Source organism: Ursus americanus, chromosome 21 (assembly GCF_024610735.1).
Source record: "Ursus americanus isolate L20-20 chromosome 21, mUrsAme1.1.p, whole genome shotgun sequence".
NCBI lineage: Eukaryota > Metazoa > Chordata > Mammalia > Carnivora > Ursidae > Ursus > Ursus americanus.
In genome coordinates this window covers 19,828,572-19,900,660 of record NC_142147.1, presented here as the reverse complement: position 1 = coordinate 19,900,660, position 72,089 = coordinate 19,828,572, and the positions used below count along the sequence as shown (strand labels likewise).

The 72,089-nt window shown below is 35.7% G+C and overlaps 1 long non-coding RNA gene across 1 annotated transcript; it reads right to left on the bottom strand.

Moving 5' to 3' along the window:
- Positions 1-29,778: 29,778 nt before the first annotated feature.
- LOC148108227 (uncharacterized) lies at positions 29,779-58,085 on the bottom strand. Its single transcript, XR_015720849.1, has 3 exons — positions 57,850-58,085; positions 44,977-45,146; positions 29,779-30,949 (listed from the first exon to the last, which is right to left on the bottom strand). It is a non-coding gene; the product is annotated as an uncharacterized LOC148108227 (long non-coding RNA).
- Positions 58,086-72,089: the final 14,004 nt, after the last annotated feature.

Sequence of the window (72,089 nt, the reverse complement as noted above, 5' to 3'; positions counted from 1 at the left end):
ATAAAGGGTATGGATTGGGATATAAGAAATTATGCATAATTAGAGTCTACTGTTGACTGAACCAAAATATTACAAAGGCTTAAACCTTCTTGTACTCCAGACCTACAAATGAGAATTTTCTAGGGTGAATATCTGGCATAGATGTTATACTTATTTTTTTTTAAGCTTTTATTTATTTATCTGACAGAAATAGACAGCCAGCAAGAGAGGGAACACAAGCAGGGGGAGTGGGAGAGGACGAAGCAGACTCCCAGTGGAGGGATCCCAGAATGCTGGGATCATGCCCTGAGCCGAAGGCAGACGCTTAACGACTGCGCCACCCAGGTGCCCCTGGCATAGATGTTTTAAAACAAACAAGCGAATGTTTCTTAAGAGATTTTGATGTGCAGTGGGAATTAATCATCACTTGAGTAGCTATTATTTTTCTTTTTATTTATTTATTTATTTATTTATTTATTTATTTATTTATTTATTTATTTTATTTAGAGGGAGAGAGAGAGAGCATATGAGAGCACATGCGTGTGTGGACAAGTGGGGGAAGGGGAAGAGGGAGAAGGAGAGATTCTTAAGCAGGCTCCATACCCAGCGTGGAGCCAGATGTGGGGCTTGGTACCAGGGCCCTGAGATCATGACTTGAGCCAAAATCAAGAGTTGGACACTCAAATGACTAAGCCACCCAGGCACCCCTTGAGGGGTTATTGTAAACAAAATGTTTGCTGGAAGGAATTCACCAGACGTTCACAAAACAGCATGGATAAGATCTTAAAACCATAGTACCCAGCAAGATTTTTTTTTTTTAAGGAAAATCAGTAATAGTATAATATTATGTGTATAAATTAAAAATATATGCACAAATATATGTATACAAGTTTAGTAAGTTTACATTAAGTTTAGGTTAAAAACAGATATATGCCAAAATTTTAGAACGACTGTCAGTAAAAGAAAGGGAGAATGTGATTAGGGAAGGAGAAGAAAAGGAATTCAACCAAATCAGATATGTAGACTTGCATAGGCAACCAGGGACCAAGAACTAATGAGTATGATTCACTCATCCTTTTATATTAATGTTACTCTCCCAAAAATATTTGTTGAGGACTGGAAAGACACACTTGTCATGATTTTGGACAGTCAAGTATGTGTACATACACTGATGCATGCACATTAAAAGAGGGGAATTGAAAACCCAGAGCCCAATGGGCTACCACGGCTAAATGATTATTGTTAATAATCAATAATCAATATAAAACTTCTTTATCTCCTGGCTATATAAGGCAATCACTTATGTTGGTGATTAGTCTATGCTCATCTGTGGAGTAGCCAGAGCTAATGCAGACTACCACTAAACAACTAAGAAAATAAAACATAAGGGGGCGCCTGGGTGGCTCAGTTGTTAAGCATCTGCCTTCAGCTCAGGGCAGGATCCCAGGGTCCTGGGATTGAGCCCCACATCAGGCTCCTCTGCTGGGAGCCTGCTTCTTCCTCTCCCACTCCCCCTGCCTGTGTTCCATCTCTCGCTGGCTGTCTCTTCTCTCTCTCTGTCAAATAAATAAATAAAAACTTTAATATATATATATGTAACATAAGATTAAGTGATTAAGTTCCCGTTTTCATGATTTAAATTAGGCAAATATCTAAGACTGCAATGACGTATAAGGAGAGACATGATAGGATATATTGTTCTGCATGGGAAGGTTCCAAGAGGAGACAGCACTGTCCAGCATATAGGATTCATGATATAATATATACTCCCATATGCTTGATCTTAATATCTCCTCAAAGTTTACAGTCCCCTCCTTTGTTCCCCAGGGAATTAGGCAGAGTGTTACCATTGAATGGGGGAATTTATTCCAGTATCTGACAATTTATCTGGTTTGCTCTCTACTCTATGAGTAATTATTTTTTTTAACAACCTAACTTTTACCCAGTGAAAACTGAAGAATACAATTACCAAGGTGAAAAACCCATGAATATCTCAACCAGCTGTGAGTATTCATAATGATAAAAGTGACAAACATGACTATATATATTTTCAGAAACAGGTTTTTTACATACGGAATTATATACAAATATAGTTAAATAAGTAGATAATTCCACTCAGTTCACTGGAGTACCCTCTTTCTTGGGGGGTTTGGATAATAATTTAGATGCGGTATTTTTAAAGTAAAAAAGGAGTATATAAAGTTTATGTATTAATTAATTTATTTGGACCCAGACAGTTTCAATTTGTAATGTTTGAGATATTCACACACATGCCACATTCTTGAACTTATCTCCAAAATTTTAAATATTTCGACCATTTAAAAAATGGTTTCAGAGGAATACTTGTCATTTATTTTCCTGAATAGATTATATACACACAGAAGTGTGTATCAAATAACATTTTGATATTTTTTTCTGATCTCAGAACAGTATTGAGTGCTAATGTGAAATTATCTGGCACCAAATTTTAACACATAAAAATAAGATAATTCCCACAAATGCAGTCATTTTTCTACCAAGAACATTCCTAAGGCATATTAAATATGAGGGCATTCAAAGTTTATTATAAAGTTACTCTAAAAATAATATTTTGATAGTTACCTTTTTGTTTTTAACTAAAATAATGTAATAAAATATACAATATCATATGATATAGTTTAATTGAGGAATTAATTATTTGAGCATTTTTGCTTTGAGCTTCATTATGCTACTAGCTCAATTACATTCAAGTCTACCCTATATACTATCCCAGTACCAAGTCAAAGATCAAGATGCAGGGGCGCCTGGGTGGCTCAGTTGTTAAGTGTCAGCCTTTGGCTCAGGGCATGATTCCAGGGTCCTGGGATCAAGCCCCGCATTGGGCTCCCTGCTCCAGGGGAGCCTGCTTCTTCCTCTCCCACTCCCCCAGCTTGTGTTCCCTCTCTCACTGGCTGTCTCTCTCTGTCAAATAAATAAATAAAATCTTTAAAAAAAATAATAAAGATCAAGATGCACGCTGTCAATTTCTTGGGGACTTTGTAACATAGATGTACAATATAGTAATATAAGCTGTGCATCACGGTTCACAGAAACTACAGTAGCAATAACACTGATGGGGGGGAGTGTCATTTCAGTCGCAATTAAACCAGGTTTCCATGCATAGCTTAACATTAAGCAGAGCCATGTGCGGATTCTGCAGGGAAAGCAAAAAAGAAGTGACTGTGAAATATGCTGATTTGGCTACAAAGTAGTTGGGTCAATTTTCACATGCACAACAGCTTCAGCTGGTTAAGAACTTAGACTTGTAACTCCTCCACGACTTATTATTTTGTGGCTCATCTACCAGGGAAGAAATGTCTCAGACTGTGAAATTTAGCTAGGCTCTGGTGGATGCACAGTGGCTGGCTAACCTTGCTATGACTCAGATTTCTCAGCTGAGGGGAAAAAAAAAAATGACGCATGTGATGATTGTCAGGATTAAATGAGGCGGAGTCTCAAAAATACTTAGAAGAGAGCTCTGTACATGGTACACGTTCAAAAATGTCAGTAATTATTATTTAAAACAATATTTTAAAATAAGAGCTTAGAATTTGCAGGTACATTTGGAAGGAACTGGGGCTAAAGTTGTAAATTTTTTTGATGCTCAACAAATAACAATAATAAAATGTCTCCTCTGTTAAAATCTCATAATCCTGAGGTTTTCGGACTGTACTAAATAAGCAAAGCAGCTTTATTGTAACAGTAAATATACCAACCTCTCTGATTTCATAAACTGACAGAGTATCTGTAATTCAGTTTAGAATATATTAATATTGGACTATTCCAGGATACTTCCCTATTTAGAAAGACAAATAAATTCTGTGATTTATTTTGTTACATAAATTTTCAATTATTTAGCTTGAATATATTTGACTAAAATGTGTGAGGCATGTCAAATATATAAATAATTTTAGGAGCAATTTATTTTTATTTTTGAAGAACTATCATTGTTCTTTGAGCGTCCCCCTGATATAAACAAAACATTCTTCCTTGCAGTAGCAGTAGTGGCCTTAACATCTTAGCTTCTCTTTTTAAACTACGAGATTCTACATATACAGATCTTGACTCATTTACCCTTTATATTTCTAGGGCCAGAATAAAACATACAGTGTGCTCAATACTTGTTTGGAGAATGAAAGAGAATGAGAGTTAATGTCAGATATATCACCATGCAACCCAGCACTTTGCACTTAGTAGATCAGAAGAGTGTGGGAAATTAATGGATATCAGTATATCAGCGAGATATATAAGATGCTTTCAATAGAAACTGTGACACTATTTTTATTAAAGTGCTAACCAATACCATAGAATCAGTAATGTGAAAATATGATATGAAAAAGGATAAAAAAAATCCATGAACTATTGGAAGGAATCTCACTATTCTAGTGGGCTATAAATCTATAATCTTGGCAAAGGGCAAAATGTCTTCATACTCTAGCTCTAGAGTATTTACTCTAACTAGGGTTAAAATAAAGAGTTATATAACAGAATGTTGAAGCAAATTTTATGACTTGTCAGTTAAACTAAAGCTTGTAGTTCATAATAAAGCTTTTATAGAGTTGCTATGCATTTATTAATCTAATGGAAGTCACTACCAAATATTTGCTGAATGAATAAATCAATAAATCAAGAAAAAATAATTATTTCTTAAATACATGGTTACTAGGACATCTAGCTGGGTCAATAGGAGGGAACTTCAAAATCCTGAAAAGCTCAGAAGAGTCTAATCACTTGTTCAAGTTCACAAAAAAATTAAGATTCATATACTGGCATCTAGAATTTAAGGCCAGGGATCCTTCAGATACATCTGAATTTTTTAAGAGTTGTTCATTGCCCAAGAGAACTCAGAATCACTGGGCATTAAAACTGTGTCCATAGTGTTAAAATCACACTGAGATTTTGAATAATAGCATTGCCCTAGTAATCATGAAGCAACACTCTCCTTGGAGTCATTCAGATGTTTCCATTAGCAAAAATCAGCGGCAAGGCACTGTTCCCCTGGAGTGGCATGTGCTGCAATCATTTTATGCTTTAAGAAGACAACTTGCATTTCATAACTTCATAATCCCCCAGTCCCCTCATTCTTTTTTGACTTTGAAAGTGTCTCTAAATTTATTGCCAAACAAAAATTGCCCCAGGAAAGAATAGCCATTGTCTATGAAAGAGAGATAAAAAGAGTGAGAGAGATATTATACTTCATCATTTTCATTGCAGAAATGATAAAGGCATTTCCACAAACTTTAAAGTGCAGAGATGTATAATACATAAATGTAAGGAGTCTTTAGAAGTTGGATTAAAGATTATTTCTTTTGTGCTGGAGAAGAGCAACTAAACTACAACTTTGAAAATCTCCTCTTGCAATACTCACTGTACTATACCATGAATCCTCTAGATTTCAAATACAAGGTCATGCATTCATACAGGGGCAGACTAAAAGTCTGAAAAATCACAGCACACACAATTTTCAATTTGATAGGTAAACTAAGCGTAAATCTGTGTAAACTTAAGTTAGGAAAACACACAGATAATGATAAAGAGCATAATGAAGTTACTATTTCATAAAATCATGACCGCCATTTCCTTCCAGACACAATCCCAAAAAAACAGTTTCTAAGGGTTGTAGTTGCTTTCATTTGCATCCTGGAATCATTTTATGTAAGGTTGGGAAATAAACTGATTGTAAGACAAAGAATAATGAGTTAAATTTGTAATGTCTTGTAGTGCAAAGGCTAATTGATTTCCATGTGACTGTCTTACTAATAACTATGATTAGTGTTTTTGAATTTTACAAGTAACACCATTCACATAAGATAACCCATCCAGCATATAATAATAGCACTGATCGATTTACATAAATACACATTTATCAACTTTGGTTACAGAAAGTGATATCTACGTTTGTTAATTCCCCTGCCTTTTCTGTATGTATCACCATCTTCTGTTTGATTCCTATTCTATTTTTTTTTTTATTCCTATTTCTTATAAGTAAACCCCCAGTCATGGAGCCAGACCCTTTTTGAATAGTCAAACTATTACTAATGGCTAAAATGTCTCTGTCAATACAAAAACTTATTTAACGTCAATCTAAATCAATGTGTCAAGTCACTGTGACTTTTCTAAATGTCAATTTCATTTAGACTTGTAGAAAAAAAAATAGAATGCATAATTTAAGTCACATAGAATGGCATCAACAGGATCTGTTACATTCATGATGACTACCCTTTCTTATTCCAAACCCCCTAAATTTTGTGCTCTATCTCCTAAGCTTCTACATATCAAACATATTATTATATGACTCTGAAAGCTATTAACAATATCAGCCAATATTTATAATTATATAGCAAATTGCAGTCTTGAGAAGTAGTACATGGACTCCTTCTGGATCTCACAATAATCCCGTGAGATGGATACCATAACTAGCACTTTGTTCACAGGAAGTAATTGGGGCTAAGGGAGACATATTAACTTGTAAATGATGGAACAATGATATAAAGCCCCCATAGGCCAGGGTGGTGGTATGAGGAAGGTCCTGCATCACAAAGTAATTAAGACTTAGGTATGACTAGCACATAAGCCAATAAGTGATTATATTCCTGTTACAGAAACAATACTGCCTCATTTACATAAGTTCATTGCTGTATATCAATTTGAGATCAATATTTATCTGTAACATTTTCAGAGGGCTAGCACCTACTCAATAAGTATGTATGCCTTAAAGTTCAAACTTGTTTGATTGGGATGACTCTGATTTGCCTGCCCATGACAAACTGCACTGTTTTGTTTTGTTTTTTGCTTCAGTTAAAACCCAGTACCTTCACTGAAGGAGAGGATAGTCCCAAACTACTAAGAATGGGTCAACTTACTTATTACTCAATATTCAAACTGAAAATAAGTGGCCTGTAAGAAATGATTAGAAGAGAACTGAATCTGAAATTATGAGTATCTACTGAACTAATAGAAATTACTCTGAATGGTTTGGGACAGAAAACACTTTGAGTTGGGGCTGGAGGGGAGACTTAAGAAAATTCAACTTTAAAAACTTCTCTGGTGCTACTGAGACTCTCTGTGTTTTGCAGAAAGGGCATCTCAGTTGTATTAATGGATAGGAGTTATTGAATTGCTCTTTGTCTCTTACATGGAAATTTCATTTTTCAAAACTGTTTTTAGCAACTCAGAGTTAGGCATTACAACTATGATTCAGAAAACCAAAGAGTTGTTTTATGAGTGGATGTGTCAGTTTAGGAATATTTAAGGGAAAAGAAAGTATGCACTGTATTGGCAAAACACTACCTATTATATAAAATATAACTCTTCCAGGATATAAAAACATACATGTGTATCATGCCTTTATTCTGATCTCAGAGCAGCACTACTAGTTACATTATATCCATTTTAAGAGTTAAAATATTTTTATATCTATCTAGTAATCAAAAACAATTTTAAAAGGTGGAGGGATCAGCATTTAAACCCAGTACACCAAATTCCATGCTCTTTCCCAAAAGACCAGAGAAAATGGAAGGTTTATAGTAGAAGTCTGTATTAAATGCTCCTAAAATCACCTCTGACTCTGAAGATCTAGGACTACCCAGTAGATTAGGCCTAAAATGGGTAGTGATTATAACACAATCATATTACCAACACTATCTTCAGTGACTTCTCTGAGAAGTCAAATTAAGTAGATGAACAGAGATGGAGGAAGGCGTTTTGGAAGTTCGCAGTGAGACTGCATTACTTGCATCCCTTCTTACTCAATCACTATCTACTCTTCAATGATTGGCCATTTCTTTTCTTCCCCATTCTTCATCTAAAATACTGTTTCAAAAGTCACCAAATCAATGTGACCTCTTCAGAAAATGCAATTAAACAAATGTCCTTAGTCCTCATTTTAATTTCTCAGTATGATTTGACGTTACTGACAACATCCTTCTTCAAACTCTCATGGGTATTCCCCTAAAGATGGTCACATTAAGTTAGATTAATAGTAGGAGTATAAAAGTTAGTGTTAAAGGGTATCTGGTATGATTGTTTTAAAAATGCAGATCAATGATGTTCCTATCCCTTCTCGACTTTCTTTATTCTGACTTTGGGATGCTAATTAACACCCCTAAGGCTCAGTTTTCTCTTTGGAAAATGTGATTAACTATAGCACTTACTTCATAAGGTTGTTGCAAAGAATAAATACAACATTATATATTAAGTGTTTTATACATGGAGTGGCTTATGGTAAGTCTTCTACATATACAAACTATTTCTTTTTTTTTTTTTTTTTTTTTTTTTTTTAAGTATAAAGGGATAGATTGAAAGAACTTGAACATCCCTTAAGACTTTAAAGGAGGGGCACCTAGGTGGCTCAGTCCATTAAGCATCTGATTTCGACTCCATGTTGGGCTCCCTGCTCAGTGGGGAACCTGCTTCTCCCTCTTCCTCTGCCTGCTCCTCCACCTGCTTGTGCTCCCAATCTCTCTCTCTCTCTCTCTCTATCCCTCTGTCAAGCAAATAAATAAAATCTTTAAAAGAAAGATTTTAAGGGAGAAAACAATATGACAGAGGGAGCTGGGATATCTGTGAGAGATTGTACTAACACATTGTCAGGTACATTACAGGCCCACAGAAAATGTTCCATATTCACAGAGAACACAAGAGCAGAGGCAAGTTTCATGGACTTGGCTTTGATGGAGCAGAGATGATGGGGGCAGTACTTGGGTGGCAATCACCATACAGAGTCTATCCTATCCTCTCTTGAGCATAAAGATGTAGCCGCAAAAGACACTTCTACTTTGAGCTCCAACTAACTTTGATATAATGAGGTGTAGTTTTCTTAATGCTATGTTCATTTTTTACCTATCAATTTACTTTTCAGCAGGTTGGCTGTCAATAGAGTGTAATTTAAAGATGCAAGAAGACTTATGAGTGAAAAGATTCATAATTCTTAACTGCTATTATAGTAAATCATTTTAAATAAAACCTGGAAATATTTATTGGTACAAAATAGATAAAATTGTGAAGATTTTGTGAAGTTACAGTGAATAGATGCATATTGAAAATATTTATCTAGGGGTGCCTGGGTGGCTCAGTCGTTGGGCGTCTGCCTTTGGCTCAGGGCGTGATCCTGGCATTCTGGGATCGAGCCCCACATCAGGCTCCTCCGCTGGGAGCCTGCTTCTTCCTCTCCTACTCCCCCTGCTTGTGTTCCCTCTCTCGCTGTCTCTCTCTGTCAAATAAATAAATAAAATCTTTTTTTTTTTAAAGATTTTATTTATTTATGTGACAGACAGCCAGCGAGAGAGGGAACACAGCAGAGGAGTGGGAGAGGAAGAAGCAGGCTCCCAGCGGAGGAGCCTGATGTGGGACTCGATCCTGGAACGCCGGGATCACGCCCTGAGCCGAAGGCAGCCGCTTAACGACTGCGCTACCCAGGCGCCCAAATAAATAAAATCTTAAAAAAAAAAAAAAAAAAAAAAAATCTAGTCAGACTTATCTGCCCAATCATTTTCAGTCTATGTCACCACCTTACTCCAAATATTACTTCTCACTTACTTAATGGCAACTAACCTTCAATTTTTTTCTTATTATTCCTTTTCTTTACCATGCATGACATTACTTTTCCTTAAATTGTAGTGCCAATCATCTCATCCCCTGTGTTGAAAAATGTCATTGGTCTACTTGTTTCAAATATCTCACCCTGCCATTCTAAGACTTTCCACATTGTAATCAACAACCCTACTTTTTTGGTCTTATTTTTTTACCAACACCCACACAGACCCTGTACTCTAGATCCACATTGTCCAATAGCGCAGTGGCTAGCCACATATGGTTATAAAGCTTATGTGGCTAGCCACATGTGGTTATAAAGCATTTGTAATATGGCTACTCCAAATTGAGATGTGCTGTGAATATACAATACACACATTTCAATAACTTAGTATAATATACAAAATGTCTAATAATTTTGTATTGATTACATATTAAATGTTGATATTCTGAATATATTGGGTCAGATAATATATTGTTGAAATTAATTTCACCTTTTTAATTTTATTGATGGGGATACTAGAAATTTAAAATTGCATACATGGATCACATAATATTTATTTCAGACAGTTTTTACTAGAGAAAAAGAACTAATGGACATAAATTAGACACATGTCATTTTTGTTTCTACTCTTGGACTTTATCTTACATTTTCTTCTTACATTAAGCAAACATTCTTCGAGTGCCTGCTAGTTATCAGGCATTTTTCTCAATATTGGGAATACCAAAGTGATAGAGAAGAAAGACAAGGTCTGTATCTTTTAGAGCTTAATTTTCATGAAGCATATGGAAAATAAGGCAAGGTGACCAACAAATATAATAATTCCAAACTGTGATAAATAATATGTGAATGGATGCTATATTAGATAGTTCTTAGTGAGTGGGATTACTTTATAGTGTCACCGAAGACATCTCTATGAATAGGGGACATTTGAATAGAGAGGAGAAGAATGAAAGTGTCATTATTTTCCTATTTGGTTTGATACACACACACATATGTCACATATACAAAAATAACTAGTTTTAAACATAAATGTGTACATTATGATTGACTGGTAATGACTGTCCAGAGTGTTTGGCTGGATTAACAATGTCTACCATGATCCAAAAGAGATGAATTGAACATAGAACACCATGCATTTCCCCGGGTAGATGTATAGCCATGCATATCATATAAACTATGCAAAAGTACTATTTATTTAATAGTAAATGCATTATCAAGTGACATTCTGCTCAAAGACTTAAACGCTGTTTGGCATCAAGAAAGGGGAAATACGATCTGGAAATATAGTCCATATAGAAAAAAAAAAAAAAAGATAATTGCTCCAAGCCTAAAAATTAGCCAGACCTGTAATAAACCATTTCCTGATTATCATACATGTGGATGGACATTTTTAAATGCATGTAATTTTTTTATTCACCCCAAATTTAGCCAATTCTCTTTTTATCAGTTTATATCTAGGCATCTGGTTGAGTCTTGAAACATCTGTGAAGGCAGGTGTTATGCTTCTGTCTTCCAAAAAGATGCACAAATCAATACAGGATCCAGACCAACAGATGGTGTAAGTTAAAAGAAAATCTAAAAGTAGGGTGTGCAGGTGAAGTTAGTACACTTAGGTCTGTAACATGCTATAGCAGTTATGCCCCTGACTTTTTTTTTTTTTTTTTTTCTGTAACTCTGAAAATTGTCAGATTTCTCTCAAGGGCAAATCTCAATGATATTGGTTTTTCATGACATGGAGAGTTATTGCTGCCATCCAAAAAGAAGCTCTCCCACTAAACTATGGGGCAGAACTTTCTGGGCAATTAGTTCTATCATCTCCAGAGAAGCAAAGGTTAGTTACAGAACTTTCTGGAATATTCTCAGACTTTTTATGCATTTTGGAATCCACTCATGGCATTTATAAGGATTTGTTTTAACTTATCTTGCTAATTGGTATACACATTCTTTTTATAAAATAATAATTATTGTTATAATTATTTAATCATTGAAGAGCTTCTCCTTTAGCATAATTTATTACGTAGTCATATATGATCAGAATGGATAAACATTTTACAACGTTACAAAAAATTAATACACTTACTTTATTAATCTAGCCATCCCTAAGTGACTCTATGTTTCAGACCCTGCACTAGATGATGAAGAGGCAGTTATGAGAGTCATACCCTTTAAAGAATGGGATGAGAGGATCTACAATATAGAAAACATAACATAATGATTATAATTTGAAGCAGTTGTTCTATAAAAATATCACAAGCAAAATGTTATGAAGACACAGAGGATGCGGTTATTCATTTTGCTTGGGATATTCAGAGAAAACTTTATTAGAAGGTAACTAGTAAGTTTAATTTGATGCATTAGTAAGAGTTTACCAAGAAAGACACAGAAGGGCATCCCAAGACAGTACTGATAGATTGTTAGTGCTAAGACTGTTTAACGACAACCAAAACCAAATTAACAATAATAGATCCATCTAGGTTGTTTTGAGACTGTTAGATGAGTTGCTTGATGAACAATGATAGGAATATTAATTGAAAAAGTATGTGAGGCCAAATTAAGGTCACAGTATTTAGTGTGTGTTTCAGTTCCCCAGACACTTTTAATAGTTATAGTCCCTTAAAATCAGGTATATACGGCATGACTATTTTACTTGGGAAATTTTTAGGGGGTGTTATTAATTGATAATATTGACAAAAGCATGAAAATCATATGTTATTGTCCCCAAATTTTATTCAAAAAAGAATCACTTCACCAAAATTCAATAAGGATATGTCAACCCCAGTCTTCTCCAAATTCTGTACCCACTTTTTTTTTCTTAAAATGTATAAAATGAGGGGCACCTGGGTGGCTCAGTCAGTTAAGTGCCTACCTTTGGTTCAGGTCATGATCCCAGGGTCCTGGGATCGAGTCCCACATCAGGCTCCCTGCTCAGCGGGGACCCTGCTTCTGACTATCCCTCTGCCTGCCGCTCTGCCTACTTGTACTCTCTCTCTGTGTCAAATAAATAATTTTTTTTTAAATCATAAAATGAAAGAAACAGAAGATCTTTCCAATGCTCCTTATCTAGGAACACAATCTCAGCCTTTGGTATTCTGAGTTCTTTATGAATATATTACATAAATTAGGCACAAATGGCCTCTATATATTGGTTGCTAGGTTGTTTATTTCTTCACTGCATATTGAGACCCATCAGTTCAGAAGCCTGCAGGTACAAAATTCAAATGTTCATACACCCAATGTTAAAAAAAATAACTCAATAAGCAGATTTTAGCCATTTAGAGCCTCCCTACTTTGTATACCTCACCCAGCATTGTTGACTATTGATAAGGTAGTCTTGTGGTTGTAAAGCCTCCAAGCAATTCCTGCCCTTCAGAATTGTTTGACACAGACTCCCTGCCTTGCAGCTGAGCAATATCATCTAGACATAAGCCTTGTCTCCAATTTCCCTCTCCCCCATGAGTGCCCTCCAGTTTGATTCTCTTACCCTAAGCCTCTGGATGGTCTCATGTTCTAAGAACTTTGTCTTTCATACATCCATATCCAAGTACCACTCAGTACAGTTTATTGCATGTTACTGTCTCTCTTGGACCTATCTTTTCCCTTGAATAGCTCCTATTCCTTGAACAGCCTGCATAATCTAAGCTTCTCAACCAGCACTGATATCAGTGACCTTGGAAAAGCCCAAATTCACTCAATGTTACTTCCCAGTGGGATGAGATTTCTAGCAAAGGACTGGAGAAGGTATTGGTAATATGAAGCAACAGAAAAAATAACAAAGGATACATACTCTACAAAATTTATCTAAGAATGGCTGGTGTGTTTTGATGTTTTTCCCCTTTTATAATATTTCTCTTTTAATAGGAAATATCTTGTCATTAATCTTGTTCATCAGCACCATAATATATACGTGTATGCACAAATATTTACTCAAAAGTGAATATAAGAAGAATGGATTGGGGATGGAGTTAGAAATGAAGGTTGACTGCATTCATGGTGGTAAAAAGGGAATGTGTACAAGAGGAATGTAGCTGGAACCAACAAAATTGTTCTGGGATCAAAAGCATGCAATAGGTACAAACTTTTAACTTCCAAATCTTATTTTCTGGCAGAAGATATTCTTTGTCAATTCTGAGGGATGACCATAGTTCTGAAGAGTAATTTAATTCATTTTAAGCCCAGGACTGACCCCGGGATGATAGCCTAAAGAATATTTGATTTTTTCGAACACCATCACACCACCATTTAACTACAGTTGGCTGCCTGAAGATTCTTCAGGAAAGTGCCAGGAAGTGACAAATGAAATGAACCAAAAGGTGGCTTTCTAGCTTTCTCCATATTGACAGATGGAGCCAAAGGATGACAATACAGAGATCTGAATTAATCCAGTATTACTAAATGCCCAGTTGAATCATGCATGAGGAAAACATCCCCTTGCTCTAATTCCATTTGCCTATACATATTTAATTCTTTCACAAGGTTTCTTGCAGGTGACCAACTAAGACTTAAGAATTCATCCAAGGTCACATCTATAAAAACAGGATTCAAACTTCATGGCTTTCTAAATCTAAATGCTGTCCTTAAAAAAGTATAGGTCTCAATTTCCTGCCAGTGTCTTTGTGATACAAAGTCAAATGGGCCTCTTGCTCCCGATTGTACAAACTCAAAAAGTCTACTCAAAGATTTAACAAACAATGGCCCAATGGGGGGGGGGGGAGCCAACATGGATATGGACAGTCTCAACAAGTCACTTGGCCCTTCCTCTGTTTATCTTCTATTTGCTCTTCTCCTCTTGCTTCCCACCTCTCTTCAATCCCTCCGCTGCAAAACATGGCCAACCATCCCTTCATGTGACATTCTGGATTTTTGTCTCTCTCAAAGCCAGTCCTCTGATTGTTTTATTTCCCATTCTATGGTGATAATCACTCTCTTAAGACCTTGGATAAAAGCAGATCTGTGACATTAAAAAATTACATATATAGATTAAATGGAAAGAAAGAATAAGAAGGAAAGTACAAAGGAAAGAAGGAAGAAGAAGCCCAGAGGTGGGCATATGATTTGAAAACGTAGGCAATCTCAGCATTTTATGGATTTAGGTTTAATTTATTTTTCTTTTTCTTATAAAACATATGTATTTTAAAAACCATAAATTTTTTAAAAATAAAAACTTATAAAATGTAAGTTTATACTGTCATGGGGAAAGGGAGCAGAATCTGTACCCTTTTTCTCATAACTGATACAATTGATTTAATGAATAACATCCCTAATTCTGCTGTGGTCAGATACAATACCCCCTTTGCTGAGTTCTTGGGAAATTCTTTTGGGATACTGGACTAAAGATGAGAGTGGCTTACATACAGGCTGGCAAAAAGACTCCATTTTGATAATAATGAGACTCATCTGCCGTAAACAGGAGATATTAAGAAACCAAAAGACAGAAGTTGCTTTCTTGATCTCTTAGAAAGGGCAGTCAGAGGAGAGGACGGTAGAGAAAGAACCTCTCTAAGGATCATCCACCATATTTTAAACCTGAGTGAGGAGTCTCCAAAGTGAACAAGTATCGAGTTAATAAGGTGGTGGCAGGCATTGGAGCTTGAAATTATGGGTCACTTTTGATTAAACATTGCTCACAGAAAATAAGCCCTGGCTTTCAGTTGTACAATCCTATCATGTGAAAAAATTTAAATGCTGGCACTTATTAAAACTAGCCTGAGTAATAGCTGAGAACCACCTTGGGGATGACATATTAGAAACAAACAAAAAAAAGACCTACAATTCTCCTTAAAAATAATTAAAACTCCAGCAATTGACAGTGTGGTTGATTGAATTTATTTTAGTATCTTCCTGTGTTTGGGAGGGATAGCAGAGTTTAGCGGAAAGATCACCAAATATCTGAACTCAATAGTGTTAACTGTGATTTGGCACAAGTGAATCAACATCTCTGAGCCTCTACTTCCTCATTCTAAAATATGGGCATTAAAACACAGAGCTGCAAGAATCTGCTCCAAGTTTTAAATATGTTAATTTACGTAAAAGAACTAAATCTCTTGCTTGGGACACATTCTATTGTACACACATGGTTCTCTTGTAGTAATTTAAGCTGCCACACCAACACCTGGTACAAAATGAGTACTCAATAAATGGCAGCTACTGTCTTTACTAAAAAAGTATTTATTTATGAATATACTTATTTGTTAATTTTTCCATTATTACTTTTCTACTGCTCTACTTAGGATCAGGCAACAGGCTGAGGATTTTTTTAAAAATGTTATTATAAAGCCCTGAGAAGGAATTGCTTTTGCTTTTGACTTATTTTTTACATTATTTTTATTGATTTTTATATTGAAATTCTCCTTTCAATATGTTTTAACCATAATCCTTGTTTATGGGACCCAAGGCCCCAGCATCTGGTAATAAGTTGGTTATTAAAAGATGACATGATTTTTTTATTAGAAAGTCAAAATCAATAAATCATATTTTTTTTGTCCTTAGCAGAGGTTAAATGAACAAATCATCTACAAAATCAGGTTTTTAACTTATTATGAAGCTTATATTTTCAGCAGTAAAATGGATTTTTTTTAACGTTTAATTGTTAGTATATGCTGGAAAACTTTATTGATCTAAATCAAGAGCTGACAAGAAGTTATGTCAGAATACTGGGGTAATGACAAATGCACCATCTTCTGCAGAGAACTGGGGGTTTCTAGGCACGGGCAGAAAGTCCTACTGGGAGATTTCAAATCCAGGATTTGGGGAGAACTTCAGACACGGGGGTAGAGTACAGCACTCAGAGCATCCTTGAGAGGGGAGCTGTTTTATATTCAGCCACTGTAACACTCTAATTAACTTAATCATTTGTTCATTCATTCATAAAATATTGAGTGTCTGCTATGTCCCAGACATCACCTAAGGCATTGTGGATAGAGGCCTTCAGTCCCTTCCCTCATGGAGTTTATAGCTACAAGAGAGAGCCAATAAAGAAACTGAATTACAAACTGCAGTAAGGCCACTGGAAGGGAAAAGGGTAGGCTCAGCTAAGTCACTTAGGAAGTGATATGACACGGCATACAGTAGGTGCTTAATGAATGTCTCTTTAATGAGTAGATCCAATGATGAGTGACTGATTCCTCTAAATAGAAAGGCCAATAAAGTAGACTTTCTTTTCTCTTCTTTCTTCTCCCCCTCTCATTCTCTTCTCTAATTTCCATCCCTCCCTCCCTCCTTTCCTTCCTTCCTTCTTCTTCTGTCCTTTCTTTCTCCTTCCCTCCCCACCTGTCTCCCTTCTTTCTTTCACCAAGTCCTATACTTGAGATTGTTTAACTAATAAAGATTTAAGATACTTTGAAATCTTAAAGAAAACTCTATACTAAATTTTGTGACATACATATTAGTGAGATTAAAGCTATTGATCATTGAAGCTAAGCAGCAAACGCCTACGTTATTCAAGGGAGAAAACCAGTGCATAAATCATGTTACGTTTGGGCAAGTGGAACTTGGAGTTCTTGTAGTCAGGGCAGTGGGAAGGGGCATTAGTCAGTGAAGAGTATGAGTGAACTTTGAAGCATCAACTTATTCATAGATTGGATCTCCTGAGAAGCACCAGTATAATTACCCTGTAAGTAAGTGCAGCAAACCCAAAGTCCTGTGTAACTAGCTGCCATATTCACGGTTCTAATCTGGTGGGATAAAGGGGTAGATTCATCATGAGGGTTGGGAATACTAGTTCTGGGGTGCCTGGGGAGAATGCTCAATTAGAAGCAGAAATGATGTGGGAATAGAATCAAGTGCCCAGTACCAGGAAAATTAAGAAAAAAAATCAAAACAGTTCAGATAGGAAAATGCACACATGCATGCATACATTCACACAGGCAAAGGATTTAGAATTAGCAACTGGATTCAACTCAAATCTCATCTCATTAGTCACTGCAGGAGTTTTATCATTAGTTAATATTTATGAGTGTCAAATCTTCATCTATAAAATGAAAATGTTAGTAGTTTATCTGTTTGTTTTTTTTTTTTTTTTCAATTTATTTAGTGCCAACTACGTGCATTTTTCAGAGAGACCTTCACTATTGTTGGGAAAATAAGATATATGAACATATATATTTAATAATTGTATGCTATATTAAAATATGACATATCATAAGACTATCTGAAAATGACAAAAAACTTACAAATGTTATTTTTTATACCTTAGTTGAATAAATTTCTGTCAGTAAGATAAAGTCAATGGCCATGCCATATACATCTATTTTGTTTTTTTTTGAAAATTAACTTAATGCTCAACCCACAGTGAAACTTAAGGGAAAACTGAATGATGTGGATAGTTTGGAGTAACTGTAGTTAAAAATCTGCATCTAGATTCCTATGCTGTTTCATTTATCAGAACACTTTGATCTTTGGTTATGATAGAAAAGACAGAGTTTAATCTTTTTAAAAATTAGAACCAGTTTTGCATATCCTAGTGGAAATAATTAACAGAATAATTAAGGAAGGCAATGGAAAAATTTTCTGGCAACAGTTCTGTCATTTAGACATTTCTCAAATTCTTTGGCTAGAGGGTCCTAAGACCTCTGATGGTCCCAGTTTTTATAATTAGAATCTTCCATGAGCCACCTTTTCTACTTTCTGGATGCAGATAATTTGAATAAGAGGCTTATTCATCTTGCTGCCTGTTGCCCTACATGATATGAAATTATTTGGCTTAATATTTTATTCCTGCTTATCTGACATCAGCCACTGTATTTTAAATCCAGTCCTAGTTAATCCCCACAGAAGCTGATATTATGCTTCTCAGATAATGCAAATAAATCCAAAGAGTAAATGATTACCCCCTGAAACAAGGCGCCCTTGTCATGGACTATGACCATGTCATAGTCAAGGTATTTCTAGGTGATTGTTAGGTAAGATAGTATTTCCTATATCTCCATTGATCTTCTCAAGGGCAGGAGAAATCTTTTATTCATAGCTATGTGAATTGGTTTCCATCAAGATCTAGGCACCAAAAATGATGGATGGTAACAATGATGGTTAAGTGCCTTAGAGAAGAAGTGCCAAATACTGAGCTGGGTGGATCCCACATACAAGGTGAAGGCATCACCCAAAAGACACACTTAAAGTAATTAAGAATCTAAGAACATGTCGGACTGGTAGAATCTGAGACATCAGCAGTTAATAAGTTGATCAATACTTGAGAGTGGCCAAGTTCCTTGTGTATGACAAAGACAATGGATAAGGTGGGCCAGTAAATGAAAATGGCTTACATAATCAGTGTGTAGGAAAGTGGCACAATGTAGAGGTTGCATTATACAGAAGTGTCTCTAAAATATTTAGGCTCCTGAGAAAAAAATTGGGGTGAGATGCCTGTTTATATAAATAATTTGAACAACCCAAGTTCTAGTAGCTCAATCTTATGTGATCCTGTGAAAGAAATACTACCCTGACCAGCAAGAGGGATCTGCCCTTCAGGCTATGCTTTAGAACTACACCTGGTCATGGCTCGAGGACAACTTCATAGGTGCAAGTCCTGGATATCAGCAGGGCATCTGGTAAACGCCACTTAGAAGGGGTAGTAAGGGGATCATTGGTAAGGTAGAAGAATACTGAAGGAAGGAAATAAATGGAGACCAAACCCCACATTTGTTGTGTTCTGGGCTCAGAAACACCCCATTTTGTGGGCACTGCTACTCTAATTTCTTGGTTGAAAATGTCAAGGAAATTTACTCCAAAGTATGAGTCCCTAGAATTTCAATGCCTGGGACAAGGTTTCACCCACCCTGATCTAAGGGTGATACCGGTGGAAGAAATTGTCTGAGAATGTCCCAAACTGAGTTCTTATGATGAGCACATACGATAGGACACATTTTCAAGCAATAACTTTACACTTTTTTCACTGGATAGGATACTAGTAATATTCAGAGTTAACAGGAGCAGTAGTAGCAACAACAGTAGTTGTAGGTATAGTAAAAATGATTGGATAACACTAAAAAAGTAGAAATATTAACCACTTTGGATTGTGCAATACTTGTGATTTATTTGCATTCATGAGTTTAATATTTTCAAACAACATTATCTTGTTACTGATAACTAAGGCTCAGAGAGACAAATTAATTTTCCCAAAGTCACACAGATATGTAGTAGAGCATTTTATCATCTCAAGTTATCACGAGAAGGGTAATCAGGACTCCAAGGTAGATTTATATTGGGTGGAATGGTAGAAACAAAAGGGAGAATGGTTCAAAAAGCATTGTAGCAGGAGGCTAGAGCAAGCCCTCACAGAGGGAAAACACATTACTTGGGTTTAAAAAAACGATTGGAAAGGTATAGGATGATTTTTGTTTTATTTTAATTAATTAATTAATTAATTAATTAATTAATTAATTTATTTATTTATTTTTGAGGGCTGGGTTAGGGATTCCAGAGAGATTTTTTTCCAGCATGTGAAAGTAAACAGGCAAAGAGAGACTACATGAGGTGTTTAGTATTTAAGAAAGTTTATATGTCTATGAACCCAGGAGTGAGCAACTGTAAGAAATTGTTGTTTACGCGGCTAGAATAGGGAAAGCTTCTGGTGCCGTTCTAAGGTGGTCACCTGTATCCTGTGAGCAAAGGGGTAGCCCTAAGCAGACTTCTCAGCAGAATTCTATGAGCAACCAAAATGTTAGATCTTTACTTAATAAGAACAGCAAGGGGCAATTGGGGTTCTAGAAGTAGATAAAGAGGCTAGTACACCCGAGGCTTAAAGAATATAACAAGAGCCAAGTCTGTAAATGGGCTTATAGTAGTTTTTTTTTTTTTGGGGGGGGGGGTTGTTTTGTTTTGTTTTTTTTAACACAAAATAATTTTTCTGTTATTTACTTTTATTAAGGAATCATTTCATAAGTGTGAAATCTTATGTTAAGATTTGTCTTATGTTAACTCTGATTATTTGGGGATAGTTGCCTGTATCACTTTTAGGAAAGATTCTGCGGCTCTATCTAAGCTTCTGGGGAAAAGAAAACCTGACTGAATGGTGATTTATGTACATAAAGGCCAAGGCAAAGGGAATGGTCACATGGTGAACATGTATGATATCCCTGCTTTCCATGTATTTTCAATATAATAAAACAGGTATGTCAATGTGTTTGTCATGAAATAGGAGTTCCAGAGTTCTAACTGGTTATTCCTTTGTTTTCTCTTCTACCTTACCCTACCTAATAAAACATGCCCAATTGCCTCCCAGAATATTTAGATATCCGAAAAGTACAGCTTGAAAAACCAGCTTAAAAATACCCCTATTTCATAGATAGGAGAACTATTTGCTGATGGTTGAGCTGCAGTAGATATTTTCACGAAGAATTTACTCAAAACTAGGGTGAATGCATTGTTTTTAACAGATAATTTGGCAATAACATAGGATACTAGGTGATGGATTCTCATCTCAATGGTTTTAAAAACACAGCTTCTGACTAATGAGATACCTTACAATTTCTAATTGATTTAGCTGTCCCCAGTCCATCTAAGGTGAATAATATCATTTAAATATTTTTGGTAATTTTCCTTTAACAGGCTTTTAAACTTAATGTTTCTGCCTTGCTTCAGGACAACATCTTTTAATTGCTCTAAATTATCACTGATGTCTGTAGCATTTTCACTGAACATGGATTGATTTCAATTAACTTTCTCATGCTTTTGCATAAAAGCAGTCTTTTTCAATTTGCCTAATTGGATCATACAACCTCTTAGAGCTGAGGAATGACAGGCTTTAAAGGTTGGGAAAGGAGACACAATCAAGGATGTTTACTTCTTAATGTCTCCTCTTGGACTTCTCAGTTGTGCTTGATCAAATAAGGCCATTGGCTAAAAATGTAGGTTAGAAAGCTGAAATCGACTATCCCACCAATGGAGCCCTTGGAATTCCCCAGATTAAATTTTAACTGTACAGGGATGACCAAAAAGAATTTGTGTAAAGTCTATTCAAACACCTCTGCCACAATTAGAACACTGTTCTCTGACCACTTCCATCTGCCTGTGCATGTGGTAGAAGCAAAAGTCTCTCAATGTCTAGATTCCAGGTTGTAGGTAGAAATCTGCTGGTACTTTTAGGCAGAATGACACCATTATGACTCTTGACTGTTAAGAGATCTGAGCTGAGAAGACAGTGGAGAGCAATTGTGAAAAGATAGGCATACAAAACAACAACAACAACAACAACAACAACAACAAAAATAAGAGGTCTAGAACCCTGGCCATCATAGGAACTGAAGGAACAGAAGGCAAAGTGGGGAAAAGCAGCTGGGGCAAAACCGCAAAAGTGAAGTGAAATGAAAAAGTGAATGGAACAAGGGTGAAGGAAGTCAATTTTTCTTTTTTTTCTGGCAAGTCTAATTAATTCAAGAGAATCAACTGAAAAAGAAAATACTAAGAATTTAAAGGAATTAGCTCAGATGACTAATTACAAAATTAACATGCAAAAAAAATCAGTTTCTTAAATAGAAAAACAAAGAATAATATACTGAGGATAAAGACATCCTATGTAACTTCCCATGAAAATATAATACAGGTACGAATGATCTTTAAAAAACGTGCAAGATTTATATGATGACAAAAGGAACACCCCGATATATAAAAAGACAATCATTATTTTGGGGTAACACTCGATGTTTTAAAGAAATCAATTCTCCTTAAATCAATCTAAAACTTAAACACAATTGTAGAATAGGTTATCAGCCAGACTTGGTAATCAAAAGTAAATGAGCTGATTCTAAACAATAAGCATATAGGAATAGTGAGATAAACTTGGATATAATAACAAGGGAAAAACACACATGGTCAGGTAATAAAAGAGATTTAAAATATACTATATATGTATACATACATATGCCTATGGTCATTTTGTTACATTTAATTAATCAGTAATTAACATTTAATCATTGACACTTAAAATTATTTATTAATTATTAGACTATAAGATGATCAATTAATAATATATATTAAATATTCTAACCCAGCCAATTCATATATTCAGATTTATACCTAATAAATTCCAGAATGATCACAGATTTATTTTTAATTCAAAATCAAAATATGAGGGGTGCGTGGGTGTCTCAGTTGGTTAAGTGTCTGGCTTTGGCTCAGGTCATGAACTCAGGGTCCTGGGATCAAGTCCAGGGCAATGTGAGTCTGTTTCTCCCTCTGCCCCTCCCCCACCTCACGCACACATACACTCTCTCTCTCAAATAAATAAAATCTTTAAGAAAATCAAAATATTAGTAAAGTAATTGCATTAGAGAAGCTCTGCATTATAATTGGAAATAAATAAGAAATAAATTCCTAAAGTCACTTAATACTGATTGATAATGGCTAACAAAACAAACATATCTACAAAAAATAAAGTTGGCAACAATCAAAAGAAAGTTAGGAAAGTATCCCGTGCTTGTTGGTAATAGGAAAAGACATATATGCCCACTCAAATTTAAAGGAATAAAAACCAAACCAAGAAAGAAGATACCATTTTTCCACGTAAAGATAATTCTTTTTGGTGCAGGTTTTAATAAGCATCAACATTAATTTACATGGAGTCAGTAGATCTTATATATCTAATGTGCAAAAATATGCATTGATAACCTCATATAAATGATTAATTTCTATATTTTTATAAAGGCAAAAGACTGTGTATTATTTTGGTAGGGCTGCCATAAGAAAATACCACAGAGTAGCTTAAACAATATACATTCATTGTCTCAGTTCTGAAGGCCAAGGTCTGAGATCAAGATGTCGCAGGTTTGGTTTCTTCTGAAGCCTCTCTCCTTGGCTAGCAGATGACTGCCTTCTCACTGTGTCCTCACACGGTCTTTCCTCTGTGTGTGTACTTTGTGTTCCTTTGTGTATCCCAAATCCCTCTTCTTATAAGGACAACAGTCAAAATGAATAGGGGCTGACCCTATTGGCTTCACTTTAACTTAATTTCCTTTCTAAAGTCCCTCTCTCTAAATACAGTAAAATTCTGAGGTCCTGGGTGTTAGGATTTCAACCTGTGAATTTGGGGAAGACACAATTCAGCTCATAACAGACTGTAAGTAACCTAACTAGCCATAAATAGAATACTGTTCTAATAAATCACAGTGAATCTATACAATAAGTACTATACAGCCCTAGTAAGTAATCTATATTTGAAGCACTTTCCCAAGATGCATAAGGAAATATGAAAGTAAATAATAAATAAGGAAGGTAAGGTATAGAAAAAATATCATAATGTACTATAAAACACAGAATCCAACAGACCAACAGTCTCTCCTTCTCTCTCTCTCTCTCTCTCTCACACACACACACACACATACACACACATTTACACTCTTAGCATATTGCAGGAAGGATAAAGGACTGACTCAGTTGTAGAGAGGAACCATCTTGTGCCTTAGGCATGGCAGGGACACTACTTCACACTGATTATTTTTTAAAGTGCACACAATCTTTTAAAAAGAAGGAATGGGGAAAAAATGTTTAAGAGATAGAATGATTTTGTGACTTGTAGGCTGTGCGAAAATTGACGGTGATGCCCTTAACTCAGAAAATTAATGCAGATTTAAAAAAAAATAATAAAATGCATGTGTGGAAGTCAGCAGCCATGACACTCAAGCTCTTCTTTCTAAAGACCTTTGCAATGATATTGTTATGGTGTCATCCTTCTGGTATTTCAAGTAATTAAATCTTCTTCAGTAAGGTCATGCCCATGTAATATTGAACTCCATGGTAACGTCAGTCCTATTATATTGAGCCGCCAATGTGTTACTTCACTTGTGAGACCATATTCCGCTAGACTACACTACAGACACATTAAAATATGAGTGGAATATTAAATTGACCATCACTCCACTACAGAATATGTCATCTGTATCTATTATAATGCATTGTGGCTTTCTTTAGGGGCCCAGAAAACTTTTTGGTATTGTTAGTAAGTTTCTGCTGTCTCTTTGATGTCGGTAGATATTTAATTTAATTATCAGGGTTGAATGAATTTGGTGCAACTGAGTGATAGCTAACTACTCTGTGGAACTGGAGCAGTCCACAAACAAATTAGTTCTCCAGATGTGGAGACTTATAAATAACCACACCAGTCCTGTCTCAGTATAAAAGGAAGACAGGCATTGTGAGCAATAACTGAATATTTTCTGAAATGATGGGAAGGGCATGTGGAGGCAGAGAACAGTTTAAGTGTTGCATTTAGAGGAATATTCCTCAAGTGACTGTCTATTTTTAGCCTACTGTCTAATCAGTCATTAATTTGGTAATTTAGCTGCATTTAACTCTTAAATATGTCTTCTGTCCATTCTCCAACCCAAGGCAAACACCCTTGTTTTGTTTCTTAACCATTTTCCCTTTTCCAGACTCATCCATTGAAATGCTGCTCCTAGATTAAAATTTTATAATAAAATACAGCTAATCTTGTACTTCCTTTGCCCAAAATTACTTCAAGCCTTCCTGTTGGCTAAAGAAAGAATCTCAACTCCTCTGATCTCTTTACCAGATACTTCATAATCTGGTTCATATTTTTCTATTATCACCCCGTGCATTTCCTCCTTTATACTTTATTCTTCCGTAATCCTAAAATATTCTCAGTGTCCTGTCTGCACCAAATATATTTTTAGTCTACAAAGATACTGAAAGAACTGTGTTTCAATCTAAGTACCTAACAAACTCTCTTCCACACAGACTAGATATATATTCATTTATTTTTTCTCATAAAGTTTTGCTGTTAAAATATTAAAATTCCCAGCTATTAATAACTTAAATAAGAAAACATTTGTAACATTTTACCAAAAGGATACCTTCTATGGAAGGACCTGCATATATAATAGCAGACTGGGTCTAGTTTGGGTTAGCATCATTATACTGTTATCAGTCTACCTAATGTGACCTTCTTGTCATACTGTCATACTGTCATAGTTGCTGACAGGGCTGACATTCAAACCTTGGAATACAGGAAAACAAAGTGAGAAGGCTGTTGCATTAATTTTGAGCATAGTGACTCTGGTCGTTTGTTAGGATCTGATTAATGTTTCTGCAGATATAGAAAGTTGTTTTGTTTGGTTTTCTTTAAACTAAAAATGACATTGGATTCCCATTTATTGACAATCCAAACATAGGATACCACAGTGATTCAATTATTATCAAGCCCAGGTGGAGTGGTGGAGTCAACTATTGCCTGGAGGCTAGAGGAATTTCCTGCATGCAAATGGCTGTTGCTATTTGCTCCATTGTTTGGCATTGCAAATGGCCACGGGAATAAACAAGGGAATAAGACCACTAAAAGTTAGGTGATATTTCTGTTCTCTAGGGTTTGCTGAAAAGGGTCCCAAACTCTATTTGGACTAAGAAAAGAGTTTCTCTGGTTACAAAGCTAGCTATGTCTAAGTGACACAGAGACATTTAGAGTGACAGATGTCAAGCACATTTGTGCACTCTTTTGTGAGACAGATTTGAAAAACGAATTTATAAAATACCAGGTTGAGTGTCAGAACTCCCCATTTCTTCTTGATTATTTGTATGCGATTTTACCTATCTGGAATAGCTACTCCTATTTCAATCCCTGGCACATTTCTAGTATGCCTTTGAACATGGGCTGAACCACTTTCTTTATAAACCCTCCATTTACTCCCCTACAAAAACACTGTTTTATCCTCTACTATGTCATTACTGTATCAAGAGATCAATCATCTTAGTGCTCACCTTTATGTGTGGAGGGCCTTGCATACTATCCTGGCATGTAGCAGCTACTCAATCCACACACTGAACAAATTCTAAAATTAATCACTAAATGTACAAGTGAGTTAATGAATGAATGAGTGAAGATAAGTACAATTTCTCCTGCTCTAGTGCAATGAAGAAGAGAAGGCAATTAGCATAAATACATATAAATATTTAATAAGTTTGTCAGAGGTAACGGGGGATCTCACTAATCAATTGCTCCCTGTCCAGAAATAAATAACTGAACATTAAAGTAAATAAAATAAGCAGAAGAGAAGCACACAGAGGCTAACCAATACAATCTGCCATTGTCAGTCTCTGTCCGAGCAGTCCTGAACAAAATGTTTCTGAGCCCACCTCAGGTTATGCTCTAGGTTACTGGCTATGCACAAGGATGGTGCATGAGCAAACCAGAGTATGTAGGGTTTCTGTACTGAAGAGACAGGTGTTAAGGCTTAGATCTAATTAAGAAAAGGGGGAAAGAATGTAGGTGTAAAGTCAAGGTTCATTCATGTAGGTCTTTCTGGGATGTTACCACCAACCAAAAAGAGCAGACCCTTGAATGAAATTCATAAAATCAGAGAAGTGAAAAGAAGGGACCTGGAAATGAGAGCTTGAGAACTAACCTAAAAGCCAAACAACTTTTTTTTTTTGGCGTGTAGGGTTTTGCTAACTTCTTATTTAAGGTATTCAAGAAGTGCCTCTCTCCTTTATCTGTAGGGTATTCCATAGAAGCTTCTGTGTTTAAAAATAATGGATTTGTTAACAGTTTTAGTTTCAAAATCGGGCAAAGCAGATGGACTCAGTGGCAGAAGAGTTTTAATATTAATTGTACCACTTACTGAATTTTCTCTTTTGAAAAAGTCATTTCATCCACTAAAACCCATTAACCTTGTCAGAAAAAACAGAGTACACATTAGATTATATTATAGCAAGGATTAATGATAATAGTAACAGCAGTATTTACTTGTTATTTCCTAGGTGACAAGGACTAAACTAAGACTTTCACAATAATTACTTAAAATGCTCCTTAGCATAACCCTTTGAATCTGGTGCCATTAGTACGACCATTTTACAGATGAAGAAACTGAAGTTATGGGTAATAACTAATAGCTAAGGAATTTTAACTTCAGAGCCCACATCTTTCTTTAGGATCTACTCTGAGAATACCAACCATATACTTTGTGTTCATTTACTCTGTTCCATTATTCTGATTCATTATCCACATCCATATACTTTTCATTCTTTGTCTTGAGTTTTAACTTGTTCTTGTCTTATTTTTTTACTTTTTTAAAGATTTTATTTATTTGAGAGAGAGACAGGGAGAGCACAAGCAGGAGGAGGGGCAGAGAGACAGGGACAAGCAGACTCCCCACTGAGAGGGGAGTCCATGCAGGGTTCCATCCCAGGACCTTGAGATCATGACCTGAGCCAAAATAAGATGCTTAAACCACGATCGACCCAGGGGCTTCTGTTGTTTTGAAAGGAGGACCTCTACATATACCTTTCTATATGTATATAAGTAGCTACTAACTTCTCAGGAATAGCACTGGAAAATGCCCGCTTGAGTAGATTAATGACAAAGCTATCACATTCTTGGTGTGTTTACAAATTTTGTTAACATCTATTTTTAGTTAAAAAATGAAATTATTGATAAATATATTAATTATACAGTCTAATAAGTATAAACAGTTTAACCCAGGTATATTTTTGCCAATGTAAAGATGTTTTTAAAGTCCTCAAAGATTATACCTTATGTAAAAAAGAATAATTTGCGTTCAGTGGAGTGGAGACAACTTAGTTTATGGTATTTAACACCAAGGCAAACAGACAACAGAAATTAGAGTCTTGATCATAGGTCTTCCAAAAGGATGGTCCTAATCCAGGACTACTACTTGTTAAGAAACTACAAATGTTGGGGCGCCTGGGTGGCACAGCGGTTAGGCGTCTGCCTTCGGCTCAGGGCGTGATCCCAGCGTTATGGGATTGAGCCCCACATCAGGCTCCTCTGCTGTGAGCCTGCTTCTTTCTCTCCCACTCCCCCTGCTTGTGTTCCCTCTCTTGCTGGCTGTCTCTATCTCTGTCAAATAAATAAATAAAATCTTAAAAACAAAAAAAAAAAAAAAAAGAAACTACAAATGTACCTTTCCAGGAATGAATTAGAAAGAAAACTATTTTAATCAGATGAAACTGGTCCATTCTGGATGTCTGAGCTAAACTTGCCTGGCATTCAGAGAAATGGAATGAGATGGTGATGGTGTTTAGAAAACCACATCCTTTGAGGAATTATCAGAGGAAGTAAAGTTTTTACCTCCCAGAAGGAGAAGTGTTGAAGTAGACTCTGGAAAATCAGAGGCAGAAAATAATAAGGAAATTTGTGTACTGAATGATGAATTAGAGTGGGATTTTTCAAACTCAGCATTAGTGATTTCTGGAACAAGATAATTCTTTGTTGTGGGTGCTGTCCTGTTTAGCAGTAACACTACCTCTACCCACTAGATGCCAACAGCACCCCATGCCCAGCTGTGACAACACTTTGCCAAATTTCACTAGAGGGCAAAATTTTTCACAGTGCCTGCCACATAGAGTTTGTGACTCCTCTCTAGTTCCAAAGTAAAACGTATCAATATGTTAAATTTGTTATGAAGTATAGGATTTGTTTCAAACTAATAATGTGCTTCCTTATACTATCCTCTCTGCTTTTGTGTTTTTCTAAATATTCCACAATAAAAACTGGCATTCATTTTAATCCGTTTATCAAATTGTCTTGACAACTGCAAAATAATCGATTCAGAACAGAATGTACTTTGTGTAATCCTTAACAAAGTAACACTAATATAATTAGCAATAAAAAATGGGATGTGGGTAAAAAGTTTCAGAGTGCTAATTATCTTATTTGCATAAAAGGGAGTCAATACATACTGCCTTAAACATGTAGGGAAAATAATGAGTCTAACCTCTTAATGATTTAAATAATGTATTTTCTTAATTTCTCAGGGATTTTTAAATAAATTAGATTCCTTAATGTGAAAAAAAATCTTAAGGCAGCAACTCTTTAAGCTTTTCTTCGGATGTTTTTTTCTCTTAAATTCAAGTAGAACAAATGAAGTTCATTTATTTAAAATCCCAATAGGGGTAAATATCAATTTAGTTATCTTTGTATCCATCCATTCAACTATTTTTCTGTCTTCCTTTTTGTCCTTCCAATCACCTATCCATCATTTATCTTTTTATCCATCCATCCACCCATCCACCCATCTAACCTGCACTGCTATCATCAAATGTTCATACTAGTAATTTCTGAGTTATAGTGTTTGGTGCCGTCGTTTTCCTCTTTCTGCTTTGTATAATACTTGAAATATTAAATGAATATAATGTTTTCATATTAAAATGATTATGTTTTCCATGGGAAAATTTCTTGAAATGAGAGATACAGAAGTTGATCCTAAGTAGAAGAAATATACTTCAAGAAAACAGGAATTTTAAATATTTTATGGATCTCCCACACCATTCAACATAGTCCTGGATTTTGCATAATGCCCACAAAAACACATCAAAAACAACTTTATATACAACTTTAATTCTTCTCTTTTAGCCTATGCGCTGAAATCCCATATTCCATATCACACCAAAAGCCAGAAACACACTTAAATGCCCATGTCCTCCCTTACAGTTCCTCATTCCATACAATTTTGGCTTTGCAACTTGACACACTCATCTTGTCCCATTTAAGTTTGGCTTTCTAGATAGATTTTTATTTCCTGATTTTGAAGAAGTTTAGAAAGCTAAAGGTAGAAAATAATCTTGAGATTATTTAAGTGCCAGACCATGACATTCCAGACCTGGCCTTTCAAACATAGTAAGCTGGTGCCAATCCCTTGAGGGTGAACACTTTGCACTTAAAAGGTACAAATCACTGAGTAAGAGAGTGTAGGAGTACATAAATGGATATATATTTTATGCATTTATTATGTATGTTCTGTCTCACAGCCAAAGTGATTAGATGCAGCCTCTGTGTCTGGCTGATAGGCGTGGAAAAAAGAAACACTAATTTTAGACAACTCCTCTTTTAGGGATTGCAGCTAACATTGGCCTGTATCAATTAAACTCTGGATGTGTAGGAAATTGTGGGAGAGAATCCCTTAAGAAATTCTTTATTTAATCACTCAGACAAAAAAGGATTTTTTTTAATAGAAGTTAACATTGATAGTCAATTCATATTATTTTTCCAGATGGCCATACCATCTGAGGCATATTTAACGAGGAGACCTCAAGGTGTGTGCAATCTGATGGCTTCCTTCCTTCATTTCAGTGTGTAACCAAGTTTACTCTGTATTCCATTTCCTTTGGGCATTTCAGTTGGCTTTTATTGGGTGGAAGCAATGTATTCCAGCTCTCCTACCTCCCTCTTTTACAAGGCTCATTCTCCTTGGGTATGAACAAAAATAGAAAAATAAGCAAATAATGTAGGTTTTATTGAAATAGAGAAGGTAGATAACACGACGTAAGCAAACCCTTCTTAAAAATCCATGTTCTGTCCAAATAGAGGGTTACTTCACTCAAAGCTTGATTGGTACATCATCCATAGGGAAGCGCTGTGGTATTACAGTAGCAAATATGGGATTAGGATTCCTCCTTTTATCCAAACTACCTTGTGAGAGCAATTTGCTCTTGATGATGGAGTACTCTGGGTGTAGGCTAAAACAAAAACAGAAAACAAAAAGTAAAAAAGCAAAAACACAAAACAAATATAAAACCTGCCTGCATAAGAAAATAGTTGAATCAGTGTCTGCTACGCACAGAAGAAAAACAGGAAGAGAAGAATCTGAGAAGAGAGGAAGCAAATGAGTATTTTGGAAGTCTGGAGCCAACAGACATAGATGACCAGTAAAAAACCTTCCAATACTAGCTGGTCTCAAAATAAGTGAAATAGGAATGTCTATAAAAAAAATATATATATATATATATTTTTGTTTGTTTGTTTTTACATTTTTTAGTCTTGTGATATAACTTGCTCTAAAGTTACCAAACCTTCAAGAAAATATCCGTACATACAAAGCACTCAGCAGCAGAAGTATTTGGGGTAAAGAACAGAGTCGCTATCCTGAAGGTCAAAAGCAGGGCTAAAAATGGGGCAGTTATATACAGAAAAATGAGAATTTTTCTCATTCAGTTGAAGAAAGAAATTGGAAGCAGGAATGTGATGGAAAAATTCAACCAAATCCATAAATGGTCAGAGAGGGACAAAGACTTAAATTCTCCTCTAAATAGGAAGTAATATCTATTATGACTCAATATCAAAGGACTGTTTGGCCTAACTGACCTCTGGATTATACACTGAGTATCATACAGACATTTTACAAATGTAAAGAGAGAAAAACTACATCAACATACCAAATCAGAAAGATCACTGGATGAGATTTAGAAAACTCAGATTTTAATTGACACCCTGCCATCAATTTTCTCATTGACTTTGGCAAAGTTATGTATCTTCCATGATCTCCAACTGTAAAATGGGACCATCTGACTGGGTGTTCCTTCAAGTCTTCTGAATTCTTAAAACTGTTCTGAAATGTGTCAACTGTAGTAAACTTTTAATAAGACACAATCAATTTGTCGTTCAGTTACTCCTCCCTCTCAACATTACCTTTGTAAATATTTTGTTTAATTTATAGCACTAATATTCATGATAACAGAGCAGTCATGAAACATGCGTTGTGAAGAAATGATTTTTTTTTCTCTTATGATAGCAATGGGTCAGGCTATGAAAGTGATCTCTAAATGAGTAAATCTGGCAAAATGGCATATAATTCTGTATGCTGCATTACCTCCTAGCCATCATATCTATGTGGGGGTGAGTAAGCTTCTTGGACAATGGCCAACCTCAGAGTCTGTGAGCTGAACAGCTTGCCTCTACATTAAAGACATCTCACTAGGACACATGTCTGTATGATACCTTTTTCTCTTTTACAGCTACAACTGTCTAATAACGTGCCACTTTCTGTAAGCTAGCTCAGCAAATTCTGCTCATTTAAAAAACATCAATCTCCTGGCTGGATTTACCTTTCTTTCAAAGACTGTAATTTGATTGTTTTCATGCTGTGAATTGATAGATGGAGCATTCAGAGGGGTACTGTGATTCTGGGTACAAGTGGAAAACTCTAATGGTCCTGTCTTTGTCTGATAGGAGAAAACTATTAATTAGCTTGCTTTCTTTTCCATTGTGGTTTCTTTTCCTGTATTCATGAGAAGCTTAAAAATGTTAAACTGATGCAACATCTGTATCTACTATGTCTTAGAGCTCCCTTGCTTGCTAGAGAGCGGTACTGTGGGATGGTCAAGGCAAAGGACAAAAATTTTCATATCAAATAAACATAGGTTACATCTGGTTCTGCTACCAGCTGTCTGATCTTGGGCAAAACACTTAGCCTCTTAAACCCTATTTTCTGTAGCAGCAAATCAGACACAATTATGGCACTTACTTCACATTATAGTTAGAAGATCAGATTATATATATATATATATATATATATATATATATATATATACACACACACACACACACACACACACACACACACACACACAGCATTCAGAACAGTGCCTGCCACAGCATGACCCTCAATTAATACTAGTTACCTTTCCCCCACCCTCCTGGCTTTATGTGGATGTCTCCATCCTACCCAGGTGAATTATGGGAGGGTATTAAAGCATTTGATATATAGACACCCTTCAATATGTTCTATTTTCCCTTAGCATAGCCATCTTACTTCCTGTCCCCTAGTCAGCTAGCTGCGCCAAGATGAGTCAGGAATTTACTGCTTAGAGTCAGTTACATGCTTGATGTTAAATCCTAGGTTGTCTGGTTTTCCAATTGGCAGGTCTTACAGAAGCATTTATTCAGGTGCACGAACCCTAGTGCATATAATTTAATACAAAACATAGATGTCTCCAAATACCTTTCTGATCTATTCAAATCTAACTGATATCCACTGTATTATCACCTGAATGTCTCTCCTTAACTAAATAAAATATTTCATATGCCTAAATTCTGTATTAAAACTTCTCAGGTGCTGGGGCGCCTGGGTGGCACAGCGGTTGAGCGTCTGCCTTCGGCTCAGGGCGTGATCCTGGCATTATGGGATCGAGCCCCACATCAGGCTCTTCCGCTATGAGCCTGCTTCTTCCTCTCCCACTCCCCCTGCTTGTGTTCCCTCTCTCGCTGGCTGTCTCTATCTCTATCGAATAAATAAATAAATAAAATCTTTAAAAAAAAAAAAAAAAAAAAACTTCTCAGGTGCTGAAACAAACTAATTAGTCCTCTCAGGTACTGTTTCTCTACTGCATTAATTATACTTATTGCATTTTAATGCAACTATATCTTTATAAGGTTGTCTGACCTTGGTGTTCTTCACATCATGAGTTGATGCTCTACTGTCTTTGAAAATCACCTATGCTAGTGTCTGGTTTATCATGGGTAATAAATAAATGGTAGCTTAATATAGGTTTCCCTAACTATCTGAAAGCAGAGTGTTCCTATGAAAACTTTTGTAAAGTGAAATGCTATCAAGTGAAGAAGCAGTTACCATTAATTTATAGGGAAAATTTTGAGTGTTCCCAGACCCAAAAAATAACCTTAGGTTTTTCTGATACTTTTGGACACATCTTGCTAATGGATGCACAAAATAAATTGAGATAAAGCACAGATGCTCACAGACACAGTTCAAAGCTATGGCAGCTTGATGTGGGAGATGCTGAGTGTAGTTCTCAGGGAAGGAGCTTGGTGGTGCAGCTCTCCCTGCTCAGAGGCCCTTTATAACGGCTTGCTGCAAAACCAGACATTAACCGCTATTTTCGCTTTTTGCCTTTCCCTGTAAAAGTAAAAATCCTCTTCAGATTTTTTTTTTTGTTAGCAAAAACAGGTATTAATACAGGTCTTTCATAAAACTGAAGTGGTATAACAAAAACTTTTGAAAAGCGGGGATACCTGTATACCAGAGTTGAAATAAACCTAGCTATAAAAATCTTAACTCAGAAACCACAAGTCTTAGGGTTTTCATTCAATTCACTACTTACTTCTAGACCCTTTATATTTTTCATAGTGTGATTAAAGAAAAAACACTGTCAATGTATTTTGCTTGAAGAAGAAATCAACATGACTATGTGTGTAATTGGTTATGTCCAAAAAATTCTATGGATGTGATTCATCATGGCTGGTAAAGATACTCTTGCCATAGAAAGCAAGATAAGATTACTGAACCATAGAATGCTTGAGCAGGAAGGTACCTTAAACCTTAAACAGTGCCATTTCAGTATCTCTCATGCTATTAATATCAGGATCAAGTAATAACTGGGTCAGAGTATATTTGTCTGGGGCCCAAAAATTTGCATTTTAACACCTTCCCTCAGTGATTTCTTATGCAAAATAAGTTAGAGAACGACTTATCTTCAACACACTCACGATACAAAAACATGAATGAGACCCAAGAAGATATTTAGCTAAGATTACCTTCATTAATCTCTTTATTCCAAGCAGTATTTGTTTTTCTTTCATTTTTTAAATTTGAATTACAGTTGGCATACAATGTTATATTCATTTCATGTGTACAACATAGTGATTTGACAATTCTGTACATTATAAAATGGTCACCACAGAAGTGTAGTCACCATCTGTCACTATACAATGTTATTGTAATACTTCTGACTATATTCTCTATGCTCTACTTTTCATCCCTATGACTTACTTATTTTATAACTGGATGTTTGTATGTACCTCTTAATCACCTTCACCTATGTCAACCATCCCCTCACTGCCCAACTTCTGGCAACCACCAGTCTGTTTTCAGTATTTATGAGGCCGTTTGTGTGTGCATGTGTGCGTGTGTGTGTATCTGTGTATATGTGATTCCACATATAAGTGAAATCATACACTATTTGTCTTTCTCTGACCTATTTCACTTAGCATAATATACTCCAGGTCCATCCATTTTGTCACAAATGGCAAGATCTCATTCTTGTTTATGCTTGAGTAATATTCCATTATACGTATATGTGTGTGTGTGTGTGTGTGTGTGTGTGTGTGTGTGTGTGTATCACATTTTCTTTATCCCTTCATATATAGATGGCTACCTGGGATGCTTCCATATCTTTGCTACTGTAAATAATGCTGCAATAAAATAAGGGTGCATATATCTTTTTGAATTTAGTGTTTTCATATTTACGGTCAATATCCAGCAGTGGGACTGCTGGATCATATGATGTTTCTATTTTTAGCTTTTTGAAAAAACCCATGCCGTTTATCATAGCGGCTGCACCAATTTATATCCCCAGCACTGTTTGGATAGAACTTGGCCAATAGGAATCATAAAGCCGTTCTATCCTCTCATGTCAATTGCTTAGTGTGAGCTGATCTGTTAGATCATATGGTCTGTACCCCAAACATCAGGAAAGACTTTTCATTTATTCTTTCCTAGGATGTCATGTCAATCACAGAATTCAACATTTTATAATTCCTTGGTTAGGCACGTGCACGCACACGTGTGCACACACACATACACACAAAAACATACACTTTAAAGTTTGGGAATAAAAATCAAAATTTTGTTACTGGCTTATGTCCTGTCTTTACCAGTCAGACCAATTTGCTCATAAATCTTCGGATAATTGGCTCTGCTGTGTCCTAACTCTGTGAAACCCAGCTCTCTGCAGAGATGCTTTATACAATGTGACCTCCCTGAGGATATTTCTGAGTTTTGCTCTAACATTTTCTCTAAAACTTTTCAGCCTAAAAATAATTATAAGACCTGATGGCTAGTTAGAAAATGTGGACTTGAAGTGCTCATCCTAAAATCATTTTTAAAGGAACAGCTCTTTTGATGACAAGGTTTAAACAGTGCACCCATATACACATTTCAGATTCAGACTTCTTCCCAGACCTGTCCCCAGGAAATCTAAACCTCGATGAACAGAAGACGTCACCTCCCCTTTGGGACTTTATTCATTTTATTTTATTTCATTTTATTTTTTGGCAGAGTCATCTTTCAGAAACACATGTGAGATCTGCCATCTTCCTTTCCTTTCTTCTTTCCTCCCTCTCCTCCTTCCTCTGCTCTTTATCTTCCATTTTTTAAATTGTTTCTCCTTCTCAGAACTCCCTATAACTTTAAGCATGAAGCTTAAAATTCTCAGTTTTATTTTTATTGAGGGGAAATTCATAAAATATAATATTAACCATTTAAAGTGAACAATTTAGTGGCATTTAGTACATTCACAATATTGTTCAAACGCTACCTCTATCTAGTTACAAAATCTTTCTAATACTTGAAAAGAAAGCCATATGGCCATTAAACAATCATTCCCTATTTTTCCTCTCTAGCCCTTGGCAAATAGTAATCTGTTCTCTCTTTCTATGGATTTACCTATTCTAGATCTTTCATATAAATGGAATCATGTTCTATATGACCTTAAGTGTATGGCTTCTTACACTCAGCATAATACTGTTGAGGTTTATCTATACTGTAGCATGTATCTGTACTTTGTTCCCTTTTTATGGATGAATAATATTCCTCTGTATGTACATTCCTCAATTTGTTTACCTATTCATCTGCTGATGGGCATTTGAGTTGTTCCCACATTTTGACTATTACGAATAGCATGTGTATGCACCTATTTGTTCGAATATCTGTTTTCAATTATTTTGAGTATACACCTAGGACTGTAATTGCTGGATTATGTGGTAATTTTATGTTTATCTTTATGAAGGACTGCCAAACTGTTTTCCATAGCAGATGAACCATTTTCTATTCCCACCAGCAAAGTGTTTGCATTTCTCCACATCCTTCCCGACACTTGTTATTTTGTTTTACCCCTCCCCTCCTCCCTCCCTCCCTCCCTCCCTCCTTTCCTTCCTTCCTTCCTTCCTTCCTTCCTTCCTCCCTCCCTCCCTCCCTTCCTTCCTTCCTTCCTTCCTTCCTTCCTTCCTTCCTTCCTTCTTTTAGTATGACCATCCTAGGTTGTTTCCTCTGCCTGGGACATATTTACTTATTTTCCCTCTGACAGTTATTAATTCTTTAAAGACTCATCTCAGATATCAATTTATGTTCCATCTTCTCCTTCAGGTTTGGAATGGTTTTCTTTCTATAAATCATGATAGCCCCCTTTACTTACTCATATCATGTTGCTTATGCCATTCTGCAGTATTTTTCTTCCTCTATTAGATTTTAAACTCTTTAAAGATTTTATATATTTATTTTAGGGAGCGAGGGAGAGAGTGTACAAGCAGGGGGAGGAGCAATGGGAGAGGGAGAGAATCACAAGTAGACTCCATGTTGAGCAAGAAGCCCGTTGGGGGACTTGATCTCAGTACTCTGAGACTATGATCTGAGCTGAAATCAGGAGTGGAATGTTCAATAGACTGAGCCACCCAGGCACCCCTAGATTTTAAGCTTCTAAAGGGAAAAAATCATCCTCTTTTCTTTATGGAACCACACTTCTCAAATTTGATCATGGCATGGCATGAAAGCACTCCAAGTGCTTTCATAACTAGAATGTCCAAAATTTGAATGTGGCTTAAAATGCTCTGACTGTTCTAGCCCTGAATCCCTATCCCTTTCCCACATTTACCCAATTCCCATTTTCTTTCCTCGCCTTCTTTCTTTCTTTGTCCTCCCTCCTAACTTCCCATTTTTCCCCTTTTCTCTCATCTCTTATCTCTCAGCCAGCCATCACTCACTCTTGCCATCTCACTCAGTGGTTCTCTCTCTCCCTCTGTCTCTGTCTCTCTCTCATGCTTTCCTCAACATACACTCCCTTTCTTTTAGTTCCACCAATGGCCCTTGTTCCTCTACTCTCCTCTGCTGCTATTTCCTAAACTAAGAAAGCCTTTCCCCCATCCCACTTCCTACACAGTTGACTGTTCGGCATCCTGCACATTTCAACATGTGCTACCTTAGGGATGCCTCTCCTGAAGCCTTAGACTAAATTAATTCCCTTCTAATATTCTCTTTCATAGTTCTGCATCAATTCAATTTATTTTGAAGATCCTCTCTTGAGAAAACTCTGGAAGTTAGGCTGCAGCCAAATCGTAAAGGGCTACACAGTTTTCTCCCCTCTAAGGCAAATGGGTTGTGAGATCCAGGGCGCAACACCTGACATACTAAAATAAAACAATAACCAAATGATATTTGGTTATTGTGCTCTGCAAAGGAGTGAGGCGAAGTACAAATGCCAGGTTTTACAATCATTATCTCCTGATTCTGTTCATCCAATTACTCTTCCCAAGTACATAGGAAAGGTAGTGTCTCTCCAATGGCAGTACTGGGGATATACCATTAATTCAATAATAAGGTTAAAATCCTAATTTCTATTCATTTGACCTCTATCACACCTATCACCAACTATTTATGGAGGCTTCTAAAGAGAAATGAGAAGAAATGTGTGGTTATGTAAGACAGAGTTAAAGGTTTAGTATATCAGTGATACTGTTCAAATAGCTTTTGAAAAACACTTAGTTTTGTCTAAGAAGTCATTCATTTAGCTTATAGGATCCTTGTGATACATTCAGTAAGAAACACAGAAACTATAAAGCAAATAATAAAAGGCTTATACCAAGTGCCTGGGAAACAAAAATCTGAAAACAGACAAAGACCCAAGTAGCACATTCGGTTCACCATCCTTCCCTTCCTCTATGTGCAGTCTTAAGTCTCCATCAGCAGCAACAGGGAATGGGGTCAAAGTAACTCTCAGACAGAAAACTGCATCAAGTTGTTCTTCTACAGACTTGGTGGCATTTCAAAAATCATTTGCCTCTGGGGGCACCTGGGTGGCTCAGTCGTTAAGTGTCTGCCTTTGGCTCAGGGCGTGATCCCAGGTCCTGGGATCAAGCCCCGCATCGCGGGCTCCTCTCCTGGGAGCCTGATTCTTCCTCTCCCACTCCGCCTGCTTGTGTTCCCTCTCTCATTGGCTGTCTCTCTCTCTCTCTCTCTCTCTCTCTCTCTGTCAAATAAATAAAATCTTAAAAAAACAACAACAAAAAAATCATTTGCCTCCGTACTGGCTATTCCTGTCCCAGCTGTCACATGGTGTGTTAGAAGGTTACAAAAAAGAAACTAAAGCATCAGGAACTCATGCAGGCCAAACCTTTCTCCTGGATTATGCTAAAACTGCCTAAAGAAGGAAGTAGTTATATATTTTCACTTGCTATATGCAGACATCACCGATTGGTGATGTCAATTACAATGTCCCATTCAAACTTCACAATAAACCTCTATGGTACAAATCACGTGATTTTCATGAGTGTTTAAACCGAACTTTAGAGAGGTTCTAACAGTACAAGGTTTACACAGCTTCCATCTAACTACCAAGCATGCTATACTAAAGAGTCCAAATAAAGTCTTAATAAATGCCATTGTTTGAACAAATTCTAAGCTTATTATACTGAAAAAGGATTATGGATACTTAAAGTGATAATAAGACTTTTAAAATAAAAAAGGTGATTAACAGGAGTCCTGGGCCACTTCTTTTCTGATCCACTGTCATATACATCTTGATGTTAAAAGAGTCACCAATATGGAGCTAACATACTACATTCTACTGACAAAAACAACTAAGTTACACTTAAACCATGAACGTCAGTTTACCATCCAACAACATTATTTATGGAGTCACCATTAAATATGTCTCTTTGGAATAAATTCCAGACAATTTTCACTTTCCCATAACACTTGGAGGCACCACTAAGGAGAGAGACTGGCCCTCGAATTTAATGTCTAGGGATATTTTCTAAGGTTTAATTTCACTTCGGAAAGATAACTTGCCAACAATTCACCAAAATACTTGCGTGTGGGCACGCAAAGCTCATTTGGGGAGAAAAAAGAAACAACTTCATGGTAATGTGTTTAGATCCATTATAAAGCAAACAGATGCAAAACTGGGTGCCTGTGGATACCTTTTTACTGGATTAAAACAATGCAAACTGCACACTGTGTCTAAATGTTTAATATAAACATTTACACTGAATATATTTGCAGATCAACAGCTGCTTAAACAAAAGGAGCAAATCTAATGGATTTCATAGTTGAAACCCCCAATCAGAATGGAGTTCACATTCACCACTCATGGCTTATTCAGTTGTGCTTCTGTACTGGCCTTTGTGACAAAATGATTATCTACTTTTAATCACCTTCCAAGGAGCAATCAAAACAAAGTTACTTGGCTCATGTTTCCAGACCAAATGAAGTGCAGGGCAATTAATTTTATTCCCTAAACAAAATCCAGTTATTACTATTGATATGAAATAATGCTTTACTATCATAATGCAATTATGCTACATGTTCCCATTTCAACTGAACATATACAAAAACATTTCAATTGCATCTGAATTCTCTATTCCTGTTCTACGTACAATTTAAAGCATTTCAATTATGGGTACTTGCAAACCCTTGGGGACCATGAATTGAACATCTTCCTTTGTGAGCAATCAAGAACTCCATGAACTAAATTGATTTATAATTTTACAGGAATTTTAATCTCAGACAAGGAAACTGGTGTGTGGGAGCCAGTCACTTGGTAGTTACAGCTAGTATATGTATATGTATATGTATTCATTGTGCATATAATAACCTTGGGGAATTGGTGGCACTCAAGTTTCTTTGTAAAAACTGAGTGCCAACTATTAACGCCAATAATAAACGTCAGGAGAAAATAGAATTATCTTCATAAGTAACGATACTCCAATAAGAAATAGTAGTACCTTTTCCCTCATCAACCCATCCCACCCCACTACAACAGGGGGATCTATAAACTACTGTGGTATTAGTTATTTATAAAGGTAGCAGAGTATATTCCTCATTAATGGCAAAGTCATAATAAGTGTGATTAATTGAAGGTAAAATTATTTAGTTTCGTATAACATCCCTTTGGGGATGATTTTTGGATCTGGTTATTCTTATGGCCTAGTCAAAGGAGAAGGGTATTAAGTTAGACTCTTATAGAAGGTACAGTGCATTAACTCTTTTGTGTCTTCTCAATATTTTTAAGTTGTAAGACTTAACATGTTAGAAGTGACTAATCTTCTTCACTTGGGTTTCACTGACATTCCATCTATTTTGAATGTAGTTGGTGCATGTGCCTACAAACAAAATATTTTGTCTCCTTCTCTTTTATTTGATCTAAGGACAAAGTACTTTCTTTCTTGGAATAAATACTAATGAAAACAGTCTAAGTAATAAACATGTACAACTTTATGATGCCTTTCTTCTTATCCTGGAAATTAAGAAATTCCAAATTTCATGGTCTCATATATATATTTTTTTTGATAAAGTATTCTTACAAATAGTTCTACAACTGCTATTATCTTCATGTTCAATTCCCTTGTCCACTTCCAATCTACCTTTTATAAATGCTGACAAAATATTTCTCCTAGAGTTTCATTTTTTATCATGGAATTTCCCAGCTCACAAATTTTAATGGCCCTATAATGTTGACTCTCAGAGATTCAAGCAGTTTATTGTTGTTACTTGCTTTGTTTTAAATAAAAATCAATCTCTTTAAATTATTTAAGCTAAATGTCATCAACTCTAAGATAGGGGGAGGGTCAGAAACTATAACTCCTTATGTACTTCCCTGCTCCTTGGAATTGTGCCTCATAGATAACCACATCACCTAATCTTCCCAATAATCCTGGGAAATGGACAAAGGGAAATAAGACACAGCTAATTTATCCGTGCCAACATTTAGGTTTGAACTAGTCCTTCAGACTACAAAAGTGTTGTGTTTATGTGAATGAGAATAAAGAAAAAAAAGTGGTATGGAGATCATGGATAAGGTAAGTTGTTGGGGGTATAAGACCTAGATGTTTTATTCTCCCATACTGATACAGTGGAGGCCTTGTGGTTGCTACTTTTTGAAGACAATTGATGTAATACCATGCCTACACATGCACACGGTTTTGAATATCATTTTCAGTTTAAGTCAAGCCCAGTTCTACCTTATCTCTTGGAGCGAAGGCCTCAGATTGCTGGCTAACTCCCATTTGACAATATCTACAAGTTCTGCTCCCAGGGACTTGGCCTCTGCCCAATAAGCACATGCTATTGAGAGCAACTAATATTACTTCAGAGGTCACTGCATATTGGTATTCTAAATAAATATCTGCTACTGACTTTTTATAGCTTATTATGTTTACCCAGATCCTTGTCTAGACATGCCAACCAGAAAGAAAGCAATTTTGTAGTATGGATTTATAGATATTAGTCATTCATTATTTCATTTTCTCACAAATATTTGAGTTGATACCACATGGCAGAAATTTTTCAATAGCTTGGAGCTATAAGGGTGAGATACAATCCCTGCACCCAAATAATCCATCACCATAATTGAATTCAGTGATTTTGAAGCTATTCTCCTTGGAGAATTAGAGCGTCAATAAAATACCTCAACATTTGTCCATTTTTTAAAATTTATAAATATTAAGCAATTTAAATATACACCAAATGGAAATGAAAAGAAAGATAAACGGAACTACATCTATGGGATGGAAAATTATGTAGTCATGAGTAACATTCACAGAATTCTCATAATATAGGAATTTTTAACCATTAAGTTAATATTATAAAACTATAGAATTATATTTATATATAATGTTATATTGTCACAAATGAACATATGCATAAAAGGAAATTAAACAAATTATAGAAAATTATAATGACGATGGTTCTCTGAGACAGACTGTGAAAGAATTACTTGTGGTTATTTTTCTGAATTTTTCAAATTCCAGAAATAATTATATATTTATTTTATAAAAGCCGAATAACAATTATATGACAATAATAAAAATAAACGGTATTCTGCCTTCTCTGTATGCTACCTCTCACTATTCTTAATAAGTACCATCTATATCGCTATATTTTTATTTTATTGAGGTATTAATACATTTCATATATTTAATGTATTCAACATGATATATACACGTGTGTGTGTATATATGTATATATGTGTATACATATACATACATATATATATATATATAGAAATGATTACCATAATCAAGTTAGCTAACACATCTATCACCTCACATAGATAACACTGTGTGTGGTGAGAACATTTAAGATCTTCTTTCTTAGCATATTTCAAGTACACAAGAGCGTAAAATTAGCTAAACTCACAATACTGTACATTAGATCCCAAGAACATTTTCATCTTATAAATGAAAGCCTGTATCCTTTGACCAATATCTCGTCATTTCTCCCATCCTTCGGCCCCTGACAACCACCATCCTAACTATTTCAACTGTTTTAGATCCCAAATATAGCTGAGGTCATACAGTGTTTGTCTTTCTCTGTCTTATTTCTCTTAGCACAATGCCTTCAAAATCCAAATGTTATTGCATGTTATTGCAAATAGCAGAATATTCTTTTCCTCATGGCTGAATAATATTCCATTGCTTATATACATCACATCTTCTTTACCTATTCATCCATCAATGGACAGTTAGGTTGTTTCCATATCTTCACTACTATGAAGCTCCCTGTCTGGGTGGGGCCAACAGCTGTGCTCTGTTGCTGGGCCGGACTGCCAGCTGGAAACAGGAGCCTGGCAGAACTGCCAACTGTGCTCTTTAGCAAAACAGGCCACTAGGTCTGCTCCATGGGTCGGCCAAAAGGCTGGCTGCACTCACCTGCCAGGTGATACTGCCAGCAGGGATGCAGTGCCGCCACTGGTCAATGTGAGCCTGGACCCCTTCTTTGTTCCTAGCTTTCCCCAAGTAACCTAGCCCTGCCACTTCCCCATGAAAAAGAATTGCACAGACCACTTAGGAAGTAGCTTGGAATGCTGTGGAAACTGGATATCTGCTTGGGGCGTTCTGTTCTCCAATGGAGAAACTGTCAGGGCAGGGATTCCCTCTCAGTGTGGCATTATGTCAGCCTGGGAGAAAGTTGATGCAGTAAAAGTGAAACTACTCCCTGTAACCTTCCAATGTGGCTTTTCTTGCATTTTGTGGTCCAAGGGGGTCCTTTACCCTCACTCTGGGTTCTAGGATTTTCACAAAATCATTATCTGTGGATAACTGCTTGTTGTTCTTTCTGTGACTGGGAGCTATAGCCAGGGACCTTCTATTCTGACACCTTGTTGACATCCCAGACAATATGTATATTTTAGTTGGACACATAGCCAAGTAGACATTGATGGAAATACAGATAAGTACTTTAGTCAAACACAGAAAAGGCAGCATTATCAGAAACAGCATAGATGGGTATCTTTTGGGGGATATATATAAAATTCATTATTTTCAAGTGACTTAGAGGCCTTCAAAGAAGAGACAAGCAACATTTAGGCCAGTTCTTTAAAAACATGTTAGAAATAATGAAGAAATGACTGAAGCTTACCAACCTATTAAGAAAGACGGAGGGGGACACTTTCTTCCACGGTGAACTTGGCAGAGCTCATGAACTCATGACACATTCAGCAGCAAACTAAATACAACCAGAGCATGCCAGATTTGTAGCAAGCCCTTATTCATGCACAGGTCCCATAACAGTTACTAAGAGTAAGTTATTGGGAACACTAGGCCATTCCCTTCCACTTGTCAGCCCTAATAGTTTAACAGTGAATAGACATGATTTTAAAGATTTCTTTACGACAGTGAAAGAACTGACCTTCTGTTAATAAAGGAGATGATCATGGGTGAAATAAGAAAAAATGCTGAAGCAAGCTTAAAGATAACTTACAGGTGTGGCAAAGGTGAAGCTCCTCTTTCTTGTAGCTTGGAAACACAGTTCCTGAGACATCACCAAAGCACCAGCCACCATTTTTCCCTCAGGCTCTGCTCTTACTGTATACATGCAGGGATAGAAAGGTGATCTTCCAATGCATCATGGATAGTAGCCATTTGGAAGTACTGTAAGGAAAGGAAAGGAGTGTTACTGACAAAGTATTTGAGATGTCCTGAGAGTTTTATGCTTGCAAGACATTGCTTTAGGTAAACTATGCAAAGTCAGTATTTCCAGTTTTTTTCCTAATAATTTTAGATATGGTTTAATTACTCTAGATTTGAGGAAATGTCCTATTATAACATCTTAAAGTAATTCTTTCTTCCTTCATGTCAAAGGTAATGGTAATAATATCGATTGAAAATGTGTCAGAGTTTTATATGAGTTTGCTCTTTCTAGCCCCACAACCATTCTTTGGGGTTCACATTATTTTAAAGAAAACTGGCATCTAAGGAGAGGACCTGAGAATCAAGAACATCAAGAACTTGTAGGTCTTAGAGGTGAGATATGAACCCAGCTGCCTCTCACACTAAACTGAATAGGCTTTCAACCATATCATACTATTGGACTAAGGTTTAAATGTGTGCTGCAAGAATAATTAATTTATTTAAAAATAAACTCTCACATATGAATTATATGGTTTTCACAATCAAAACATGCTTTTATACTGGCATTTTAATGCGAACTTTCTAAATTCATCAAATAATTAACACCTGATAGACTCAAGCCAATTGTAGACCAAAATTGAGCAAATCTTATCTCTCAAGCTAATTCATGTGGTTTATCTAAAGTATCATGCATCATAAAACCATACTTAAATTCAAGTGCTCCATTATTTTAGAAATCAGTATCCAAAGAAAAGTATGCTATCGCTTTATAAGATAACTGAAATGAAGTGAATGTGATCAGAGGAGATGATGTAGGAGGCATTAGGTTATCATAGTAATGTTCTGAACTTAGAACCAGTCACACAGGTTTTAAATTCATCTTTACCACTAATTGGGTATCCTTAGAAGACTCAGTGAAACTTTCTGAGCTTCAGTTCCTCACCTGAAAAGTGGAGGTAATAATGGCTAACTTGCAAGGTTGTTACAGTTAAAAAAAAAAAAAAAAAAAAAAAAAAAAAAAAAAAAGCAGAATAAATGATTCACAGCACGTGCAGAACTTGTGCAAATTAAATAAAGCAAAGTTCAATTAAAAATCCATAAAAATCTTCCTTGACTGTATCTGTGTTTCATTAATTCAACACATTTTTGTTGACTATCTACATTTATCAAGTGTATTAGTCTAGTAGAGCTGCCAGCACAAAATACCACAGACTGAGTGACTTAAATAACCCAAACTTATTTCTCATAGTTCTAGAGACTAGAAGACCAAAATTAAGATTTTGGCTGGTTTGGTTTCTTCTGAGATCTCTCTCCTTGGTTTGTAAATATTCACCTTCTTGTTGTATCCTCCCATGATCTTTCCTCTGTGCACACATACCTGGTATCTCCTCCTCTTCTTATAAGGACACCAGTCAGACTGGTTTGGGGCCCATTTATATAACTTTATTTAATCTTAATTACTATAGTCCTTATCTCCACATAGTGTCACATTTTGAGATACTGAAGGTTAGGACTTCAACCTACAAATTTTGCAGGGACACAATTCAATCCATAACACCAAGCATTAGGGTAGAGGAATGAATAAAATTATGTACAAAATGGATGTGTTATTTTCCCTCATGTAATTTTAGTCTGGTGGAAGTACAGATTAATTAAAAGGCCAGTATAACACAATGTGATAAATGTCTTTAGGGGAATCATAGGTTGAGTGAAAGCAGGAAGTTGGACCAGTTTACTCAGATTTGTGGGTCAAGAGAAGATAGCTATGGAATTTCTTCTACATTAACAACTGCTATAGAAATAAAAGTCAGCTTTGCAAAAGTAAGAGAGGTAAGGGGTATTTCAGGCACAGACGACAAGGAGTACAAAGTCCCAGAATTGAACATATGCATTCAAGGAAGTGAAGAGAGGCAGAAGGTTAAGGGAAGAGAAAAGAAGAGTGTGCAGAGATAAAAGAGCATGGCACAGTCATAATAGTCCTTTCAAGCTAAATCAGGGCTTTTGACTTCATCCTAAGGGCACCGAGAACCTTGTAAAAATATATTAGATAAGAGGAATATGTTAGCCAGTTGTATTTTAGAAAGATATTTGATGTCAGAAAATGGGCTGAAAGACAAAATGAAATCCAGAGGCCAGTTATGAAATTATTCCAGTATGCCAACCACAATGACCTAGCACATGGAAATAACAAAAGGTATGAAAAAAGTTGATAAATCTGTGAGCCACTTGTAAGAATTCATACTTGGACTGGGTCGGGGGTGGTGGTGAGAGAGACTGCGTAAGAATCAAAGATGTTTGTCAAGCTTTGGACTTGAACGCATCAGTGGGTAGTAGTAATATTGCCTGGAAGGGAGAACTAAACTGAATGTCAGGTTTTGGAGGGGAATGGTAAATTTTGTTTTAGATGTACCACTTTTCCAGTGGTATCTAATTGGAGATGACAAAGACAACTGGAGATGACAAAGATCCCATTTCTCTGGGGTCTGGTTGCTGCTACTTGTGGTTTACTAGAACACTTTCAACCAAATTCACCTCTATTATTTCTAAGGTAAAATTCACTTACACCAACTCCTAATTTTTATAAGACACAGCTAATAACTACTAGTTTTCTTTGACCTCCTTTAGAGAAATTTAAATTATAAGAGGTAACTGGTTTGGCCTTTTTGACCATTACTTCATTGCTTTATGAGTTAATCTTCAGATAACACTTCAGTTCAGCTTAAAATAGGTCACCAGCCAAAGTATTTAGTAAAACATGTACATTCATGATGAAAGAGGAAAAGAGACAATCCATGAAAATTTACACAGGGAAACCTTATCTGTTGTTGCTAAAAGACTTGAATAAAGCCCAAAGCCATGAATTTAAAAACACTAAAATGGGAAAAAGAATTCATCTAAGAACATAATTTACTCAACAAGAATAAAACAACCTGATTAAAAATGGGGCAAATATGGGGCGCCTGGGTGGCTCAGTCGTTAAGCATCTGCCTTTGGCTCAGGGCATGATCCTGGCCTTCTGGGATCGAGCCCTGCATCAGGCTCCTCACTGGAGCCTGCTTCTTCCTCTCCCACTCCCCCTGCTTGTGTTCCCTCTCTCGCTGGCTGTCTCTCTCTCTGTCAAATAAATAAATAATCTCTTTAAAAAAATAAAAATAAAAAAATAAAAATTGGGCAAATAATTTGAATAGACATTTCCCTGAAGAAGATAAACGAATGGCCAATAGCATCACCAAATAAATAGCAATGCTCCACATCACTAATTAGGGAAATGCAAATTATAACCGCAATGAGGAAAACTTCACCACATTTAGTTATTGTTTAAAACATACACACAAAGAAAACGACCAGTGTTGGTGAGGATATGGAGAAATTGGAATACCTGTACACTGTTAGTAGGAATATAAAAAGGAGTAGCGGTTACAGAAAATGTTACGGTAGTTCCTCAAAATAATTAAACAATGGATTACCATATGTTCTATTTCTGAGTATATAACCAAAAGAATTGAAAGCAGGAACTTGAACAGATATTCATATACCCATGTTCATAGTAGCATTATTTTCATTAGCCAAAAGATGGAAATAATCTAAATACCCATCAGTGCACGAATGGATAAACAAAATGTGTTATATACCTACCATGCATTAGTATTCAGCCTTAAACAGAAATGTAATTTTGATACGTGCTGTAATTGGGATGAACCTTGAAGACATTAGCTGAAATAAGCCAGGCATAGAAGGACAGATACTACCTGAGATTTCACTACAAGAGGTATCTCGTGTATTCAAATTCATAGATACAGAAAGTAGAATGACTGTTGTCAGAAGCAGGGGAGAGAGAGGAATAGGGCATTATTCTTTAATAGTTACCGGGTTTCACTTTTACAAGATGAGGAAAATTTCGGGAGATGGATGGCGGTAATGGCTGCATAGCAATGAGAGTATATTTAAAGTCAGTGAACTGTATACTTAAACATGGTTAAAATGATCAATTTTAAGTTACGTATCTCTCTCCAAAATTAAAAAAAATAATTTAAAAAGTAATTGCATAGTATTTCCTTTACTTACGGATTAAATTAAAAAGCAAAAACCTCAGTTTGGAATGTGTATGGCATCAACACTCCACAGTACAGTCGGCAAGAGTGAATGCTATTGATATATAAAAAGGTCACATTATCCTGCACATACACACTTTGCAGTTTTTCGTTTTTTGACAAAAACAATATTATGCAACAAATGTCAACTTTCCAGCACAGATGGAGAGTTATAAACCCTGAGATCTTCTCCCTGTCCCCACTAACAGAAGCACAATTACATGCTTAGATTAGAGCTTACTAAGCCTTCAGTGGAGGGGAAAAAAAAAAAAAAAGAATAAAATAAAGTCAATTTATAAACAATATTGTTATGTCTGTAATTTATATAAATATTTCAGAGGATATTTAGAAAAAGCCCTTTGGTAATGAGTTTCAATACATCAAAGCAGAAATAAACACATATGTTCACAGTGTCTCAGAGAATAATACAAATAAATTATTACAAAATGAGAAAAAGATTGATTGGACTGATACTCTTTGGAGCTGCTGTTTCTTTTTGGTTAATTCCATTTATTACATGAAGTTGCTTGAAACTTCTTAAAAGTCTGCTTAATATTAGCTTGTTAAATATTGTCATAAATGTTTTAGAGTTTGGTTATTGCTTTCTTCAGATCCATAACCTTGCTTTAATAACCCACATATATTCACATCCACTTAGCAGACACATTACATTGTGTCATTAAGTTACACAATGAGTATAATTGCTTTACTTCCTACTGATTGTCTCCTAGGTCTAAGTCATCAGAAAAGAACATTCTCTCAGAGCCTTACAGTCTGAAAGCCCCTGGCATCTGAAGGGATCAAGCAGGTGAGAGCCACCATATCTCTCCCAACACCTTAATTATTTATCACCTAGCTCTAGGCAGGTCAGGGTTTTTCTGGAGACACTCTGTCAATCTGACTTGAATTAGAAAAAAACAAAACAAAACAAAACCAGAGTTGACTCCCAGTTACAGGAGGCCAAATGCCCAATGGCTGATGAGAACTCCTAGGAGCTTCACACCCTCATTAGGGTATAAATGGGATTTCCTGATCCAAATTTGCATATAAAAAGTCAATTCAACTCTCTTAAAAAAAAAAAAAAAGAGTCATCTCCTGATTAGAAGCTTCAAACCCTTTAAATTCATCCCTGTTCTCTGTTTCCTGCTTCTTCTGGACATCTGGCTGTGCCCATTTTCTCAAATTCTTAGCATCTCCTTAAGAGACCAAAGGGAAAAAGATAACATGAAACTCAAATGATTGTTCTGGTGTTTAGTTGCAGTCGGAGATTAAAGGTGAGCAAAACTTGAAACTGGTGGCAAAATGATAATTTCTGAGCATCACTAATTTCAGTTGCTTTGACATCCCCCATACACACTACCCTTGAGTGTTTTTCCAGGACAGCCAATTGAATTGAAACATCTGCATTCACTATTTGTTACTTGTTAAAAGTGATCTTTTGAGGTATAAATCATCTCCATGAGAGACAGGAACTGTCCACTTGGGAATGCAGGCAGGGGCTGTGTTGCGGGCATGGGAGGGGGTGTGATAAAAATATTTGTGAATCCCCTTGGTTTATTGTATTGAGTAACTTAGTCTAATTCTCAGGAGGCCTGTGAAGGACTACATGACTTTGGACAAGCTTTGTAAGCTGTCTCATCTCACTTCTCTTATAACATTTAAATCTTCAAGAATATCCCAAATTTTGTCTTCCATTCAGTGCTGTAAGAGGTGTGCCCAGAGTTTGTGTAAGACCGAGTGTGAGCTCTCACACAGGTGGCAGTCTAGATGCAGAGATCATCAAATATTTATATGCATAAATATCCCTGGGGAACTTGCTATACATGGGTATTCTTGAAGAACACCATAATAGAACCTCTGACCTAGAGATGTTTGAAATAGCTGATTTCTCTTCTAATAAAAAATTGAAGTTTTTTATTCATTCAATAATTTGTTTTGGTCAATGTCTATTGCTAAAGAACATGCCTGACAATAGCCTTAGGGCAGCCTTGTTTTGCATTGCTATGCTATGACCAAAGCAGTGGGAAAACTTCCCCTAAACATTTCATACTTGACCTAAAAATGAAAGATGTATTGATTTGCCATAACCACATGCCTACCATGTATGGAAATGGTATATAGTGGTGATGACTTGAAACAAAGACAGTGCTCTTAATTTTTATCTTCTTCAGAGTCTTCCTTTTCTCTGAGTACTGACTGGACATAAGAATACTTTTCTCTCTGGGGCGCCTGGGTGGCACAGCGGTTAAGCGTCTGCTTTCGGCTCAGGGCGTGATCCCAGCGTTATGGGATCAAGCCCCACATCAGGCTCTTCTGCTATGAGCCTGCTTCTTCCTCTCCCACTCTCCCTGCTTGTGTTCCCTCTCTTGCTGGCTGTCTCTATCTCTGTTGAATAAAAAAAAAAAAAAAAAAAAATCTTAAAAAAAAAAAAGAATACTTTTCTCTCAAAATTGCAAATGTCTTGCAATGCCGTTTCTAAAAGCCCTTAGTCACTACCCAATTATTACTGCAATATTTTCCAAATTTTGGCTGGGGAGGATTCTCAGGAAGTACAGGCAGAAAAATGGTTAGGATTAGATTTTCAGTTTTGCCAATCTGCCTGACCCTCCTTCCTCACCCCATCAACCCCTGCCCCAGCACACCCATAACTAAAAAATGGCAGTTTTAAATCTGGTTTGGTTACTTAATTTTCAGAGAAAATTGTGGGTGGGTTTCAGAGCTAATCAAGGCAGAACAAAGCATCATATTTACTCTCCCTGACATGAAACACATGTTCTAGTATCAACTGGCCTAAACATCTTGTTAGGTTTCTCGTTCCCCACTTCTCCACGTATCCACTTACAGGGAATTACTTGGGAGTTCCTTGAATGCGACACACTTTCAAAAATGTGAGCCTGTTTTCCCCGTTGCTTATGTAATTCCTTCCTGTGTTGTACTTGCTTGCTCGCTCCCACTCATCTGCCAGGACTCAGAAACATCATGAGGCTACATCTGGGGCCCCTTTTCTGTGTTTCTACAAAATTTTGTGGATAATTTTGCCATAACCCAAACTGCAGTGGATACTAATCATAGCCTTGCCTCTCGGTGTCTTTCATTGTAAAGAGTCCTTTAGGACAGATACCATGACTATTGTGTTTTGTCTGTTTTGGTTTTGTTTTTACTTTTGTAACACATTGTTGGGTGTGCTAATACTTGTTAATAAAATGGATGGATGGATGCATGGATACATGGATAGAAATATAAACCAATTTGTTTTTTACTTTCTTTAAATGTGTTTTTGATGTTTCTATCATTTTTTCTGTTTCTAAAAAAAAAAAAGAAAGAAAGAAAGGTAAAAGCAAAACAAATACCTTCAGACAAACTAATTCAGAAAGCTACCTGGATTTTGTTAGAGGTAAAATAGAGAAATTAGATGAAATAACATGCAAGTCTTTGAAAGTAACTGGCAATACTTCAGATTTCTCTACACTGACAAGTTTTTTTATTTATTTTGTTTTGTTTTTACAGCTATTTAGACAACAGGTAGAGGGTATGGTTTTAGCTTAAGAATGTCCAGCAGTTCCCTACTACCCTTAAGATAATATTGAATGCTCTTCTGCTTAGAAAGTCAGCTCTTTGAAATTGAGGTATTTCCACATTCAAGTCCCATCTGATTCTACATTCTATAAACTTAGGATCTACACATAAAATATTATTTGTCTTTTCTTGGAAAAACAAAAACAAAAACAGAATATTGCAGATATCCAACCATGGAGTTGTCTACACCTGGGAAGACATTTCCTTCTATATTGGTCAACATCTAGTAACCCTTCAATCCCAGTTCAAATGGTTATTCATAAAATAGCTTGTCTTGTCAAATATATTCTCTTAAAGTGCATGCCTGACTTTTCCCCTTTTTTTAAGTTCATCTCTCTTCATCATTGTCATGATGTGATCAAGGCCTTCTGAAAATTTCCCTTAAACATGTCAGTGATTTCCCTGAAAATAAAATATGCATCATTTTGTTGTAGTAAATGCACACTGTATGTGAAAATGTTAAACACTGGTTATCATTTAAGTAAAACAGGATACTTTTCTTGGTAATTTTATTATTTAAATTATCATAGAATGAAACTGACTTATTCTATGACTTTAAGCATTTGTATAGATCCATGCACTCACTACATGAACAGGACATAGAACAGTCCCTCACCCTCAAAACACTCTCTCTGGTTATCCCATTATATTTTTACTCTTCCCCCAACCTAATCCTTGGTGACCACTAATCTGCATTTTATCTCTATAATTTTATCTTTTTGAGATAGGTTGAGAAGGTCATATAAACAGAATCCTGAAATATTTAACCTTTTGAGACAAGTGTGTTTCCCCCCCCCCCACTAAAAATAATCTCTTTTAGATTGAAGTTGTTGTATATATTACTGGCCCATTCTTTTTTATTTCGGAGTCATTTTCCATTGTTTAGATGTACCACATGTTTCTTACCCATTTACTCATTAAAGGATATTTGGATTGTTTCTAGATTTTGGAAATTATAAAGAAAGCTGCTATAAATGTTCACATATAGGTTGTTTTGTGAACATAAGTTTTTCTTTTTATAGGATAAATACCCAGGTGTAGAGCTTTATTGAGATACAACTGATATACAAAATATGTTTGGATATATGCATAGCCCTGTGAAAACATCACCACAATCAAGGTAATAGACATATCTATCACCTCTAAGGTTTCCTTGTGTCATGTGGAGGTTAGTTTTATATGCCAACTTCATTGGGCTAAAGGATACCCAGATAGCTAATAGTAAAACATTATTTCTGGGTATGTCTGTATAGGTGTTCCAGGGAGAGATTAACATTTCTAAAAATTTTTAAAAATATTTTATTTATTTTAGAGTGAGTGTGTGTGTCTGAATGGGGGGAAGGGCAAAGGCAGAGGGAGAAAGAGAATTCCCAAGCAGACTCCATACTGAGCACAAAGCCCAATGCAAGGCTCCATCCCACAGCCCTGAGATCATGACCTGAGCCAAAATGAAGAGAACATAGAATACACTGCCATTCATTAGTGTATTCTTTAATTTCTTTCATCAATGTCTTATAGTTTTCAGTGGTTAATTTTTTTTGCTAAATACTTTATTATTTTTGAGGCTTTTATAAGATTTTCTTAATTTTAATTATTTTCTTAAATTCTCTTTAAATAGCTATATTTAATATATAAAATGCAACTGATTTCTCTATGTTAATTTTGTATCCTGTAACTTGACCTAATCTATTCCCCCATTCTAACAGATTTTTGCTGGACTTTTTAGACTTTTTTATATGTAATACCATGTCTTCTGCAAAGAGACAGTTTTACTTCTTCCTTTCTGATTTGGATGTCTTTCATTTATTTTTCTTGTCTAACTTCACTAGCTAGGACTTTGAGTACTATGTTGAATAGAAGTGATAAGGATTAGCATCTTTGTCTTGTTCCTGAACATAGAAGAAAAGCTTTCCATTTATGCCATTATATATGATGTTAGCTGTGAGCCTGTCATATATGGCACTGAGGCACATTCCTTCTAAACTTGTTTAAAGTTTTTATCATGGAAGATGTTGAATTTTATCAAATCCTTTTCTACATCTACTGAAATGATCATGTAACTTTTATTCTTCATTTTGTAAAGGTGGATTTAATTTGTGTATGTTGAACCATCCCTGCATCTCACAGACAAAATCCAGCTTGATCATGGTGTGTAATTTATTCAGTGCGCTGTTAAGTTTGTTTGCTAGTATTTTGTAGGGTATTTTTGCATCTATGTTCATCAGGGACATTGGCCTGTAGTTGTTTTTTCATGTACCATCTTTGTCTGGCATTGGTATCAGAGTAATGCTGGCCTTACAGAGAGAGTTTTCAAGTGCTCCATCTTCTTTAATTTTTTGGAAGAGTTTAAAGAAGAAGTGTTAATTCTTCTTTAAATGTTTAGTAGAATTCTCCAATGAAGGTATCTGTTCCTGGGCTCTTCTGTGTTGGGAAGTTTTTCCATTATGGTTCACCATCCTTATTATTAATGGGTCTGTTAAGACTTTCTACTTCTTTATGATTTAGTCTTGGTAGATCATATACATCTAGGCATTTACCCACTTCTTCTATTATTTTCAAATTTGTTGGCATATAGTGGTCTCATATGATTCTTTGCATTTCTGTGGCATCAGTTGTAATATTTCTTCTTTTATGATTTCAGTCTTTCTTTTTTCATGGTTAGTCTAGCTAAAAGCTTGTCAATTTTATCTTTTCTAAAAAAAAATTAAAAAACTCTGTCTTATTAATCTTTACTGTTTTCTTTCCAATCAATTCAATTTATTCCCATCTGATCTTTGATAACAAAGATTCATCCCTTCTACTAACTCTGGGCTTAGTTTATTCTTCTTTTTCTAGTTCCCTGAGGTGTAAAGTTAGGCTGCTTATTTAATATATGTTTCTTGGCATAGGTATTTGTTATTATAATCTTCCCTCTTAGAACTGATTTGCTACATCACATGAGTTTTGGTGTCTTGCATTTCCATTTTCATTCATCTCAAATTACTTTTTAAAAAAAATATTTTATTTATTTATTTGTCAGAGAGAGTACGTACACGAGTAGGGGGAGCAGCAGGAAGAGGGAGAAGCAGACTCCCTGCTGAGCAAGGAGCCCGATGCAGGACTCAATCCCAGGACCTCAGGATCATAACCTGAGCCCAAGGCAGACGCTTAACTGACTTGATCCACCCAGGCATCCCTCAAATTACTTTTTGATTTCCCTTTTCTTTTTGACCTATTGGTTGTTAAGGAGCATATTGTTCAATCCTCAAATACTTGTGAATTTTCCAACCCCCTCCTGTTACTGATTTCTACATTTATACCATTGTGGAGGGAAAAATACTTGATATGATTTCAATTTTCTTAAATTTGTTAAGACTTGTTTTGTTGCCTAACATATAATCTTTGCTGGAGGATGTTCCAGGATTACTTGAGAAGAATGTGTATTCTGCTGCTATTGGATGGAATATTCCAAATGTCTGTTAGGTCCATTTGGTCATAAGTGCATTTTTTATTTTCATGGTCAAATAATTATTCCCCAAGTTCAATGAGGTTCTGTTCTCTTTGTAACAGGAAACTATTAGAAACACTGATTACATTAGCAAGGATTTGACTAGAATGTCATATTTAAAACTATGCATAGAATCAAATGTGACCAGACAGCTTTAAAGAACAATATATTGTGGTAAGAACTTCCCTTTCTTTTGAGGAATGGATGATCCTGAATAAGCTGTTGTCGATCAGGCTAAGTGGAAGGACACCTGTGTTCTCTTGCAAGAACCTGAGGCAGTTCTCACTATTTTCCAAGCCCTGTCTCACAGGGCGCTGACACCACCTGACCATCAGGAAGCTGGTGCCCTAGACCAAATATGAACCCTGGCAATTGACCTTTCAGTAGATATAACAGATTGGATACATGGGGAGGATGGCCACCATAGCACCCAGATGGGATGACATATTGCCAAGGATGCTGAATTGACCTGGAAATACAGTGACTTGGTTAATGCAATAACAGCACGCCTTATATGTTCTAAACAACACCTGAGGCAACTGCCAAAGGAATCTGGGATCATCCACCAGAGTTCCCAGCTGATAAAGAATTACTAAATTGATTTCATCAACCCTTTCCCTCTGAATGAGTGTTTTAAGTATGCCTTGGTTTGTGTGGACACTGAGTTTGGCCTAACCCAAGACTTATCCTGTTGCTGTGCAAACCAGGTTACCACCGTTAGGGGATTAGAGAAGTTAAATACCATGTACAGATTCCCTTGTCAAATAGACAGTGATCAGGAGTCATATCTTAAATGTCATGGTACACAAGCCTGAGCAAAAGAATATGACATTTAATGTTGGTTCCATCTCCCTTACAACCTGTAAGCATGGGGTTGATAGAAAGAAAGGAATAGTAAAGCGGCAGATTAAATTGCTAACAAGTAAAACCATCTTGGCCGGGTGGACTAAAGTACCGTCCCAGGCTTTAATACACTTAAAATACTCAACCAGAAGGGCCTGCTACCCATATGCCAGACTGGGAACCTCTGGCAAGACACCCAACATAGTAAAGGTATGAAAATCACAGGAGAGAGCCATTGCCCCAAGTTTCACCATGGGTCAATGTACTATACTGGAATTTGCAATGGGGTGAGCCACCAGTATGGTGCAGCCAGATAAATCCCCAAAAAGCTACCTCCTTGCTAGTGAACTACTTGCTGACTTCTCAGAGTACACTATGAAAAAGGAGGGGGTAGGGTGCAATATGAAATTTTAAGAGCCAACCATAGGGATAAAGTGTTATAGGAGTTCATTCAGAGGATGGGACCGTCTATTAACCTGGGAGATGCAATTGGGAAATGGGAGCCTGCTCGCCCACTTCCCACAGCTGGAGCCATTTCAGGGCTATAGCCCTTAAAGAGTAATGGATTTATTTAGATCACCTGCACTGAATACACGACTGAACCCCATTAAGACTTCTATATAAACTTTTAAGATTCTGGCCGGCGGTGTGCAGATTTACTTTTCTTGCGGCTGCCCAAGACAAGCCTCATGAATAAGTTCCCTTGCTTATTAAAATTGCCACCTACCCGTCTGAGGTGCTGTGCCTCTTTCTCCTGTCTGTCCTCGTCCTTCACGTGCAGGGACCAGTTAGGCGCCAACAAGGAGTGGTGACTAGATCCAGGAGGATCAGTAGTTGCTGGGCTTTGGCTGTTGCCGTGCACTCCTGAGGCTGTGAGCGTTAGCTGTCGGTGTGCACAGCAGCCAAGGCCAGGGACGGAAGTCAGGTCGTGCTGTACGCACACGCAGAGCTACAGGCGCTACCTGTGGGCACCCACAACAAGCGCAAGCCAGTCAGGAGACTCACGGCCGGATCCCGGCCCGGGAACACCTGTGGAGACGTCGGCTGTTGACGCGCGCCTGCGTGACTGCGCGGATTGGTTGTGCACATGCGCATGGCGGTGGGCGCCAGGGAGGGGGAAATCCCGCCACATCCGGGTACTGAGCAGCTGAGGAAGTCTGAGGTGCTCCCGGCAGAAGCCGAAGCTAGCTGTGAGGATGGCTGAGGAGGCAGATACTAGCCACAGAGCGTCCGTGATGGCTTTGGCTGGGGCAGCTGCAGAGGAAGAGGAGGAGGAGAAGGATAGGAGCAGGTAGAAACTCAGACAGCTAGTATCTGTAAACAAGTGAAAGCCTGTGAAGCCCTCAGCCGTCCAAGCAACAGGCGTCTGTGGTGGCTGTGCTGGGCCTTGGTTTCCTCAGTGGCACCAACTGTTGCTGTTCTCTGCCGAGAAGTCCCTGCCGTCCACAGCGAGGTCCTTAAGGATGAAAGCTGCAGCAGCTGCCTGAGCACGTGTGAGGACTGTTGAGGTCCTCAGCACAAAAAGCTGTTGAAGTCCTTTGCAGAGCAGATCCCTGGGATCTGGGGTGGTTCCAGCTTGGCGGCTGGTACCTCAGCGTCCGCTTTCTTCCTTGTTCCTAGCCGTCCTTGAGACCCTCAGCTACGCCAGGGTCTCTCTGGGTGGGGTGAAACCGAAGCGGGTTCTGATGCTGTGCCTTGTAGCCTCCTCTCTCCTTTTTCCAGTGAAAGGAACTTTCTGGGGTTTCGGTGTTCCCCTTGTTTGCAAGCAGAGCAACCCTTCAGGATGGAACGATGCAGACGAATTGAAACTGTGCTTCCGACTCTTTAGCGCAGTTTTTATCGCGTTTTTTGTGCCCCCCTGTGTGCCTGAAGCTTCTTAAGTGGACACCCGTGCTCTCCCAGACCTATTATCGTTTGTGGATAGCTATCTAATGGTTATTCTTTGCGGAAGGATAGAGGCTGTGGTCCCTTACTTCACCGTGCTGGTGATGTCCCTCCTACACGCTCCCAGGTAAATTTTAAAAGGTGTTTCTCTATTTCTATAAATACAGATTGCTGTAATTTCTATTGGAACTAAGTTAAATCTGTTAAAAAAAAAAAAAAAAAGAAATGACATCTCTACCAGGTTGAGTCTTCCAATGCATGAACACAATATATATATATCTTCATTGTTTAGGGTTGTCTTTGATTATTTCATCACTGTTTTTCACTTTTGAAAATACAGTTCCTTTATAGGTCTATGCATTTATACATCAGTATTTCATTTTGAAACTGTTTTAAACATTTTAAAGTGTTTAAAATATTTACAATGTTGCTTTTGAGTTTCAGACGATTGTATATTACTTTGCTAGTACATAGAATATAATAGATTTTTGTGTGTTGACCTTGTATCCTCCAATTTTGCTAAATTCACTTATTATGTGAGGTTTTATTCTTTTGTTTTGCTTTTAGAGTCTTTGGAATTTTCTACTTATACCCTGGATGATCAAGTCATCTACAAGTAAGGACAGTTTTATTTTTTCATTTCAAATCTGTATGCCTTTTATTTCATTCTCTTATCATCTTGAGCCAGCTAGAGCTTCCTATTTTATAGGAATAGTATGCATAATAGGATTGCTGTGAATTGTCACCCTTGCCTTGTTCATGAACTTAAGGGGAAATCATTTAGTCTTTCATCATTGTGAGATTGGCAGATTTTTTTTTTTTCCTTTTTCTTTGTTGTTGTTGATGCCCTTTATGAAGTTTGAGTAAGTTTCCTTTGTTTCTAGTTTGCTGAGAATTTTTATTAGCAGTGAAAGTTTAATTTTGTCAGATGCTTTTTTGCCATGAATTGATATGAGTATGTGGATTTTCCTCTTTAGACTATGCCTATATTAAGATATGTTTGTTTTCAAATATTAAGCCTTGCATTCTTATGATAAACCACACATGGTTGTGGTTTACTATTCGTAATACATACGGTGAATTCTATTTGGTAATATTTTGTGGAGGGCTTTTGAGTCTTTAAGTATTACAATGGAAAACCTGCTTTACTTGAAAAAAACTTTAAATGCAAGAGTTGATACAAAGTCTCCAATAAGGTAAGTGACTGTTACTGGTTTCTAATTGAATTTCATTGAGATCAGAGATTCAAATTTGTATGACTTCTGTTAATTTAAATGTATTAAGATTTTATGATCCGTGATGTGATCCGTCTTGATGTATGTTCCACGTACACTTGAATGCATATTCTGTTCAGTGGAGTGCTCTATGAATGTCAGTCAGATCCAGTTTATTGATGGTGTTGTTCAGTTTTCTGTCCTTGTTGATTTTATGAGTATCAGTTCATATTAATCCTGGTTTTTACTGGGTAAGAATGTTGAAGTCTCCAATATTTTTGTGGCTTGCCCATTTCTCCTTTCATTTCTGTCAGTTTTGCTGGGTATATTCCAAAGCTCTGTAGTAAGTTATATACACACTAAGATTAAGTTTTCTGGGTGAATTGACCCTTTTATCATTCTGTAATGCCTCTATTTCTAGTAGCTTTGTTTAACTGGATATCTACTTTGTCTGATGTTAAAATTGCACACTGGCTTTCTTTTGATTAGTATTTGTGTGGTGTGTCTTTTTTCCAGGCTTTTACTTTAAGCCTACTTATATCCTTATATTTGAAGTGATTTTCTTGTAGGCAACATATGGTTGGGTCATATTTTTTAATGCATTCTCATAATCTCTTTTAATTGGTATATTTAGATACTTTACATTGAATGCAGTTATTGGTATGTTTGGATTAAGTCTATAATTTTAGTTTCTGTTTTGACCTTTTTTTATCTTTACTTTCCTATCTTTTTGACACACGTTAACATTTTTAGTATTCCTGTTTAACTATTGTATATTTGACTACAACATTTTAATGCTATTTTATGGATTACTCTAGAGATCACAATATAGATTCTTAATGTTTTACAGTACAATTAGTAGCAACATTTTATTACTTCAAGCGGGATATAGAAATCTCACTATTACATAGTTTCTTTAGTTCCTTTGCTTTATGTTATAGTTTCTTATAAATTAAGGCTTATATACATTAAAAATCTTGTCAGACAATATTATCATTTTTTGTTTTCAACTGTAAACATTCTAAAGATCTTAGAGAAGAATAATCTACCATAATTACCAAAATATTAACCATTCCTGTTGCTTTTACTTTATTCCTAGTATCCCAGTTTTCTGTCAGAAGAATTTCCTTTAGTGATTATTTTAGAACAAGTGGAAAACAAATTATTTTAGTTTTTCTTCATCTGAGACTACCTTTATTCAGCTTCATTCTTAAAGTATAATTTTGCTGGATATAGAATTCTGAGTTGACTTCCTTTTCTTTCCTTTTTTTTTTTTTTTTTTTTTTTTACAGTACTAAAATAGTACTGTAAAAGTATTGCATCTCTTTATTCCATCCTTTAATGTTTTTGATAAGAAATCATTAGTCATTAGGGCTATTGTTCCCTGATACGGTTATTTTTCTGTTTTGGGTTTGTTGTTTTTTTTTTTTTTTTTCATTGTCTTTAGTTTTCAGCTGTTTGAATATGTTTAAAGGCATGATTGGGTGGGAAGGACAACTCATGCTGTTTATATCTCACTGAGCTCCTTGAATCTATAGGTTTATTTCTCTTCATTTTTTTTTTTTTTCCACCAAACTCTTCTTTTTTTTTCCCCTGGGACTTGGATCACACAAATATTTTGTCATTTGGTACTAACCTAATCATTTCTGAAGAACTGTTTATTTGAGGATAAAAATAAAATATGCATATATCATGATTATACTCAGAAAATAAAAACTGCGAAGTTAACATGGAGAGGTCACTGGATTGAAGGAATCAAATAACAGTAAGTAGAAACCAGAGAAGAAATACTGACATGTGGAATTAAGGAATAGAGGGTATATTTCTGGGAATCAGGATAGAAATACATAAAAAATAAGCAATAGCTATCTGATGATTTAATATTCCTTGTAGCTGTTGCCATGTAATAGTAAATGTTCATGATGCCGTTTGCTTCTGCCAAAGGTGAGTCATTCATTCAAAGATATTAAATATTAATAAGTTTAGACATATGGTGTGTTTTAAACAAATCCTTTGAGTGGTGTTCCAAGAAATAACATTTTGGAGGCAAATGAATGTTTAAATTGATAATTTCAATGCATAATTATGTGAAGTAGTGTTAGTTTTTCTAGATGTTCTGCATGTTACATTATTTAAATACAACCCTATAATGTTCATTAGGGTTTTCCAGTGTTTGAATATTCTCTATATACTATAGATATTTGAAAGAAGAAATGCAAAGAGAACATATGAATGTTGATGTGGAATACTCCAACATGAAATTAGAAACTTATCTAAAATGTGAAGTAGAAAAAGAAATACAGATTTTAATAGCAAAGTAATGAGGACAAGTAGACAAAATATGTTCATTATTAAAAAAGGAAATGAGCTTATATGAAACATAATGTAACACCCAACTTGCAGATTTTGGATGAGCTCATAATAGTACACCCAATATCACTGCAAAATGAAAGAAATTTTTCAACATCTAAAAAAGTTGTGAGACAATAATTAAGACTACAGGATAGAACAATTAAGCTTTATGTGTTTTAAACTTTCATTTTTAAGGATGCTAACTTTTAAATATTAAATACCTCTACTATTATAATTTTAAATTCTTTTAATTGGCATTCATTAGTGGTTATGTTCCCTTATATAATGTTTCTATTATCAATTATCTCCTTATCATGCAGAGTTTATTTTGTATACTATTTAAATATGCAATTTTGTCATAACATATTTGTATATAGCAATAGCATTTGTGTGTTTTATATCAGTGTTTTTACAAAATCTTCCCTGGAATATTTAATATAATCCTGTCATAAAAAGGATTCACTATTTATTTTGTAGCTATTCAGTATGTTTAAAACAAATTTTAAAAGTGCTATGAAAATATGGAATAATTTATAATCATAATTTATAATTCCATAAATCCCTGAGAGTTCTTGGGTATTCCAATTTCTCATTATCTAATTTCAGAGTTCAATATCTCTTAGGAATTTGGAATTATTAGATAGATCTTAGGGCTCCCTATAGAATCCTAAGGACTTCAAGAAATATAAAAACATCTGAGCCAGGTGTTCCTAAGGACTTTGCATATTTCAGATTTGTAGTCTTTGTTTTGTGTGTGGGTTTTTTGGTTTTGTTTTGTTTTTTTAATAGTCTTAATACTAATTTAGTCTGCATGGTATATGAGGAAGTACTCCACATCTAAACATGATTGTATTTATATGTTGGAAGACCTCATCATTAATTCAGGGCAGTTTTTCCTTTTGTGGCTTTTAAAGTTTGTTTCTGCTGAGTGTTAGAATTTCAAATGTGAAAGACTATTTATTTACATTATGGCCAATTTGTCTAAGGGGAGTCTGACAGTTGTAATGTCTGTTGAGCCTTTAGGAAAAAAAAAAAAGAGAGAGAGAGAGAGAGAGAGAGAGAGAGAGAGACTCATTCTGATAGGTGAGCAGTCGGAAATCTTGCCTTGATTTCTGCCTTTCTGAACTTATTTATTGAGTTTTTATGTACTATAAGGAAAATCTTTCTATGAAAAGAGATTTAAAGCATGAGTTCGTACAAAAGTTTTAAGGTCGGCATGAGAATTCAGGAAATAGAAGTGAAATAAAGTGCTTACAATTTTGGTAAAACATTTACTTCTATTTAATAGCTTGATGAATGGATCTCCTCTCCTAATTTTTCTGGCCTCTGGTATGGGTTCTGAGTGTGAACTCCCTGCAGAGAAACACTACCTACAATGCAGTAAATTGGAAGAGAAGTAGAATCCAATTATTGTCTTTAACAGTCCAATTTCTTCCTTCTTCTGCCCACTCAATTTCTTGTTTCCCACACTCTAAAGAGAAGGAAATTTTTCACAGAGAGAGAAGTTAGAAAGAGAGAAGAAAAGGAGCCAATTCTCTGCTCGTTTGTGTATGAAGAATCTCTAAATAGAGATCATATCAATCTAATGATAAGGTACTAAGAAAGAAGGTAACTTATCTCTTTGAGATCCTGTTTCAGTTCTTTCAGATAAATATCCAGAAGTGGGATTGCGGGTCCATATGGTAGTTTATAATCTTTCGAGGAGGCTTCATACTGATTTCCATAGCAGCTGCATCATTTTACATTTCTGTCAACAGTATACAAGGGTTCTAATTTTTTCACATCCTCGGCAGCTCTGTTGTCTTTTTTTTTTTTTTTAAAGCCATCCTAACAGTTATGAGATGATATCTCATTGTGGTTTTGAGTTACATTTCCCTAATGATTGGTGATGTTGAGTATCTTTTTATATACCTGTTGGTCATTTATATATAGTTTTTGGACTCCCATATTCATTGAAGTATTATTCACAATAGCCAAGAAGTAGAAACAATCGCAATATCCATCTACAGATAAAAGGAAATGTGATATGTATATATATATACGTATACGTATACGTATATATACGTATACGTATATATACGTATATATACATATACACATATACGTATGTATATGTATATATACGTATATATGCATATATGCATATGTATCTCAACTATATACGTATATATACATATACATATATATACATATACATATATATACATATACATATATATATACGTATATATAAAGATACTCAACTATATACATATATATACATATATGTATATACATATGTATATATATGTATATATACACATATACACATGCATGCACAATGGGATATTATTCAGCCTTAAGACATAAGAAAATATACAATATGCAACAACATGGATGAACTTTGAGGATATTATGTTAAGTGAAAAAAGCCAGTCATAGAAGGACAAATACTGTATGATCCCATGTGTATGATGTATCTGAAATAGTCAAATTCACTGAAGTGAAGAGTAGAATGGTAATTTTAAGGGGCTGGGGGAGAGGAGAAATAAAGAGTTGTTCAGTTTTAATTAGGCAAGATGAATAACCCATACAGATCTGAAGTACAACATTGTATCTATAGTTAACAATATTGTATTTCACACTTAAAATTTTGTTGAGAGTAGATTTCATATTAAATGTTTTTACCACAATAAAAAAAAAGGAGGGGACCTAAAAGAGAAAAGAGACCTCCATTCATATCAGGATGCACTATTTGAGCATCTTGCAAATAGGAGCACCTGAGGTGTTTTGGTGGTATAATGGAAGAAGAGAGAAGAAATACAATTTTACCAAATAACATTGTGGCATGTAAAATACTTAACACTTTGATGTACTTTGAGATACTTAATAACATTTAAATGAAAAACTTCTGATTATTTAGCACAATTGCATTAGACTGATGTAAACTAGGACATATAAAATCTGCCGGATTTTGTAAGGGTTACGTGAATTTCATATCACACCCAAATGCCTCCTCTTCTCCAGAAAAATACAAATAGACCTAAATTTCTTTTCTTTCTTTCTTTTTCCCCCTTCTATGTTTACCAATTCAGTCTCCATTAATGCTTTGAGACTTATATTATTAATACTTCCAGAAAGGGATTTTCTCCTGTCATCCCCTCATACCTGTTAGCTGTCCCTTCTATATGCATCTATTATTTAAGTCTTAACCTTTATCAAAACATATACTGTACAATTTCAAAATCAGTGATTTCTGTTGTTTCATACTTTCTTCTGATCCTCAGAGTTAGCTCCCAACAGGGCCAGAACGGATAAAATCAACCCCCCAGAATATTTTAAATAAATGGAGTAATAGATAAGCTATGTAAGGTAGTTAAGACACCTGGCATGGAAAACTAGTTATAGCTCAGTATCTGTTTTTAGAAAGAAGAATGTAATGTGGAAGAAATAATACCACTTTGACACTTGAAGTGGAAAAGATACTGGTGCAAGTGAGGAAATTGCCTCTTCCAATTTGACTTTCAGCCTCAATGAACTAAAAAGAGTCTCAAGAAATACTTGAGAACTGGTCCAGTGAGTTTAAGTTTAGAAACTGGTTTGGTATAAGAGAAATCCTCAGCAATAAGGGGACCTAAACAGAGTATTTAGTAGGGGTCTGGCCACTCGATAGGCTCTTCAAAGCACAACTGGCCATATTTTTTCATACAGTTTCAGTGTGACCTATATCCATCAAAACCCTTCTTTACATTCTTGAACATCTATACTCTTTCTCCTGCTGTGGATATTATCTCACACTTTACAAACACCCCTTTCTAGTAATTTACCTTAAGCATTTCTTTTCCCATCCCTACTGGTGTATCCACTGTTAAATACTATAGTTTACATTTATGTTTTTCACTTGTCCTTCGTATCTTACCTCAATTATTTTTTCGTACACAGAACTAAAGTAACATTTATTAAAATAGAACTTCATTGTTATATACATAATTCTCTACCTGTATCATAATTGCCATTACACTTAATAAATAACTATACTTTTGACAGTATCAAATTAGACAAAAAATTATTTTAGATTTACTGATTACAGATAAAACTATATTTTTAAATGGTAAAGTATGAAAATAATAAGATCTGTTTACTTATTGGTTTAAATACAACAAGCTGTTTTCTCTTAAAAAGAAAAAGGAAGAGAGGAAAACAAAGTATGTGTTCTTAATGCTTCCCACTGGTTTTATTTACTTAATTTCATGCACTTAATATATTTCACCCTTGGTGTTTACTATAACTGAACAAGATAATTGAAATAATGCATTTTAATAAAAGCAATTATATAAAAGTACTTCCTAAAATTAATTGACGGCCTCATGTAGCATTTCTCAAACTGTGTTGCCGGGTATGTTATTAAAAATACCTTGTGATTTAAAACACATAAAGTTTGGAAAACGATGACTGCACAGTGTTAAATGGACATTCAATGGTGAGATGTTTTTCTGAAAATATTGGCATGCAAGAATCCTAGGTAAAGATACATTAAGTACTACTTATGAAACCATTTTTGCTGTGTATGCTCTCTCGCTCTCTCATTTTTAATTTCTAATGTTATATATTTATGAGTACCATGTAGAAATTAATTTTTTCATGTTAATTTGAAAGTGAGACGTAGTGTGTAAATTGTATGTTCCCATTACATGACAACACACTGACATCTGCGTTCTCTCAGAATGAAGATTTCTCTGTAGTTTGAACATAAAACAGAAGCATAAAACCTGACCGTTACATGGTATTGTAGCATAGTCATGCAAAATTCAAAGGAAACTGTCCACTATCATACTCTATCTAAAACGCTAGATCATCTGCTGCACACAACATCGTCTCTCACATTAATGATTTTTTCTTTTATCATTGTTTTTTTTAATATATGATTCTGTTTCAGTTTTACTGTTTTATAGTGGGTATAAGGGTTTTATATCTAAAATAATGTTTGCATGTATTTAAATAATTTTATAGTGTTTTAAATCAACCCACAATATGTGTGATTTTTTTTTTTTCCTCTGTAAAGAAAAGTCCTATTATTCAAGTCTTAGAAACCTTGCCACATGATGGACATCATCTAATGCTACATTTGTTCAGTGATGTTTAAGTTTCATAACTATTGACTTAGTGTTAAAAATCACTTGTATTATTTATTGAAACTCATGTCAGGAATAAAAATAAATTTAATAACTACAATTCCCAAGTGAATTAGCCCCTCAGAAACTTTATACATCAAAAGAAAAGCCTCAATTGATATCATGAAGTTTCTTAGGAATAGAAGTGTGATGTTACCACAGAACAAGTACAGATTTTAACACTTTCTGGTTGAGTGTTACTGATGCTTGAAATCATTCCTCTGTGAATTTCCAAATTATAATAGCATACATTTAATATATTCTTTTAAAATATTGTTAATGGACTTTTATGTGTCCAGAGACCTGCAAGCTGCCTTTGAGTGGTAATATATACACTTTAAGAACAGATGGAGTAGAAATACCTACCTTGTCATTTATTTTGTGATACTGGGCGGTCAGACACAAAATAAGAAATAAGAAAATGTCTTCAAAAGATTTCTCTGAGATTGCATAGAATGATACAGTTACTGAATGTTAATTTTTTTTTTTTTCTCTAAGTACTCCCTATACAAATTTAACGGTTAAAAGAATAGACCATCTTGTATATTCATTCTATGGACTTCAATCCCAACTCTCTTTCCCCTGAGAAGAACATCTAATAATACACATCAGGGAAGAAATGTACAAGCTCTAAGTTTTACCTAAGGATAACTTAAGAGGAAAAAAATTTTATGAGACTATATCCCCTCATACTTTTATAACATAAATGCAGTTTTCCAGTCCAAATGTCTTTTTGATGAATTTGGTATTCAAATAAATATTAACATCATTTGCATACAACGCCATTGGGAAAGTTGTGGGTGAAAATTCAAGAGAAAACTTATTTCATGTAGTGCTCAAGTGAGTTCATTGTCATAGAATGTATTTGCTTTCCCATTTGAATCATAGTTTTCTCAAAACTAAGAACAATCAAGTTTTCTAAGATTTCTTATTCATTGTAGCATAGTGTTTGTAAAAGGTACAAAATAGGGATAAAATTGAGAATTACCTATCAGCTATTTAATCTCTTACACATTTTATGTTTCTATACCTTTTTTCTTTCTTTCCATTGGATTAATTCATGCATTCATCTACCATTCCAACCAACATTCTAGAGATGAAAGAATGTTTATAGACTCTTGGATGTATTCACTTTTTTTGATGAGTTTGCCTGGCTATTCAAACAATCAAACAAAACAATATCAGTTTATGATATTGTTACCATTCTTAATTTCTTTTTTTCTTTTTCTTTCTTTCTTTCTTTCTTTCTTTGTTTCTTTCTTTCTTTTTTTTTTTTTTTTTTTTTTGAGAGGGAGGTGGGAGGGGCAGAGAAAGAGGAACAAGAGGGCTCCAGTGTGGAGACCGGTGTGAGCTTTAACCTAACAACCCTGAGACCATGACCTGAGCCAAAATCAAGAGTCAGATACTTAACCCACTGAGCCACCCAGACACCCCCCTTGATTTCTTTCTTTTACGTAATGGAGGAAAGATAGCATGAGTGTGTGGTAGTGGCTTGTCACTTTAAGTACCAGTATTATTTTGTCACCAGAAGAATGGCAAGAGAAAGGTATCATCATGCTCATTTTACATCTGAGATAACAGATGCTTAGAAAAGTTAAGGGAAAATTGCTAATTCTTCAGTAATTAAGTTGTGGCTTTAGATATATTTGCCGCCCACAGCCTTGGTCCTTTTAAAAGCCAGGCTGATGTCTACCATGACCTTATCACAAATGCCATCTCTGTTTCTTCTCTGTTCTGGAAATTAGAATGTAAAGCCACTTCACTGAAAGTCATTTCACTTTGTTTAAAAAAATATCCCATTTAATTGATACTTATTGTAATTCTTTTTTCTTCCTCGTTTGACTTAACACAAAGCCTTCCAATTGCAGGCAAACCTTGCAAATGTGACCATGTCCTTGTTGGTTGATTTCTGCTTGTGAATAATATTCTCAATGATTAAAATTTTGACTTACGAAAATATCACACTTTCACACCTGTTCTCCTAAGGACACAAGTTTCCTTCTAGAGATTCCTATCTCCTGTGGAGACTCTGCCAGAGGCTGGGCACAGAAAGGTAACACATAGGGAGTGGCACATCTGAAGGCAGACAGAAAGCAGACATAAGCTAGGAGGAATATACATGATGGTGGCAGCAAGGAAAAATTTCAAGCACACAGTTAGAAATTTACAAACTTGGGAGATTTGCCATTCTATTCAGCAAACATGCCTTGAACTTTCAACATATGCCAAGCAATATGTAAGAGAAAGAAAGATTAAAAAATCAGGGAATGAAACTACCAATTCTTAAGTACAAAGCATGTGATAAGCATTGCAGTAGGTGGAACCTATATCTTATATTCTAGTGTAGTGAATGAATACCTATTATGATGGTTAATTTTTTATGTCAACTTGACTGAGTCATGGCGTGTCCAGACATTTGGACACATGTTATCTGTTTTCAATGTTGTCATGAGGGTGTTTCTGGATAGGATTAACATTTGAACTGGTAAACTGAATAAAAGCAGGTTGTTCTCTCTAAAGTGGATGGGCCCCATCCAACCAGTTGAAGGCCTGAATAGAATAAACAGGCTGACCTTCACAGATGCATAAAAGGAAAATCTCTTGGCCTTGTTGTCTTCAAGCTGGGACATCAGTTTTTCCTGCTTTCAAGTCACACTGAACCATCAGCTCTTCCTGGATCTGGAGCCTGCTGGTCTTTGGACTGGGCCTTAAATCATCAGCTTTCCCTGGGTCTGCAACTTGCTGATTGCAAATCTTGGGACTTGTCAGCTTTCGTAATCACATACGCCAGTTCCTTAAACTGAATGTATGAATGTTCTGTTAATTCTGGTTCTCTGGATAATCCTAATATATATATATATATATATATATATATATATATATATATATATATATATATATATATATATATATATATATATATATGGTGTGCTACAGACTGGGTATTTCAGTGGGTCTGAGATAATCCATTTTCTTGTTCGTTCTTCCCTAATTTTCTCCATCAACTTTCCCCAATAGTTCTGAGACATAGAGACCTCAAAAGAGACATTTTTCTTAAGAAATGTGACATCACTTAATTTTTTTGCCAATTCTTGCCAATTCTCTCCCCACTCCTAATCTATCAGAGATGTATTTCTGGGAGACTGAATACCTGACATTTTTATCCATTGCTGTGGATCAGTTTTCCAAATTAGTCATTTCTTGCCATTTCTGTGGTTTTATCACAACTGTCATTTGCTATATTGACTTGATATTTTGGTATTCTTAACAAATTTCATTTATGTGCCATACTAAAGAAGTTTGAATATATTGGTATTTTACATGGAACTAGTAGTATCACTTGCCATAAAGACAAGAGGAAAATAAACCTAAGAAAATAGAAGAATACTATTAAATTCTAATAAGAGCTCTTTGTTCCCAAGGCTGTGAACCTGAGGCAGTTTTTTCCTCATTGTTTCAAGTGAAAATTAGCAAGTATTAGAGAATTAAAACTTTCTCCTTGATACAAAGATAGTTCAAAAAGAAGAAACTTTGCCTATGTGAATCAGTGTTAAAGAAGTATACTTTTTACTACCCCAAATTACCTCCAGTAATACTAGAACATGTGCAGTCCATTTTGAGGAATGTTATTGAATATTTCCATCTTTATTGGTAAATTGTAACTTCTGACCATTATATACCTGGGCCCACACCTCCCTCGCTCATGTCAGCATTTCTGCATGGGGTGTTTCCTTGGGCAGATCTTGTATTGCTATGAATAACTGGCTCCTGCTGCTCAAGAAGTTAACTAAACTATTGAAATATCACCTGGAAAAAAGTTTTGTGTCACTATTTGAACTCTTTCCTAATGTAATGAAACCATCTCCAAAGTTAGAATCTTCAAAACTATATTTTTAAAAGCAGCCTCCATCCTCAAGTCAGGAACTGATCTGGACTGAAGCAAGCAACATAAATTCAGTAGAATCTGGGAGAATTTGTGTGTCTATATGTGTGTACATATGCACACACACCTGTGTATCTGTTTGTATTCTTCACATAGCTTTCAACAAGCCTCCATTTATTCCTCCTTTTATAGCAAAGAGAAGAATGCATTTGGACTTGGAAAAGGAAATGCCTTTTCCCCCTCTATTCTGTTTCTGTTACTATCATAACTCTTGGTTACTTTATTTCTAGGAAAAGGAAGTAACTTAGCTTTGCTTTGGTTCTGGCTATTCTTTCTCATTATTTGCAGTGAATGAAGTAATTTCCAGTTAGTGTGTTTAGGGATCTATTGCAATTTCAGAGTCCTGTCTCTACCATTCATGTTACCTTGGGTTGAGCCTAAGGCAAAATTGTGAAGAAGGTAAAAGTGTTGGTGCCCTCTCTCC